This window comes from Apodemus sylvaticus, chromosome 12, assembly GCF_947179515.1.
Source record: "Apodemus sylvaticus chromosome 12, mApoSyl1.1, whole genome shotgun sequence".
NCBI lineage: Eukaryota > Metazoa > Chordata > Mammalia > Rodentia > Muridae > Apodemus > Apodemus sylvaticus.
Window position 1 is genome coordinate 32,062,864 of NC_067483.1, and position 72,089 is coordinate 32,134,952.

Consider the following 72,089-nt stretch of genomic DNA (forward strand, 5'->3'; position numbering starts at 1 on the left):
CATCGATGTTCATAAGGGAAATTGGTCTGAAGTTCTCTTTCTTTGTTGGATCTTTGTGTGGCTTTGGTATCAGCGTAATTGTGGCTTCGTAGAAGGAATTGGGTAGTGTTCCTTCTGTTTCTATTTTGTGGAATAGTTTGAAGAGTATTGGTGTTAACTCTTCTTTGAAGGTCTGGTAGAATTCTGCACTGAAGCCATCTGGTCCTGTGCTTTTTTTGGTTGGAAGACTTTCTATGACTCCTTCTATTTCTTTAGGCATTATGGGACTGTTTAGATGGTCTAGTTGGTCCTGATTTAATTTTGGTATTTGGTATCTGTCAAGGAAATTGTCCATTTCCTCCAGATTCTCCAGTTGTGTTGAGTATAGGCTCTTGTAGTAGGATCTGATGATTTTTTGGATTTCCTCAGTTTCCGTTGTTTTATCTCCCTTTTCATTTCTAAGTTTGTTAATTTGGATACTTTCTCTGTGCCCTTTGGTCATTCTGGCTAAGGGTTTATCTATCTTGTTGATTTTCTCAAAGAACCAGCTCCTGGTATTGTTGATTTTTTGTATGGTTCTCTTTGTTTCTACTTGATTGATTTTGGCCCTGAGTTTGATGATTTCCTGCCTTCTACTCCTCCTGGGCGAAATAGCTTCTTTTTGTTCCAGGGCTTTCAGGTGTGTCATTAAGCTGGTAATGTATGCTCTCTCCATTTTCTTTTTGGAGGCACTCAGGGCTATGAGTTTTCCTCTTAGTACTGCTTTCATTGTGTCCCATAGATTTGGGTATGTTGTGTTTTCATTTTCATTGTGTTCTAAAAAGTCTTTAATTTCTTTCTTTATTTCTTCCTTGACCAAGGTATCATTGAGTAGAGTATTGTTCAGTTTCCACGTGTATGTGGGCTTTCTGTTGTTTCTGTTGCTATTGAAGACCACTTTTACTCCATAGTGATCAGATAGGAGGCATGGGATTAGTTCGATCTTCTTATATTTGTTGAGGTCTGTCTTGTGACCAATTATATGGTCGATTTTGGAGAAGGTACCATGAGGTGCTGAGAAAAAGGTATATTCTTTTGTTTTAGGATAGAATGTTCTATATATATCTGTTAAATCTAATTGGTCCAAAGCTTCAATTAGTTTCATTGTGTCCCTGTTTAGTTTCTGTTTTCCTGATCGGTCCATTGAGGAAAGTGCAGTGTTGAAGTCACCCACAATTATTGTGTTAGGTGCAATGTGTGCTTTTAGTTTTAATAAAGTTTCTTTTACAAAAGAGGGTGCCCTTACATTTGGGGCATAGATGTTCAGGATTGTCAGTTCTTCTTTTTGTATTTTTCCTTTGACCAGCAAGAAGTGTCCCTCAGGGTCTCTTTTGATGACTTTGGGTTGAAAGTCAATTTTATCTGATATTAAAATGGCTACTCCAGCTTGTTTCCTGAGACCATTTGCTTGTAAAATTGTCTTCCAGCCTTTTACTCTAAGGTAGTGTTTGTCTTTGACCCTGAGGTGTGTTTCCTGTAAGCAGCAAAATGTAGGGTCCTGTTTACGTATCCATTCAGTTAGTCTGTGTCTTTTTATTGGGGCATTAAGTCCATTGATGTTAAGAGATATTAAGGAATAGTGATTGTTACTTCCTATCATTTTTGACGTTATTTTTTAAATTTGAATGCTTAACTTCTTTTGGGTTTGATGAAAGGTTACTATCTTGCTTTTTCCAGGGTGAAGTTTCCCTCCTTGTATTGGTGTTGTCCTCCTATTATTCTTTTTAGGGCCGGGTTTGTGGATAGATATTGGGTAAACTTGGTTTTGTCATGAAATATCTTAGTTTCTCCATCTATGGTGATTGAGAGTTTTGCTGGATATAGTAGTTTTGGTTGGCATTTGTGTTCTCTTAGAGTCTGCATGAGATCTGCCCAGGACCTTCTAGCCTTCATAGTCTCAGGTGAAAAGTCTGCTGTGATTCTGATAGGTCTTCCTTTATATGTTACTTGGCCTTTTTCTCTTACTGCCTTTAGTATTCTTTCTTTGTTTAGAACATTTGGTGTTTTGATTATTATGTGACGGGAAGTATTTCTGTTCTGGTCCAGTCTGTTTGGAGTTCTGTAGGCTTCTTGTATATTCATGGGCATCTCTCTCTTTAGGTTAGGGAAGTTTTCTTCCATAATTTTATTGAAGATATTTGCTGGCCCTTTAAGTTGTAAATCTTCACTCTCCTCTATGCCTATAATCCTTAGGTTTGGTCTTCTCATTGTGTCCTGGATTTCCTGGATATTTTGGGTTACAAGCTTTTTGCTTTTTGCATTTTCTTTAACTGTTGAGTCCATGGTTTCTATGGAATCTTCAGCATCTGAGATTCTTTCTTCTATCTCTTGTATTCTGTTGTTGATATTTGTATCTCTGTCCCCTGATTTCTTCCCAAGGCTTTCTATCTCCAAAGTTGTCTCCCTTTGAGTTTTCTTAGTTGTTTCTACTTCTGATTTTAGATCCTGGATGGTTTTGCTTAGCTCCTTCACTTGCATGTTTGTGTTTTCCTGTAATTCTTTAAGAGATTTTTGTGTTTTCTCTTTCATGAGCTCAGCCTGTTGACCAAAGTTCTCCTGTATTTCTTTAAGAGATTTTTGTGTTTCGTCTTTCATGACCTCAGCCTGTTGAGCAAAGTTCTCCTGTATTTCTTTAAGTGTTTTTTGCATTTCCTCCTTGTTGGCTTTTGTATTCTCCTGGATTTCTTTCAATGATTTTTGTGTTTCCCTTGCAAGGGCTTCTACCTTTTGATCCATTGTCTCCTGAATTTCTTTATGTATGACCTTCATGTGTTCCTGTACCAGCATCATGACCAGTGATTTTAAATCCAAATCTTGTTTTACTGGTGTGATGGGGTATCCAGGACATGTTGGTAGAGGAGAATTGGGTTCAGATGTTGCCATATTGCCTTGATTTCTGTTAGTGACGTTCCTGCGTTTGCCTTTTGCCATCTAGATCTCACTGGTGTTAGTTTATCTTGTCAGTGCTGGACTCACCAGTGCAAGCTGCCCCTTCCCAGTTGGCCTCTGGTGCACAGCTTACCTCCTGCACTGCTTGTAGACAGTGTGCTGCTGCCCAGGCTGTTCAGATCCCAAAGCAGGCACCCGAAGGCTCCCGCTGGGGCCCGCTGGATTCACTGGAGCACACTGACTTCTCCCAGCTGGCCGCCCGGAAGCCCAGCTAGCCACTTGCAGGACTTGGAGATGTAATGCTGCCGCCCAGACTGATCTGGATCCGGAAGCGGAGAGAGTAGAGCTAAGGGCTTCTGCCTGAGGCCTTGCCCCAGATTGTGTCTGTGGAGCAGATGGAGCCCGTGTGCACTCCCAGGGAGTGCCGACGGTGTATGCTACTGTGACCTCCCCTGAGTTCCGCTCACTCCGCTGGGCAGCCGATTTGCCAACCGGGCTATCGCACACAAGGTTAGCCTGGCCGCCCAGTCCCTGAGTCCAGGCAAAAGCCTGGGAGGCCAAGGTCCGAGCAAAGTTCCCCTACGGCTTTGACTGTTAATTGGGTTTGCCAGGTGACTAGGATGGCGGGCGTGTGCGCCCGTGCTCCCTGAAAGCGCCGGGAGAGTCTGCTTTGCTAACAATCGCCTGGGCGGGTTGACTCACAGATGGCCCACCAAGCCGCCCAGTTCTTGGGGTCAGTCCTGTGCCTTTTGGGGCCTGGACCCCCGCTTTGTTAGCCTTAGGCTATGCCTGTTACAGGTCTGCCCGCCTGAGCTCTCTGTCGTCCTGCAGGCAAAATGGCGGCGGCGCGCTCGCAGGCCTGGGCAAAAAACCTCCTGGTTGGGTTGGCACCCCGATGGCCCCCCGACCCGCCCAGGGCCTGGGTGCAGGCCAACGCCCGTCGGGCTCAGACCACCGCGGTGTTGGCCTCGGATTATGTTTGTGTACCTCAGTCTGTCCGATTCCTGGAGTACGGAACCAAGATGGATCCTCCTCTCCTGACTGGTGGGAGGCCGAGTTCTGAAGTGGCCTCCGTGCAGGAAAGGCGCCGCACAACTGCAGCTGCTTGCTGTCCGGCTGGTCTGCGAAGGTCAGTGGTCGTGGGCGCAGGGCCTAACTGGTCCCTGTGACGCCTTGGTTCCACTGCTGATGGCCCTTCAGCTGGAGCAGCCCCTTTGTGGCTTTTTACAGGGTTTCCTGTGATGGAACTCAGGTTGTCAGTCTTGTATAGTAAGTGCTTTCTACCTGCTGAGCCATCTCTCTGGCCCTTACCCACTTTTAATTTGCATTTCCTAGTGATTAGTGGTTTTGAGAATCTTTTCATGTATTTGTTGGGCATTAATGGACCTTGAGAAACGGCTATTTATCGTCTTCTAGCTCAGCAAATACTACCTCGACTTGATTATACACTTTGTTTACATGCTTTCCTTGAGATTGGACCGGTGGATGCTCCCAAAGTATCTTCGTGCTGCTCAGCTTCTAGTGGGCACCTCTTGAAGTCTGCTTCACTCTTTCTGTCTGGGCATGGTGCTCCAGTGGTGGAAAGCTTGCCTACAAGTGCCCACGTCTTACACCAAAGCCTGTAGGTTCTCATCACCTAATTTAATGTCTAAACTCAGTTGTTTTGATTTCAGATCACACTTTGGCCTTCCCACAGCTCACCTGAGCAACCTGATTTTCATTTGCTTCACTACATACCTGCTCTACTCTGCCAAACCAGTTTTATGACTTTCTTTGGACACATACCTTTTCCTCTTTCTCATACATTTTGTATTGTCTTAAATAACCCCATACTTTCCCCATTACTGATGCTGTATCTCCATTACTAAAACCAAACCCAAGGCTGGTGAGGTTGCTCAGTGGTTGTGGTATAAAAGACTTTTCCTGGGGAGACACAACATATACACAAGTGTCTACTCATGCCTGAGAGGGAAGCCAAAACAGGTCAAAGTAATGGTTCTATAAAGTTCAACTTGGTGAAACAATGATTTTTTTTTATTAGAGTTATTGACAGGAGCAAGAGTAAGGCAGTGTTACAGGAGAAAACTCAAATGCATTACTAAGAAGCCTACTCACAAAGGGTAACCACTCACAAAGCTGCAGGATTTGCAGGCAGCACAACAGGCCCCAGACTCTCCTCTCAGCAGCTCAGCTGGTTAGTCTCTTTTCCCAGCAGTTATTTATTGCTTCTGTAACCCTGAGGAGGGCCATACCTGAACTCTGTAAGTTTCATCTTTCCTAGACTGGAGAGGTGTGTTTACTTTCTGAGTCTCATAAACTTTTTCCCAACTTCCTGCTGGGAAGGTTTCAACTGGAGGAAAAAGTTGATGCAACGGTGTTGAGCACTTGGCTAGCCTGCTTAAGGCCCTGAGTTCAATCTTCTGAAACACACACACACACACACACACACACACACACACACACACACACACGAGTGTGACATTTTATTCATTCATAAAGGATGAAAACTTATGATGAGCCTGGAGATCTTATATGCAAAATGGGAACTCAAGAGGGAGATTATGTGGGGGAAAGGAAGAAGACTGGTGGGAAAAGTGGTAAGAGAAAGGGTAAGGACTGATGACTATGAGCTAAGTACAGCGATACAGACCTATTTTTAATATGCCCACAGGGCTTGTTCCTCCAACTTGCCCATGAATTTCATGGAACGTATGCTTTTATGAACACAATTATACTTAATACTTTAAATGTCTAAGAACTTCCAAAGTTTATGGCATCTGTCATATACCCATAAAACACAGTATATTTCATGATTTAAAGGAAATATTGTATAAACAATATATACTTCTTCTAAAAAAAAAAAAAAACCAGGAATCTTAACCCGCTTAATCATTTCTAAGAAGTAAATCAAATAAACTGGTATTTTCCTAGCCAGCCACGTGCCTAGCATGCTGGTAGGTCCTGCAGGAAGTATGATGTCATTTGTGAGAGGCTGAATGTGCTGACAGATCCTAGCTAGGCCCATATAGAAACAGGACTCTGACCCACCACCTTTGCACCTGGATACACAAAGATAGCAACAATATCTACAACAAATCAGGTGGCCAGGACTTGTCAAACAACTGTCAGCTTTCCTAGATTTTTCATGTCCACTTAGACTAGACCAGAGAAAGTCAATGACACACCCCAGGCAACCTTTTTATATGCTTACTTTTAATAAATCGACAACCTACTCATATCTACATAATGGATTCTAAGGTTTAGAGGGCCTAGCTATATTTTTTTTCCACCTCCACTAAAAGCATTTTTACTGCCTTGCCTGCTTTGAGTCACTGGCAAATACAAGTGATGCTGGCTATATGACTGGCTGCAGCAAGCCTAATCACAGGTGAACCCTTTGGCATTTCTGGGGTTCTAGTCCCAAGATCCCATTCAAACCCCAAACACTGAGGGCATTCAAGTCTCACACATAAAATGATACATTATTTGCATAAAGATTACCTATATTCCCTTCATCTTCTTTAAATACTTTCTCTATTATTTATAGTACCCAGTACAAAGTAATTGTCTGTAGTTTTTCTCTCTGTGTGTAGCTCATGAATGTGCGAGCACTTGTGCATGTAGGAGGGAGCTTGCATGCCTGGTATCTGCAGAAGCCAGACGAGGGTGTTGGATCATCCCCTGAAACTGGAGCTACAGACAGTTGTGAGCTGCTGTGTGGGTGCTGGAAATCTGAACCAAGGTCCTCTCTGAAAGCAATAGGTGTTACTGAGCTATATCTCCGGTTCCTCATTAAATTTTTGGCACAGGACATGCCAAATGGGTTATGCTGGATGGCCAGAGAACCACAGGGATCTGCCTGTCTCTGACACCCGAGCACTGGGATTATAAGTGTGCTCCCTACCACTCTTAGATGTTTCTTTTTTAAATGTGGGCTCTGGAGGATGGAACTAGGGTCCTTGTGCTTACATGGCAAGTACTTTCCCCTCTTACCCATCTTTCTAGCACTTTAAATATAAACAGCTTTTATACCATATTGCTTAGGGGAAATGACAATAAGAGAAAGTCTTCACATGTTCAATACTGGTGTAATTTTTCTGAGCATTGTATATATGCAGCTAGTTAAATCCATGGCACATAACCTATAGATACAAGGACTGTCAATATCTCTGTCTTTTTGCATTTAGGTGTGCACTTATTCCCATACTTTGGATTCATGGATTTAAAAGTAGGTTCAACTATCAACATAGAGGCCTAATGTCTCAGGGCAGAATCATCTGTAACTTCCTAGGCCTTGAACCTAAATTATAGCCTTTGAGACTGGTATACTGGCTAGTCAGTGGACACACAAATTTGATTTTATATCATCGTACAAATAGTTTGGGAGGATTGCATTTTCCAGATCGCATTTTCTGGGGATGTTTTGAAAAGTGTCACATCCAATACCAGATGGATCTTAACAAATTATAATAAATTTCACAAGACCTTTTAAAGTGATCAACTTTGGAGAGTAAGAAGGAAATTAATAAAAGGATCAAGCCCATGAAGTTACTCGAAGAGCTACAAGCAGATAGGAATGGAGACAAGAAAGTGATTCATTGTACTGGAATGATCAAGGGGCAGAAGGATGCTCGAGTTCATTTAAGACATATTAACTACCAGCTCATTAACTGCTGCTATTCTACATAATGGAGAACAAAAGGAAGATTCTTGTTGTTGTGAAACTAATATTGAAAGCATATCCTTGACATTTGGTGGGAAGGATAGGCAGTGACACATTTCTAAGACTTATCTCCCATAGAATTAGGAGATGGAGCCAGCCAGGTGCTATATGCATGGTGGTTCTAGTTACTCTCTACCAGGAAGGGCGCTTGAGTCCAGGAGTTTGAGAACAGCCAGAAGCAGACATTTGAGATGGTTGTGACTTTGCCTAGCATATGCAAACTCTAAGTTTGAACCCTAACTCTGAACAAAAAAACAAACAAAAACCCAGGACCTGAAGTTACCAGATCAGACAACAGTTATTTTCCAAGACATTTAAGTAACTAAGGATTTAATCTGAGTAAGATATATAGGTGAATACATGGGGCAAAAATGCCCGAATTGATCAGTGTCTTCGGATTACTATTGCAGTGATAAAATGCCATGACCCAGATCGCAGTTCATCATCAAAGGATCCATCACCAAAAGAAGTCAGAACAGGAACTAAAGCAGGGCAGGAACCTGAAGCAGGAACTGAAGCAGAGGCCATGGAGGAGTGCTGCCTACTGGCATGCTCCTCAGTTTTCTTATACAACCAAGGGACCACATGCTCCTGGACTAGTACTGCTCTCAGTGGGCTGTGCCCTCTCATATCAGTCATTAAGAAAGTACCCTATGGGCCAATCTGATAGGGCATTTCCCCAGCTCCCTCTTCCCAGATGATCCTGGATTGTGGCAAGCTGACAAAAAAAAATCTAGCCAGATAAGCCTGGTTTTATGGAGAAGTTTTGGAGAATTTCCCTAAGACAGCTGGGGGAAAATATTACTGGGAGAGTTAAATTAATTTTGAGAGTACATGAAAATAATCTACCTGGAACGATTTTGTTCCACACACAAACACTGGCACCACTGCCCTTTAGCAGATGCTCTGGGATTATGTGGTAATAGCAGTAGGTGTGTAGGTGCTGTCATTTTAAGTGACTCATATTCATAGATAGAGAAACTGATGTATACTGTAGATAATCCTCAATATTCTGTAACAAACTTTCAGAATTAAAATGCATGTGCTGGGTGTGTAGTAATGCATACCTCTGACCCCAGCATTCAGGACAGAGAGACAGGCAGATTTATGTGATTTCAAGGTCAGTTTGGTACTCATAGTGGTTTCCAGGCTGGCTAGGGCTATGAACTGAGATTGTGTCAAAACAAACAAAAAATCCAGAACTCACTCCTCCTCCCCTTCCTCCTCCCCCTCCTCCTCCTCCTCTTCTTCTTCTTCTTCTTCTTCTTCTTCTTCTTCTTCTTCTTCTTCTTCTTCTTCTTCTTCTCTCTCTCTCTCTCTCTCTCTCTCTCTCTCTCTCTCTCTCTCTCTCTCTCTCTCTCTCTCTCCTCACTATATAGCTTTAGCTGTCTTGTAACTCACAATGTAGACTAGGCTGGCCTTGAAATTAAAGCACTGAGATTAAAGGCATGTGCCATCATGCCTGGCCTTGACTCTTGATCTTGGCTGATTTGAACTATATCAGATATCAGGCATAAAGCATAAAAAAATTAAGCTGACTGTGGCTCCTAAAGATGTTAATGAGAGTGAAAACCTTGTGCTGGAATAATATGATGTATGGGTATAGCCAACCCCCTACTGTGTAGCATAGTAATTTCAAGTACTTGCTACACTATGGCTATAGTGTTTTTTTTTTTTTTTCCATTCTGAATGATAAGTGTTTTATTTTAGAAGGCACACATTTTGGGAAGTTGATAGAGCCAGCCAATACTTGGAAAGAGGATAGACCAGATTTGAAACAGGTAAGAACAGACAGTATGTGTCTTCGTTAGGGTTTTACTGCTGTGAACAGATATAATGACCCAGGCAACTCTTATAAAGACAACATTTAATTGGGGCTGGCTTACAGGTTCAGAGATTCAGTCCAGTATCAACAAGGTGGGAACATGGCAGCATCAAGGCAGGCATGGTACAGGAGGAACTGAGAGTGCTACCACTTCATCTGAAGACTCCTAAGAGAATACTGACTTCGATAGGAAGAGGGTCTTAAAGGCAAAGCCCATAGTGACACACCTACTCCAAGGCCACACCTCCAAATAGTGCCACTCCCTGGGCCAAACATATTCAAACAACTACAGTATGCTAAATAATTTCTTCTTAACTGAATGGTCAAGCCAGTTGTGTTTGTGTGCAGGAGTGTACAGACGGAGGCCAGAGATTGTTAGGTATCCTGCCTGCTCTGTCACTCTTACTCCTGAGAAGAGTCTCTTACTGAACCTGAAGTGTCTAGCAACCAGGAAGACAGACCCTTCCATCTGTCTCTCATGGTGCTGGGGTTATGAATGTGCACATGACCAAGCCCAGCTTTTTACATGGGTGCTAGGGATCTGAAATCAGGACCTCATGCTTGCACAGCAAGGTCTTTTGTCCACTGAGCCATCTCTCCTGTTCCAGCAGTGGGTTTCTCAATGACTGGTAGTGTTTTATGTCAGTGTTTTTTTAGAATCCGACCAGATCACAAAATGTTCATCTTAGTTTTAGTCATTAGACTTTATAGACAAAGAGTTAAAAGACAAAGGATGAACCACACTGTGACTACATGAGCAAAAAAAAAAAAAATTGTCTTTGCCTCATTTGATAAAAATGCTAACAATGCAATTCTGGCTATAGAAGCTTTAAGTCTCGTGTTTTCAAAACACAAATCAGGATCCTGGCTAACTTTTTTTTATTTTATGGGTGCTTCAATACACTTAACCCCCATACTTTTGTCAGACTAGCATCTGTGGAAGTCTTATGTGTCAGGCTAATCTGATTTCTGTTTGAAAACTTATGTATTCGGGTGTAAACATACACTGGAGGCACTCACATGATTTTATATTTTTCATTTTATTTTTTTCGGATAAAAAGTGAGGGCCAGGAAGATGAATAATTTCGCTTATACAACTTCTAACTGCAAAAATGAAGTTTATGGACAAAAAACTATCTAGGAATCCGGCGGGTGCCAAGCTACGCTGCCTGTTTTTAGAAAGGGATACAGGAAAATGCTAACTTAAACTTTGGAGGAAATGGTGCAGTCAGCTTTCGCTTCAGGGCGGGGCTGTGGGGAAGTCTGGCAGCCTTGCCAGGGCTGGGCTCTCCCTCTCCTAGACATCCCCGCCTTCTTCCATCCGCTCTCTTCCTTAGTCTTTTCCTTCGCGGCACCGTCGCGCGTCCAAGTCGAAAGCCGGTTAGCGGCTGGAGTCCACACTACCGCAACTTCAACTTGGAGACGTGCTCTCCGCGGGTCCGAAGTCGCGCCCAGTGTGACGTAACCCGCGCGCCGGCCCTCTTGGAGCTAGGGGGCGGGACCGCAGAAGCTGACTGGGCAGGGGCGGGGCCTGCCGGGCTGTCTGGGGGCGGGGCTCTGGGTTGACCACCCAGGCCTAGGGTCGGGATTGTCAACTCGGGGAGGAACCCGGATGGACAAACTGACAGCTGAGCTTGACCGGTTGACTCACTGAGTGATGGGGAGGATGTCACCTAGTTGGTGGACAAGCTGGGAGCCTAGAGTCTCCAGGACGGGGTCCAGGGTGCCTGGAGCAGTTCCTGTGTACCGGGACGTGCGGCCAGGTTCGCTATCCAGGGCTGGAGCTTGACTGGAATCGCGCAGCGTAGCCTAGTTAATTGGTGGCTGACGGGCAGGAGGCGGGGCCTGCCGGTTGGCCAGCTGCGGGATGGGCTTGTTTGGCCAGCAGTGGGCGTGGCCTGGCTGGCCGACCGGCCGGGGGCGGGGCCTGGGCCGCGGCCGCAATCCGGGCCTCCAGGACTCTCGCTGCCAGCGCGGTTCGGTGGCCTGGGTCACTCCCCTCCGTCGGGGCCGAGTGCTGTGACAGCCGCGGCCCTGAGCCGAGGGGCAGCGCAGCTTCTGAAGTTAGGCCTGCCGCGCGGCATGATGCAGGGGTCTGTGCGTGCGGTGTGAGGCGGCGGCTCTGGGCGGCGGGCCGGGCCGGGGCCGCTCATGGTGCCGCCACGACTCCATCGAGGGGCAGGAAGGCCAGGTAGGCAGTGGGCCGGCATCTGCGGCCCAGGAGGACGGGTCAGAGTCCTCTCGCCCCTCTCGAGGCAAGAGGCTGGGCTTTCCTCACGGCTTTTCCTTACCCAGGGGTGGCTTCCCTGTCCCAGCTGTTTTCTGTCGTCCTCTTGGACTGCAGCAGGGGTGTAGTGACTGGGCGGGTGGGGAGCGAGGATGATCTTGGTCCTCACGTGGGGTGAGTGGAACCTCGCACATCACTTCCTGTCTGCGTGCCAAATCCCCTGGAGATGGGGGATAAGGACACTTTTTTTTTGATGCACGCGCGCGCGTGTCTAGACTGCCAGGGGCGGATGCCCTGTAAGAAGAATCTAGAGAGTTCTGTTTTATGAGACTTCGAGGATCTGTTTTATGACACTCTTTAATGTGCCATATGCGGAATGTTTTTTTCCCCTGCCTGCTACCCAGGACCTCTTTGAGTATAATCTTTTTTTCTTGGGGGTGCAGTGGGGGTTGGTGGGTTGGGGACAGGTCTCCTGTATCCCAGACTGGTCTCAAAATCACTTGTAGCCAAGGATAACCTTGAACTTTTGTGTTCTGCCTTAGAGGCATGCACCAGTACACCTGGTTTATGCACTGGTTCCATTGAACTCAGGGCTCCATGCACTCTCCCAATTAAGCTACACCCCTAGCCTGGTGTTTCTTGTTTGGTTTGGTTTTGTTGTTATTATTTTGTGATATGGTCTCCTGTGGCCTCTAACTCACTTGGTATTCTAACTCACTATGTATTCAAAACTGAAGTGTTTGACTTCAGTTAACCTTTTTGAAATCAAATCAGAAGATTTGATCTTCTGATTCTCCCATCCCCCTACTTCCCAAGTGCTAGAATTTATAGGCATGTGCCTCTGCACCCAGTTTGGGAAGTGACTGGGACAGAACCCAAGAACTCATGCATGCTAGGTGAGCATTACCCTACTTAGCTTCATGTCTCCAGTGTGGCTTCTGTTGAATACATTTTGATAGTCTTTGAAGGTGAAGAGTGAAAAAGATGTGATTTTACACTTGAACTTTCCCTAAGCATTATTTCTGTGGTGGTGTTTTAGGTGGGCTGAGTTCTTCACCTCCATTTAGACTGATATCTGCCCGTTTTGCAGGCATTGCATTTGAGCATCTCAGAGAAGCCCTTGCAACAAGGTAAATTCTCACTTTATCAAAAGCATCGCCTACTAGCAAATGCCTCCTGTTTCCATGGACTGGATTTCTAATTTTTATGTGGTTCTTCTGAAAGAAGCTTTAATGAGATCTCTCTGTTTTCTAAATTAACAGACTGCAAATGGTTTATGTATTTATCATGAACCGTGTGAATTCCCAGAGCAGCGGCTTCAGTCAGCGCAGGCGAATGGCTCTGGGGATAGTGATTCTCCTGCTGGTTGATGTGATATGGGTGGCATCCTCAGAACTCACCTCGGTAGGTACTTCGCTACCAGTGATGCTGCACTGTAATAGAATCAACACTGACCTCTAGCATTTTACTAATGATGTAGGATAACATGTATTGTCAAACTAGTATGTCTCTGTTAGTGCCTCATGTGGCTAACATCAGTGTTTTAAATATGGTTGAATTCTTTGTTTTTCTTTGGCACTGAATAAGTGTCATTTCAAGTGAAAATTGACATGATGTTCTTTGTTGTTTCCTGAAGTTACAAAACCTTTGTGTGTGTGTGTGTGTTTATATATGTATATGTGTGTACATGTGCCTGTGGAGGCCAGAAGGGGGCATCTGAGTCTTTGGAACTCAGATGCAGCTGTGAGCCACCTGTCATGGGTCCTGGGGACTGAACTCTGAAGGAATACTAAGCTCTTTGCACAATGGAGCCATTTCTACAGTCCTGCCTATAGCTCTCTCACATTTCTACAGTCCTACCTACAGCTCTCTCACATTTCTACAGTCCTACCTACAGCTCTCTCACATTTCTACAGTCCTACCTACAGCTCTCTCACATTTCTACAGTCCTACCTACAGCTCTCTCACATTTCTACAGTCCTACCTCCAGCTCTCTCACACTACTACAGTCCTACCTACAGCTCTCTCACATTTCCACAGTCCTGCCTACAGCTCTCTCACACTTCTACAGTCCTACCTACAGCTCTCTCACATTTGTAGAATCTCAGAATATATTTTCTTATTACATAAAGGTAGTTTTTGTTTTAGTCAAAATTGAATTTATTTTTTCATAAATACTATTTTTTTTAATAGTATATATTTTAACATTGAGGAACAGTAGAAAGTAAGGGTCTGGGTATACAGCTTAGTAGATTCTTGCTACATAAGAATAAATTTGAAAAAGAGGGTATTTTTGGAAAAGTAAACATAAGTCATCAGATTTTTCATGTACAAGTCACTGTTATCCACATGCATACACTGGTCAATCCACATTTGTGTGTTTACTGAGTCACACATTTTTTTTATCAAAATCACTGTGTTTGACTTCAGTTAACCTTTTTGTTAAGTGATGTCTCATTGGTAGTAGTATGGTACTTTGCGTTTATAAGTAAATTTTACTTCGAATTTGTATACTTTTTCATTAATGATCTTTGTAAGAAGATAACAATTTTGTCATTTATAGTTTTTATTACATTTATTTATTTACTTATTAATTTAGATGCATGCATGCACATGCGTGCCACAGATTTAGAACACGGAAAACAGTAGATTAAATTATAATTTAGCAATTTATATATAAAGGTTAGAAAAGTTATTGAAGCATTATGTTGTACACAGAATATGTATTTTAGGGTGCTTTTGTTTATTCTGTTTATTTGTTCAGAGGGCAACTTGTGGAAGTCTGTTTTCTCCTTCAATTATGTGGATCCAGGAGTCCATGGATCCAGGGATCAAATTCATGTTATTAGGGTTGGCAGCAAGACCCATTACCTACTGAGCCATCTGGCTATCACAAGTTTTATTTTCAGAATTAATCACTTGGGCTTCACATATTGCAGTCATAAGGAAATATCTATGAGGAAACTTATGTTTATAAAATGGCTTTAAATGTCAGAACAGGCCATTTGATATTTTGGATCTCACATTGTAGCTAAGTCAATATTTGCCATTATATCTTGTGAGTAAATACATTTTTGCCCTTCTGAGATTTGGCTCTGGAATACCACAGACACTTTGTGTTTTTTTTTTTTTTTTTACTTGAAAACTCTTCTGTAATCTCCTTTTAGATTAACATTCCATAATTTTGCTTCAGAGAAATATCTTTCATGTTGATGGGCTCCTAAAACTAACTAACTCTTAGATTTTGAAGCATTAAGTAAATTGTTTTGTTCATCAGATAAAAAGCTTTTGAACAAGGCTAAGCATGCTTTTAGATCCCAGTACTCCGGAGGCAGAGACTGGCAGAGATATCTCTCTGAGTTCCCACATCACTTGGTCTACATAGTGAGTTTCTGCCTACAGTGAGACTCTGTCACCCATACTCCTGTCCTACTCCTGCCCAAAGGAAGGATTTAGAACATGGAAGCAGTAGATTAAATTATAATTTATGGATATTAATTTGGATATGGATATATATTAAATTATAATTATATGGATATATCCATATATCCAAAAGTTAGGAAAGTTATTGAACCATTATATTGTATGCAGAATAAATGTTTTAGGGTGATTTTTGCATATTCAGTTTTCAGTATTTTCTTTTGACAGTTTCCTCCTGTGTAGCCCAGGCTGGTCTGGAATTCCCTCTTTAGTCCACACCATTTCCTCTTATGTACTGGGACTCTATATGAGTGTCTCCACTGTACAGGGCTGTAGTTTTCATCTGTCATTATACCACAAAAGAGCTAGGAAAGAAATTAGCTTTTAAACATATAACATGCTTTAGTGAAAAAATTATAAGCTTGTTATTTTAGAGCATATATAATAGTTTTAAATCTTCAGCCAGGTAAACATACCAGACTTCAGGACAGTGTTTGCCCTATAAGCAAGACGGCCAGAGTTTGGATCCTTAGAACCTATGTAAAAACCAGACAGGTGTGGTGTCCTCCTGTAATTCCAGCACCCAGGAAATAGAGGCCTGGGATCCCAGGAACAAACTGGCTAGTTAGACTCACTGGAATTGGCAAGCTATAGGTTCAGTGAGAGACCTTCCCTCCATAAATAGTCAGGAATGGAGAAAGATGTGGAATGTCAGCTTCAGTCATCTGCATATGCACCTGTTCACACAAGTGCCAATATACATATGCACAGCCCAGACACACTGGAAACACATGAAAAAGGAGAGACTAAAATGGTGTAATAAATCCCCATGACTCATCATTTTAACAGCGGTCAGTCTTTCTAATCTTATCAACCATGTTCATCCCCTGTTTCCTGGAGTAGTTTATGCAAATTCTCACTATATCATTTTTTTCCTACTTATCCCACTGAAAATCACATTGTTTTTATTTTAAAAGCATAATTGCTGCTATTACCATATCTAATAAAATGAACTATCATTTATTAGAATCACATGCTGACCAGTTCGTAGTCACATTGTTCCTGATGTATCAGGGTCACTCACACAACCCAGTTAGGCTCAGATCCACAAGACTTTTGTTGTAGCTCTGAACTGTATGCCACTCCCTGTTTGCTTTTCCTTTGTGTAGTGGAGAAAATAGGTCATTCGTCCTGTGAGACACCTCACCTCCTTGGTCTTGCTCATTGCTTCCTTGCCCTGTCATTTAATTTGTTCTTCTACTTCATATAAAATGGAGTTAGGACTTGATTTAGGTTCATTTCTTGAGCAAGAATATCTTAGTAGTATTGGGTACTGTATGACATCAGGACAGGAGGCATATAATGGCTGCACAGCTATTTTGGGTGATGTCAGCTGGATATGGTTCTGTAGATAGAGGTGCTTGCCACTACGCCCAACTGCCTGAGTTTTAACCCGGAGACCCATGTAATAAACCAAGAGAACCAACTCCTACAAGCTATCGGCTGACCAGTACCACACACACAATTTAAAAGGTAAAACTCACCAATGGCCAGCCTAGTCTCTTCAGTGAGTTCTAGGCCAGTGACAGGCCATGGCTTAGACAACAGAAATGTTGAAAGATGGCACTGGGGCTTGTCATCTGGTCTCCATATACATGCACACACATGTGTGTACCCACAAACACATGTACCTACACACAGACACACACACACACACACACACACACACACAGAGAGAGAGAGAGAGAGAGACAGAGACAGAGACAGACAGACAGAGACAGACAGAGACTTCCATAACCCTACACCTTTCTTTTCTCCCTCTGGAACTTCCCTGACCTCTGAAACTCCTGTGTGACACTTAGCACATTTCTTCATGTATGTGCCTCTTCAGGAGCTGGGAAGACTGCTTTAGCTTTCCTTAACCCCTAACACAGATACTATTGCATAATAGGTTTCCAGTGGACTGACTCCCACCCCTGCCCTTTTTTTTTTAATGGTTGTTGGTGCTTCATTTGACAATATTACCTCTTGTATGCAGGGCACATACAGTATTCAGAGATGAGCTTCATGTGTTTTTTCCTTTGGCCTTCCCACTCATATGGACTTCTAAAAGTTAAATATGTCAAGATGGAGATGGGCAGAAAGACTTTAAACCTCTTAAGGTTGTTTGTGTAACATTTCTCTCTACAGTATGTCTTCACACAATACAACAAGCCATTCTTCAGCACCTTTGCGAAAACATCCATGTTTGTACTGTATCTTTTGGGCTTCATTATTTGGAAGCCTTGGAGGCAACAGTGTACAAGAGGATTTAGAGGGAAGCCTGCTGCTTTTGTAAGTTTTCAGTTTTGTCTGTTAAGCATTATATTTTCAAAGTTTAGTGGTATTTAAGTTTCCTTAAAGTCAGATTGTTAAAATGTCCATTTGAGTATGTGATGGTAGTCTTTTTAAAAAAAAAAGAAGCCAGATAGTGATGGGTACACCTTTAATCCTAGTACTCCAGAAACAGAGGCAGGCAGATTTCTGAGTTTGAGGCCAGCTTGTTCTACACATCAAGTTCCAGGACAGTCAAGGCTATTTCATCAAAGTAGGAGAGCCTGGATTAAAAGCTCATGAGTCATGTCGGGCTAAAGCTCAAGCGGGTCCTTCATTACACCACTGTAACAGTTCACACAGGCAGAGAAAGATGGGCGTGTCTAGAGACCTTGTCTTGAAAAAACAAAAACCAAATCCAACCAACACCCCCTCCCCCAAAAAAGACTAAAATTTTATTTTTAAGATGCATATTATTTGTGTGTATCTGTGAAAAAGAAACAGAAATATAGAAAGACAGAAAAAGAGAGAGAGAGAGAGAGACAGAAGCAGAGATTGAGGGAGAGGAGCAATGCATACATTTGTCAGGTGTACATGCACAGAGGTCAGGTGTCCCGTCGCACAGAGCTGGAGTTAACAAGAGTTTTTGAGAAGCCTTACCTGTTATGGTGCTCAGATCTGAACTCCCATCCTCATGGTTCTGGAGAAAGCACTTTTAATCATTAACTCACCTCTTCAGCTTATGTCTAAACATTCAAACCTGTTCTTCCAACATGACTGTAGGATATATTATAAGGAATTAAAAGTGTATGTCACTTTCTGTCCCTTTTGTTTTGGCATCTTTGAGTTGTTAATGATTACTGAAGTAGACTACATCAACGTCTAAGGGGAGGTGAAGAAAGGAAGGCAGAGGAACAGTATATAATGTCTTCAGTCATTTGCAGTTTGGACGAGTCATGTAATGAGCTGTAAAGTGAACTGGAAAACGACCTAATTCAGTTTCATACATTAAGTGAAAAACTTTTATTCTGGATGTCGGATATTTGGCCAATCAAATAAGATTCTTTCAGTGATGCTTTGTAAGGCGCTCATTTACAGTGTTGATAAATATGGCCGTGTATGTAGCAACTTACCTCTGTGTAATAGACACCTTACAATTTTGAGAAGAGTATAAAACTGTCATTTCTAGTCATTCTTTAAAAACAATTTCTCTTTTTCCACTCCTGTAGTAAATATAAGTAAGATCAACTTTTAGTGATTTCCTTCTCTTCTTATTATTGCAAGTATATGTAATATCAAATTTACTATTTGGACCAGTTGTTTCATGTGCAGTTTAGTGGCACTCAGTGCTTTGCTGTACACTGTCCATCTCTAGGACTTTTTTTTGTCATTCCAAACAGAAACTTTGTGCTTATTAAGTAAGAATTTCTAATCTCTCTAACCTCTCAAATATCCTCTTTAATATAGTTTTATTAGAACACAAGAAAAGGGAAAAGCACCCCTGGTTTTCCCTTCCTAGTCACCAGCAGCTACGATCTACTTTTCTGTTAGTTTCTGTGGGCTTAAGTCGTAGTTTCTTGGTAGGGTAGCAGGGGTCTGAAGTGGAGCTGTACTTTCACAGTGTTAAGTAGCTCTACAGTGTGGGCCAGGCGGTCCCTAGCTCTGTTAGACACCAGTCTCAGGACACTACGGGGAGATTGCTGTCTTCTTTCACTAACGCCCGTCTTTCTCTGCCTGTGTGAACTATTACAGTAGCGTAATGAAGGACCCGCTTGAGCTTTGGCCCGACATGACTCATGAGCTTTTAATCCAGGCTTTCCTACTTTGATGAAATAGCCAGCCTCGATTTCTTCATCAGGAAAGACAAGATGATAAGATCTACTTTGCATGGCTGCACCCTTGGCATTGGCTGCTGTTATTGAGAACAATAGTTATGTGCATAAGTTTATTCTGGACTTTAGTTTGTGTTCATTTGATCTCTGAGTAGTCGGGCGTGCTGACGAGCTTCCGTGAATTTGATGTCCTGTTCTCTGCATTTAGTTTGCAGATGCTGAAGGTTACTTCGCTGCTTGCACAACAGATACAAGTCTGAGTAGTTCTTTGGTAAGTGCTGCCTTTCACATTTAGCCATAGCAGGAAGAGTCCAGACAGCTTTGATGCTGCCCTGCTTATATGAGAGATACAGCTATGTATTGTGTGCTCTCTGAGAGAATCATTTTGACACTTCCTTCCGTTAGGGAGACTGAGGGGTTATGGGTAAGCAGGCCAGGCCTCTGAGAGAGAGGGAGGGAGAAGTTAGCTACAGAAGGAAAAGAATAAAGTCCAGGTCAGGCCTGGATTTCTACCAACTTTCAAATTATTTGAATGCTTATTTCAAATTATCATTGCCATTAGGAAGCACGTGTTGGTGCTCGACACTAAGGATGGGCACATCATTCATTCACTTCTCTTGCACTGCTTCTTCGCTTGCTTTTAACAACTATGTAACTATTTTGTTTGTGTGTACATGTGCATATGTGTGCCACAGTGTGTATGTGCACGTTAGAGAATGGCTTGTGGGAGTCATTTATCTGTTTTACTGTCTGAATTCTGAGGATGAAACTTATTACTTGCTGAGCCCTTCTAGTACAAGTTTTAATATGGCTCTTGTGCTATTGTTGTTGTTTGCTTATCTGAGTTTTAAACTATTTTGTATATACATATTCCGTTTATGTGAAGATATTTTGAAGACTTTATGAGACTTGGAGAAAGAGATGCTTATTGTCTGAGATCATTTGCCTTGACTAATGAGAAAGACATTTTAGCTGTTTTTTAGGAACTAATTTGTAGCAGATTTTCTCCCCATCTTTTAATCATTTAAAATGTTTTCAAGAATTGTTGATGTGGGATTCAGGTGGTAGCTCAGTTGCTGCAGCCCTGGCCACGCAAGCATGAACACCTGAGTTCAGCCTTCAACGCCTACATAGAATGCCAGGTGTGACAACAGGAGTTTGTGATCCCAGCACTGAGGGGCAGAGGCAGGAAGTCAGCTGGGGCTTAGTGACCAGCCCGCCTAATGGTGAGCGCCAGGTCCCAGTGAAAGAGTTCAAAAGCCAGGTGGACAGCTCCTGAGAACTAGCAACTGCCGTTGACCTTTGGCCTCCACACCTGTACCCACACACAGACGTGCATATCCCATACCCTCACATACACGCACATCCTGTACCCACACACAGATGCGTATATCCCATACCCTCACATACACACACATCCTGTACCCACACACAGATGCGTATATCCCATACCCTCACATACACACACATACTGTACCCACACACAGACGTGCATATCCCATACCCTCACATACACGCACATCCTGTACCCACACACAGATGCGTATATACCATACCCTGACATACACACACATCCTGTACCCACACACAGACGTGCATATCCTGTACCCTTGCCCCGCCACCAAGTAGTTGTTGTTATTGAATCTTATGTATAGTAATCTTCTGTATGTATATTTGACAAATATAGATATACTATATCTTTAAATATCTGTTCCTTAGTTGCCTTTCCCATTGGACTGCATGACTCTTAGGGGAAGAAACTTGATTTAGGCACTCCCATTCATAGGACTTAGGACAGTGCCTGTTTAGGAAGTGTTCAAAGTGATTTTGTTCTGGTTTGTTTGCCGGGAGAGGGAAGGGTTCACACGGTTGCATGAGCTGGCTCCATCTTCCTTCCTCCTCAGCTGCCCAGGTGGCAGGACATTCTTCCAGCTGAGTGTATCTGAAGAATGAAAAGAGGCAGGACATTTTCTGTTGCCTGAAAGAGGCTTGTTTTGTGATACAGAGGCATTAGTTCTCAGAATGTGCGAAAGATACCACTTTTCATTTCTAAACTTTAAATTTTATTATTATTATTATTATTATTATTAGTAGTAGTAGTAGTAGCAGCAGCAGCAGCAGCAGCAGCAGCAGCAGTAGTAGTAGTAGTAGTAGTTGAGGGAGTGTTGAGGCACGTGTGTATGTTCCTGGGGAGCTTAGAGGACAGTTTGAGAGAGTTGGTTCTTTTCCTTTTACTGTGGATTTCAGGGCCTGAAGCTTGTCAGGTGTCTTAGTTAGGGTTTTACTGCTGTGAACATGACCAAGACAATTCTTATAAAGGACAGCATTTAATTGGGGCTGGCTTATAGGTTCAGAGATTCAGTCCATTGTCATCAAGACAGGCAGCATGGCAGCACCCAGGCAGACATGGTGTTGGAGAAGGAATTGAGAGTTCTACATCTTGTTCAGAAGGCAAACAGAAGACTGGCTCCCAGGAAGCTAGGAGGAAGGTCTTAAATCCCACACCCACAATGACACACTTCCCTCCCACAAGGCCACACCCCCAAATAGTGCCACTCCCTGAGCCAAGCTTATTCAAGCCACCAAATCAGGCTCACACAGAAAGTACTTTGGCCTGTTGAGCTGTCTCAGGGCTGACATTTCTACTTTAAAGTGATTCTTTTGTGCCTATGAGGACTGGTTGGGTTTCCTTTCCCAGTCTTTGGGGAGGAGGTGCTGAGTAGATAGCTGTGTTGGACAAGCCAAGTCATGATGGATCCTGTGTCTGTGGGCCTTGCACTTCAATTCTACCCAGTCGATGGGTTTTGGGTTTTGCTGCTTATGTTTGTTTCTGTTCACATTGCATTCTAGAGTGAACCTCTTTATGTTCCTGTGAAGTTCCATGATCTTCCGAGTGAGAGGCTCGAGAGCACAAACATTGGGACCGAAAAAAGTGAGTTAAGTTTAGGGTCCATGCTTGCGAGTGAGAGGAGAGTGAGAACTTGCCTTGAGCCTCTGTAGGTCCACGGGGTTCACATGGTGCCTTGACTGCTGTGGGCACTGATGTGGCCTTCAGTCTTCCCGAGTGTCACTGGATTGTGGGTCAGATACAGTATACTTTCTGTATTAATTCAACTGGAAGTATTTTCCAAATATCAGGAAACGCCATGGTTTCTTTTTCTTTCTCCATCATCATCATCATCATCATCATCATCATCATCATCATCTCTACATCATGTGAAAATACTTATACATATATTAATTATGTATTTATTTTCCTTTGAGACAGGATCTCATGTAGCCTAGGCTAGCTCAATTGTACTATGTGCCAAGGATGATCTTGAACTTCTGGTGGCCCATCTGTACATCCTGAATGCTGGGATTCTAGGCATATCTGTCATGCTTGTTTTAGTCAGTGCAGGGGGATGGAACCCAGGAGCCTAGCTAGTCAAGTACAATGGAGCCGCAATCCCAATTGCACTCTCTCTCTCTCTCTCTCTCTCTCTCTCTCTGTTTACTTAAATGAGCAATATTCTCGTAAATATGTCCTTAAATACCCAAATACAATACAAACATTGTAAGAGTTTTGCTGGTTTTGTGGCTTTCTTGGGATATTTTGTTTTGTTTGTTTTTTTGGGTTTTTTGAGACAGGGCTTCTCTGTGTAGCCCTGGCTGCTCTGAACTTGCTGTGTAGACCAGGCTGGCCTTGATCTCAGAGATTTACCTGCCTCTGCCTTCCGAGTGGTGGGATTAAAGGCCCGTGCTGCCACCGCCACCACTGTGAGTTATTTCAGAATGTCAGCCTAGTATAAGGCAATGTTCATCTGTTGCTTCCTTTGCAAGGCCTGAGACTGCAGAGAAATGTTCTGAATGCTTGTCTTGGAAAACAGTTCTCACAAATTAGCTAGCCATGAAGAATAATCAAAATAATGTTTTAGTGTAAATGCTAAAATACTAAGCATAGTAAAATCCTGAACCAGGTGGCCATGTATATATACTACTGTAAACATCTTGTAGGCATTTTAATAATTTAGGCTGCTTAAATTTTTAAAATTACTCTTAAAATGTATTTTGTATGTCTTTATAGAGACCAGAGTACAACTTATAAGAGTCAATTCTTTCTTTCCACCATGTGGGACCTGGGGGATCAAACTCAGGTCACCAGACTTGATGGTGGGGTTACCCACTGAACCATCTTGCTTACCCTATTTCAACTCTTTAAAACATTTTATAGAGTAAATCATTTTTTTCTATTAGTTCTTTTGACTAAGCAAAGCTGCCCTGGTAATAATATAACTAGTATCTGTATTGTTTTACTTTGATCTTGAGTGAATGGAATACTCTGCATTTATCATGAAATTAAACATTCTGTTTAATTTTTGTTGGATCTGAGGGCACATTTAATGTTTCTTATTGTTTTCTGTTTTAGCTCCCAAGAAGTCCCGTGTAAGATTCAGCAATATCATGGAGATTCGACAACTCCCATCAAGCCATGCGTTAGAGGCCAAGCTGTCTCGGATGTCTTATCCCACTGTGAAAGACCAAGAATCCATACTGAAGACTGTGGGGAAATTGACTGCAACCCAAGTAGCAAAAATTAGCTTTTTTTTTTGCTTTGTGGTAAGTGTCTTTTTAAGATTTGTTACTGTTGTGCATGTGTGTGCTGTGTGGGTGGGAGAGCGAGGGGCTCTATAGCATGCATGTGGAGGTCAGAGGACACCTTGAGGAAGTCACTATGTCCTTCCACATTTGTGTGTGTTCTGGGACTGAACTCAGGTTGTCAGGCCAGCGTGGCACTGCTTCGCCTGCTGAGCCATCCTGCCCTGTTTTCTTTCTTCCTTATTTAAGATGGTGCACATACTGGCAATGCAGCATTCAAATGTAAAGCTACTAGAGCTTTTGATTTTTTTTCTTTTAATTGCTGTCTGGAACACTGGGGTGTTAGAATGTCAAACTGAGCAGGTAAAGTGCTTACCTCGTGAGCACAAGGAGCTGACCTCCATTGCTGGCCCCTGGAAACTGCTGGGGGGATGCTGCACACTTGTAATCCCAGTGCTAGGGAGGCAGGGACGGTGACCAGCTAGCCTGCTCACTCAGTGAGTTCCAGGCGGTGGAGATAGCTGTCCCTGTGAATGAGGGGCAGCCCCTGAGGAGCCACAGTTCCTCTCTGGCTTTCGCGTGCACCTGCACAAGCACACACCCGCACCAGCACACAGTTGGTAACTTTGGAACTCATCACTGCAGGGGTAGGTATGGCAGTGCTTGGCTCCTTCACATGAATGTGGAATCTGAACTCAGGTCCAAAGGCCTGCGTGGCAAGCACTCTCACCCACTAACCATCTTCCCAGGGCCCGTGTGCTTCAATGGAAGTTTCCCAACATTTGAATTTAGCTTAGATGAACCTAATGAAGCTCAATCAGTGCATGAATAAGCAAATGCTAAAGTTAAATTGATATTCAATCTCACCGTTACCTTTTCACACACACACACACACAAAATCTCTGAATACTGATGTTTTTTAAATTATATGTGTATGTGCATATATGTGTGAGCAGTATGTGCAAATTTTTATTTATTTCTATTGCACTTTAATGTAAATTGTCTCTTGAGAGCTTGAGCATGGGCTAGTCTTCAACCTGTGGAACTTGTAATCTTACAATCCTGAATGCTGGGATCACAGGTTGGTGCCTCTGTGTCTGGCTTAGTGTCTTCAGAGAATGAGTTAGCAGGATCTTAGGTATGACTATTAATGCGTAGTCTTAATGTGTGGCCTGAGATTTTTTTTTCTCAAAGAACAGTTTTGAAACCATTTATGGGGACTGGAGAGATGGCTGGGGTTAAGAGCACATACTGCTCTTGCAGAGGACTAGTTCCTAGTGCCTACGTTGGATGGCTCACAGACATCTGATTCCAGTTTGAGCGATCTGACATCCTCTTTGCACCTCTGCTGGCACTGTATGCAAGTTCCCACACCCCAACACACAGATACACACATATATACATGATTGCTGTTCCTAATCTTAAAAACGAAAACGATGGCCTGGGAGATGTCTCAGAGCTGGCTGCTCTTCCAGAGGTCCTGAGTTCAATTCCCAGCAACTACTGGTCACAGCCATCTGTAATGAGATCTGCTGCCCTCTTCTGGCCTGCAGGCATGCATGCAGGCAGAATATTGTATACATAAATAAATTCATCTTAAAAAAAAAACCTCATATAATAACAGTGCTTAAGAGGGTTGGGGAAGGGACTATAAATTGGACTGACATATATTGACAGATATAAATATTTTTATGAGGTTTCACTTTCTTTTTTCTTTGTTTTTTGTTTAGTGGTTTTTGGCAAATTTGTCATACCAAGAAGCACTTTCAGACACACAGGTTGCCATAGTGAATATTTTGTCTTCAACTTCTGGTAAGAAGTGTGTCTGCAGAATCTGCTTTATAAACTGATGCATGTATTTCTAGTGATATTTGTATGTATATAGACACAGTTCTGTTTTCTAAGTTTTTAGTTCTGCTGTACATTAGTTATTATAACTAACTTTTTGTGGGGGAGGGGTTGTTTCTGAGACTCTTCCTATTTAGCTCTGGCTGTTTCATTGTGTGGACCAGGCTGGCTTTGAACTTGTGGCAATCCTCCTGCCTGTGCCTGTCTTCCAAGCAGGGTCACAGGCATGTATAACCATATTTGCACGATTATAGTCTACTGCCTGAACTTTAAACTGTTGCGGGTCCCTCAGCACTTCATCGTTCTGTGATGGCTCTTGCTCTTCCTGTTCAGTGTGCATCTCACTCCTGGGCCTGCACACACCTGCCGTGCTCGCAGCTCACTCTCCCGTGAATACATGGCCCTCTGGCTTTTACCCTGCAATGCACGAGCATTTTCTAGGTTTGTGCTTGCTGGGTATGCGCCCTCCTTTAACCCCCAGTAGGCTTCTTTGTTTTTTTATGTTTTTGTTTTTTTTATGACAGTGTTTCTCTGTGTAGCCCTGACTGCTCTGGAACTCACTCAGTAGACCATACTGGCCTCAGACTCGGAGATCCGCCTACTTCTGCCTCCCAGGTGCTAGCGTTGAAGGCTGCACCACCACCGCCCAGCCCTCTGTAGTTCTTGTTCTGCCGTGAATGAAGGGCTTCTCGCCTAGCTCCCCTGATGGTAGTCTTATTCTGCATTTTTCCTTTTCAGAGATCCTTTTCTAGATCCTTTTGGTTAAATGCTACTCTTATTTCATGTCTAAAACTTGCACTTTAATGGGTGTTTTATTTTTAACATTGACTCACCTTCCAAATCTGGAAGATAAAAAGTATTTTTGAAGCTGTGGAAATAACCTTAGAACATGGGCATGACTGTGATGAGGTCATAGAGTTACTCTGCAGGCTCAACTTCATCCTGACTAGTTTAAAAATAAGTAGGCCTATCCTTATCTGTACTGCTGGAATCAATGTGGCTTAGCTTAGAAGCTGTTCTTAATCTGACTTCTGAACATTTCCAGTTAAGTAAATGCAGTATCAGTTGTTTAAATTAGAAAAACCAATTAGCTTCAAAGTTAGTTAAGAACATGTAACTCGGCATGGTGGTAGACAGCTTTACTCTCAGCACTTGGGAGACAGAGGCAGGCAGATGTACATGAGTTTGAGGTCAGCCTGATGTGCAGAATGAGTTCCAGGACAGCCAGGAGCTCACGGAGGAAACCCTGTCTCAAAGTTATCCTTTGTTATCAAACCAAACCAAAAGAAAACAAAAAAGTTAGGTATGTGATTTGCTCATGTCACCCTTGGTATTAGTGATGAGGAATGTGGGCATCAAGTAATCTTACCGGCTTCTCCTGTCCTTCTCTTCCTCCCTGTAGGACTTTTTACATTAATCCTTGCAGCTGTATTTCCAAGTAACAGTGGAGACAGATTTACCCTCTCCAAACTACTAGCTGTAATTTTAAGGTAAGAATAACATATGCTAGTTTACTCTGTTTAGAAATGTGGTATTTGGACTGGAAAGATGGCTTAAAAGAGTGTACTAGAACAATCATGAGGACTGGGATTCAGATTTAAGCACCCATGCATTAAACTGACCGTTCCACAAAGCCTATAGTATCTTTTCTGACAGATCCAACACCCTCTTCTGGCCTCTCATTACACATAAGTGTGCACACCTGTATGTATGCACACATACACCTATGTAGACACAAACATAAATAGGGTCTTTAAAATATGATGTTGGAACAATTTAATTTATGTTAAAATGGAGAAGCAAAGAAAGATGAGACCAAAGAAGGCTTTCTGTGGGCATGCTGGGTAGCCCTGTGCCCCTTATGGTAGCTAGAGGGAAAGATCTCAGGACAGCTGTGGTGCCCTTCAGTGGTTCTCACCGACTGAGAAACTACTAAGTATTGGACTCACCTTCACATTAGTAGTGAATGTAATCATGAGTTGTCTATCTCCTGTCCTGACACAATCCCCCTTTTATGTTGTCTTCTTCTAGAAACCAAATTGAGTCTCTCCCAGTTATTTTAGCCTGTTGTGATCTTTCACTCTCTGTTTAATTCATATGACAAGTTTATCTCAGGGAACAGCAGTCACATTGTTAGTAACTACATTTCCAGCTTTCATATGTAACTGTGAGCTGGTATCGCCCGGCTTCTCATTTTTAAAAGCTGAAACTTGGCTTCATAGTCTGTGTGTTGCCAAGAGCCTAGCAGAGGGCTTTTCTGTAGACAGTACTCAAAGGAGATGCTTTAGTTTGACAAAGCTGCTATTTTTGGAAAATGAGACAGCAAAGGAAGCAACAGAAGCACTTAATGATGAAACTTTTTTAGCAGTAGTAGCTGAGACAGAGTCGGAGTTCTGCTGCTTCCCCTGTGCCCTGCTGCAGTTAGGTGACTGTAGCTTTCTGCTGTTATAAAGCTTGGAGCAGTATCTATAAAGTATCTGAGGGACTTGAACTTGGCAAGTGTAGAAAATGATTGCCCTAGTTGTATTGTGTGTTACAGCTTGTGACAAGACACAAGGGAAAGCTGATGAGGTTGTTGCAGTGATACTCTGGTTGACCCACTAATGTACATTTAGTCTTCATAACTACCAGGGATATATTCTTTTGTATGCATGACTAGTATTTTAACCAAACATATCTTTGTATTTTGGAAATATAATATATTTATACTGAAGAAGTAAATGGGGTTTAAATTTTACCAGAAGTATACGCTAAGTTTTAACAGTACCATGTGATACAACTTTACTTAGTATCATGTGATGAAGAAGGGAATGGATATAAAGGGCTGAATTTGCAAGTACTTTGACAGAATATTACTTCTTGTTAAAGTATGTTAAGAATGGAGACTAGGAGCCTGGTGGTGGTGCACACCTTTAATTGGGAGCAGAGGCAGGTGGATTTCTGAGTTCGAGGCCAGCCTGGTCTACAGAGTGAGTTCCAGGACAGCCAGGACTATATAGAGAAACCCTGTCTCAAATTAGGAAACTAAAGTCAGCTGCCTGCCAGTTCTTACAAATAAAGCTTTATTGAAACACAGTCATTTTCATTCACTTGCTTATTATCTGTGGCTGCCATGGGGCACTAGAGTTGTAAGAGAAACCACATGTCCCACAAGCCAAAGGTAGTTACTTTCTGTCCTTTAAAAAATGAAGTTTGAGCTGTAGTTTAAGATAATTGAAACTTATTTTGTTTGTGTAATTTTACTTTTAAGAATACTCTAACAAGCACTATTTAATACTTTGTTTTGATTGACCTTAAACAATGAGATTGAGGTGGTTTGCTTTTGTTTTTTGTTTTTACTGCACATAGAACCTGATATAGTTAGCTACAGCCTTGAAAAACATTTGATGAGCTCAGAAATGTCGCTGTCTGTGATCCAGTCCCACTTCTATTACTAGTTTTGAGATCTTGTACATTACTTTGAAACCTCTTGCCCTTCCTCCTCTGCAAACTGGAGATCACAGTAGAATTTGTCCCATGGGACTGTCATGCAGATGGATGAGGTCAAACTTCTAAACTGTTTCAAAGAACAACTTGTGCTCAGTATATTTAGGCACCTTCATGGCATCAGCCTCTGGATGGAGAAGTGGTTTCTGTTATATTGTGGGAACTAGTAAACAACAGCTGACTCTATTCCAGATGGTGGTTATAGCAGGAAACCTGATGCTAAGAGTAGGAGGGTCCAGTGTAAGGAGTGTTCTGCTTAATCTAATCATAGTATTCCATAAGGGAAAGATATATTCTTTTTCTCTACAGCTCCTCAAATGAGTCAGAGTCTTTTGGGTGGGTTAGGGGTTAGGGATATATATATATATATATATATATATATATATATATATATATATATGTGTGTGTGTGTGTGTGTGTATGTATATGTATGTATACACATATATGTACATGTACACATATGTACATATATGTACATATAATAACTATATACATATATGCACATATAATTATATATATATATACATATATATATACACACACATATATAAATATATATATGTATATAAGCTCCCCAGAAGTCGAAAGGCCGAGCAGGCTCTTTGGAGACCAGAGCCACTCATCTTGTTCCCACACTGTTTTACTCATTCTAGATTCTCAGCAAGTAACAGTTAGATGGATCAATGTCCTCTGGCTTCTCAACAGCATTCAGTTGTCTTCCTTTTGCCCATTAAAACCATGTGGTTCACAGGACTGGCCAAATGTGTAAGACAGCCTTTCTATTTAGGTTTCACTTGCAGGAAGAGTGCCATTTCTAGCTTTATGGATTTGGCTTCTTTCTGTCTTTGAAAGACGGCTTGACAAAGGGATGACCACTTATCCTTTCTCCCTAATTAAAAGGTGTTAGCATGATGGACTCCAGGGCCAGGCTATCTGTGTTCCATTCCTGTTATATGGTCTTTGTCAAGACACCTTACCTCTTCAGGCCTCAGTTTTCCCAAGAAAAATGGGCTGGTAGTAAGAATTGCTTCCTGTAAGTCATCGGTGTGCATTTGTGAGGATTAGCTGTCAGTGCAGCTCTACTGTCCTGTGCTGATGAGCTCATGAGCACTCATCAATGAAATCACTGAATTCTCAGACAGTTGCACCCAAAGTTCAGAAGAGTTCTTGGTTTTTAATCTAGTTGATTAGTGTCTTAGGAGCTTACAGTTTTGCTCATCAGTAATGAGTGTTGTTCTCACAGCATTGGAGGCGTGGTGCTGGTGAACCTGTCTGGGTCTGAAAAGTCTGCTGGGAGAGACACAATAGGTAAGAACCTAACTGCTCTGCTGCAGAATTCAGGCAAGCCTTGTGCTTACTGCAGTGCATGCAGATACATGCACAGACAGCGTGGGCACTAGCAGGCCCTTAGCTTTATTATATTTACTTCATGGGTGTATGTGCATATGTGTGTGTGTGTGTGTGTGTGTGTGTGTGCACACACGCACACATCTTATGTGTGAAGATCAGAGGACAACCTAGAGGAATCAAATCTATACTTTCACTGTGGGTCCCAGGGATTGAACTCAGGTTTCCAGGCTTGGAAGCAAGCACTTCCCTGCTGGCTGAGCCACTTTGCTGACCCAGTAACAGGGTCTTTTACAAAAGTTGTTTGTTTGTTTTTTTTTTTTTTAAATTTAACTTTTCCTTTGTAAGTGATACAAAAAAAGGACTGTTAATAGAATTCTTTTATGACCTTCACCCAAATTCTCCAGATGTGAACTTATATAACCACAGAACAATTACAAAAATCAAGAGTTAACATTACCTACTAATTTTCTCATCTACTTTTATATCTTTCATGGGCAGTTACTACTTTAGTGTGCACTTAATTTTGTTAATATGAGCTATAGACCCATCTTTAATATAGCCATCTTTTCCCAATGTTTTTAGTGGCTTGGAATCGTTTATTGATTTTTATTTGGTTTTCTTGGTCCCTAATGTCTTTTCAGTAGGAGCCCTAATGCAGCCTTATTTGTCTTCTATGACTTTGACAGTTATGGAGGTCACAGCTCACTTATCTAGTACACTATTTCTCCCTTTGAGTAGGGTTTTGTCTAGAATTATTTCTAGTTAAATTGACACTGTCCAAATTGGTAGAAATATCTTGACACTATTTCCTGATGTGATTGGTGTTGCTGCATTTTCTCCGAGGACCCATGGCATTGCTTTAACATTGCTAGTGATATAGGTACTAACACAGTGTCTGGCAGGGTATTCCAGGGCAAGGTGACTAATTGTTGAAGTAGCAAGCATCTTGTGGGAGATACTTGGAGATTAGAGAAATATCCTGTTGTCATACCTTTTTTTGAGAGTTGTAAGAACTATTTATTATTTAATCATAAGTCCAATAATTTGCAAACACACTGTATTAAGATTATAGCTTTGTACAAAATGTATGTGGGATATAAAATAAGTCCCTATATCTTCAAAGTAGAATAAGAAGTCAGACTATAGCTGATTTAATTCCCTAATCTAGGAAGGTTTTCTCTTGTTTTAAAAAAATATTTATTCTATATTATTATTATTTTTACTTAGTCACTTCACATCCCACTTACTACCTGCCTTTTGGTCAACCCCTGCCACAATCCTTTCTCCATTCCCCCACCTTCTCCTCTGAGCATGTGGAGCCCCCCCCCCCCCCCCAGTTATTCTCCCAGCCCTAGCACTTCAAGTCTCTGAGGATAGGCTCATCCTCTCCCACTGAGGCCAGACAAGGCAGCCCAGCCGGAAGAACGTATGTCATGGACAGGCAACAGCTTTTGGGACAGCCGCTATTCCAATTGTCTGGGACCCACATGAAGGTCAGGTTTTACATCTGCTACATATGTATGGGGAGCCCTAGGTCCAGCCTGTATATGTTCTTTGGTTGGTGTTTCAGTCTCTGAGAGCTCCAAGGGTCCAGGATAGTTGATTCTGTTGGTCTTCCTGTGGAGTTCCTATCCCCTAAGGGGCCATAATCCTTTCTCCTATTCTTCATAAGAGTCCCCAAGCTCCATCCACTGTTTGACTGTGAGTTTCTCTATCAGTCTAAGTCAGCTGCTGGATCGAGCCTCTCAGAGGACAATATGCTCCTATCTGCAAGCATAGCAGAGTGTCATTAATAGTGTCAGGGATTGGTGCTTGCCCACGGGACAGGTCTCAGGTTGGGTGTGTTGGTTATTGGTTGGCCCTTCCCCCAGTCTCTGCTCTCTCTCCCATGCCTGCATTTCTTACTTTTACTCACTAATTTTCACATCCACTCTTGTTCCTTTTCTTAGCAGTCACTGTTACAGAAAACAGTGAATTTTAATGCACTGCCTACATTTAGCAAAAACAAAGGTAACTAGAGCCCAAATTAGTTACCTTCTCCAGATATTTGAAGTTCATCGAATAGAGCAGTGTTCTCTAGACTCTTTGTGGTTACTGCCTAGTCACCTGTGCTTTGAACTATAGCTCTTCTTCCTGACCCAGAGTCACTTTGTGTATATAAACACAATATACGTTTGTTTTTTGAGTGCAAGATTTTGTTAACAGGCTTTAAATTTTTTGGTAATAATAAAAAAAAGACTTAAATATTGTTCTTTTGAGTAGATTAAACTGTTGAGTATGGTCACTTGGCACATTGTTGAATTGTTTTTGAAGGCTTTTTATAAGGGTTATTGAACATGAATTAATCAAGACAGTAATTATTCACACATTGTGAGATTCACATTATACTGTATATTTTCAACCAATTATATGCATACATTATATGTTTGTAGTTTTTAAAGAGTTCTTGGTTTAAAATAAGATATGAGAACTATAAAATAAAGCCACTGGAGAAGAAATTAATGACATTTTTAATCTTTGTTTGGATATTTGGTGTGTGTTTTGTGTACATGTGGGTCTGCATTTGTAACACAATGCTTGTGTGGAGGTCAGAGGACAACCTCAGGTGTTGGTCCTTGATTTCTTCTGTGTTTGCAATGGCCTTTTTTGTTATTTGTCACTGTGTATGCCTGGCTGCTAGCTATTAACTTCATGGGAGTCTCTTGTCTCTGTCCCCCATCTCATTGCAGGAATTCTAGGATTAAAGATGCATGCACCTCTATGTCTGACTTGATGTGGGTCATGGGGATTCAAACTCATGCCCTCTTGCTTGTAGGCTATCTCCCTAACCTGTAATACTGTATTTAACATTAGTGAAGGTTACATTCTCTAAAACAGAAAACAATTCAATGGGAAACTTAGCAGAGGAGAAGATGGGTGCTAGGTGGAAGGGGTGGGGCCCTATGAGTGTGGTGGTGGAGACTGTGAGGTCATATGGAAGGATGGATAGAACAAGAGCAAGCAGGGTTTGGAGTGGAAAGAAGCACCTGTTACATTGTACAATAGCATGTGTCAAAGTGCTCCAGGTGGAGCAGCTGTTTCTCAACTTGTGAGTTGCTGGTGGTCGAATGACCCTTTCACAGAGGTCACTAAGACAGTCAGAAAACACATACATTATGGCTTATAACGGTAGCAAAACTGCAGTTATGAGGTATCAACAAAATAAATTTATGTTTGGAGGTCACCACCACATGAGGAACTGTATTAAAGGGTCCCATTATTAGGAAGGTTGAGAATCAGTGATGTAGAGAGAAAAAGGAAGTGTGTGCTTCAAAACAGACAAACTGTTACTTATCTGACTTTCACTGTTAGAATTTGTGTGGTTATTTGGTTAGGTCACTAAGGCAAATGCTTTTGCTTATATTTGTTTATCCATATTCAGTCCCTTCCTATCCTGTGAAAGGATCTGGATGGAATGAGTTAGTTTTGTTTTTCATTTGTGCATACTCATTTATTTAGTATCAATGTATTATCAGACTCAGTATATGTAGTAGGATTTGTTGAATGAGTTCATGAATGGAGAGAACTGTTTAAATCCTGGGTTGGTTTTTACAGGTTCCATTTGGTCTCTTGCTGGAGCTATGTTCTATGCTGTCTACATTGTGATGATCAAGAGAAAGGTAGACAGAGAAGATAAATTGGATATTCCAATGTTCTTTGGCAAGTACATGTTTAGCCTTTTAGGCTATTTACTTGATATTATAAATCCATAGGTCATTCTTTGAGACAATATGGAGGCACCTTTTTCTCCTCCACATGATTTTGTATTTTTAATATTATGGATTGCAAGTTCTCTCACTGAACTTTCAGAGGCTTACAGTTCAGCCAGACGAACTGGCCATGGGTCCTAGGGAGCCATGTCTGCATGTCCCCAGAGAGGAGAGCACCCGTGTGCAGCATGTGCCTGCTGAGGATTCCACTCATGCCTGAGCACGGGTCCTTCACTGGTTGAGGCAGCTCCCAGCCAGACTGTAGCTAACAGTTACCAGCTGCCTGGAGCTACATATTCCTGCTATTGATCTGTTTGTAGAAACTGATATGCAAACCAACCAACCCCTACATGAATAAAGCAATTCACTGAAGCCCCTTGGGAGATCTCATGTTTCTCATAGTGTTGTTAAGTTTGAAAAATTGAAGTCAGTCATGATTTTAACTTGTCTCTTTTATCCTCAGGTTTTGTAGGTCTGTTTAATCTGCTGCTTTTATGGCCAGGGTTCTTCTTACTGCATTACACTGGCTTTGAGGACTTCGAGTTTCCCAATAAAGCGGTACTGTTATGTATCGTTGTCAACGGCCTCATCGGGACAGTTCTGTCCGAGTTTCTGTGGTTATGGTAGGCTCTGTTAATTCTCCTGCGGTTCATTCATTGCCAGTGCGCTGACTTTTGAGTAGTTTGGACATTTCTGGATCTTCTGAGTTCTAAGGGTCCCTTCTGTGCACTGCCACATACATACTTGTAATTGACTATATTTACTCTGATAGAGCATGGATGGACTTTGATTTTAATTTTTGTGGGCCCATTGTAAAGAGGACACATAGAAGGGAGCTCAAAAGTGTCTGTTTCATAAATGAACAAATACAAGTATATGAAGGAATACTTTGTTCCTTCTGCTGCTATGAGGAGACCCTGACCAGCAGTGACATAGGGCAGGGCTTACTAACTTACCCTTCAGGTTGCAGCCCAACATTGAGGAAGTCGGAGCAGGCCCTCCCACATGGATCATCAATTAAGACAAAATCGTAACAGCCAAGACACAGGCCAGGCCAGGCCAGTTCAGACTCTCTCAGGTGACTCTAAGCCAGCAGTTCTCTACCCTTTTACAGGAATCACATATCAGATATCCCGCATATAAGATATTTACACTATAGTTCATAACCGTAGCAAATTACAGTTCTCAAGTAATCAACAAAACAGTTTTATGGCTGGGGGTCAGTACAGTGTGAGAACCTGTGTGAAAGGGCCCTAGCGGTAGGCAGGCTGAGAGCCAGGCCTGATTTAGGCTCCATTAGTGGAGAGCAGAAGCTAAAGTAGGGCAACACAAACCATTTACATCTGTAAAAATGCTTTCAAGTTGTTGGTTGACATGTATGGAACTATCAAAAAATAAAAGATTTTTATTTTTAAAGTGCAGTTGTGGGGGCTCAGATGATGGCTCAGTTAACAAAGTTCTCTTGCACACATGAGAGTCCACGTTTGGATCCCTGGGCAGGGTGGCACACATCTCAAACACCAACGAGGAAGCACAGAGATGGAGTCAGCCATGGAGCCAGCTTGTCAGCTGGCCTAGCTGAGCCACTGAGCTCTAGGTTCAGTTAGAGAACTCGTCTGGAAAATAGGGGACGAGGGAAACAGAGCGGGTGTTGACCTCTGGCCTACACGAGCACAGGTGTGTTCACACCATATAAAGAGTAGTGTTATACAAATGAAAGTTGCCATAGAGGAATGAACATCCAAACATATGAGCTGGGAGTGCCAGTGTGAATTCCTGGATTATTAGTGGACTCTGGGATTGCTTACTTAGGGAGGGGTGTGGGCATCTTTGGTTGTTCAAAGGATTTTGTTGTTAAGTTTACATTCAGTACACTGCAAATGAATGAGCCAGATCTGGAAGTCATGAATGAATTAACTTGGGATGCTCCATATGTTACCATTTGTCTCTTTTAATGGCAGTAAGTTTAAAGTATGTTTGAGCACAGCATCCCATATGGGGTTTGTGAGATTTCCATTATAGTCTTAGAATTGGCATTATTTCTCAGATTGAAGATTTAAGAGGTGGGTCTTGTGGCACAGCTTATCAGTTTCCTAAAGTTGATGTGTGACTTCAGTTTTAATAATACTGTTTTGGAAGCTGGAGAGATGTCTCTGTCTTTAAGAGTGCACACTGGCCTTGCAGAGGACCTGAACTCAGTCCCAGCACCCACTGCCTGTAACTCCAGCCTCAGAGGCATCACACATCCTCTTCTGGTCGCTCAGGATACTGCACTCACACGTACAAACTCACACATAGATACATAAGTTAAAGTTTATTTTTTTAATCTAAAGAAAGATAATGTGGATTTGTTAGGTATCAGCACACAACTAAAAACTCTGCTCAGTAATATTGTAAATTATTGAAATATCAACTATATATCCAAAGTTGAATAATATATGCAAGCAGATCTCATAAGTAGGATAAAGCACCCAGAACACTTTATAATTCCAGGTTTGTGTTTTTAATAGTCAAGGGCAAGCGTTGGAGTCATTTTAATAGCTATTATTTTTGTATCTCTGTCCGTCCTCAGCATTCCCCTCTCAGGCACATGTTATAGGATGAGAAAAGTGGGCTCAGTTTGTTCGGTGGCATTCTCTTATGTTTTCAATGAGGGCATTATGTTTCCTTCCTTCTTTTCAGGGGCTGCTTTCTTACCTCATCGTTGATAGGCACACTTGCACTAAGCCTTACGATACCTCTCTCCATCATAGCTGACATATGCATGCAAAAGGTAAGTTCCTGAGGAGATACTGCAGGCCGGTACTAAGGAGTGATGGGTAAAGGTCATGTCAGTAATCATGGAGGCAGACATGGACTATGCTTGACGCCTCTCTCCCTAAGAGACTCCGGTGCATAGAAACACGAGTAGGGCTGAGGACGGGGCTCCACAAACTTGAGAACTGAGCTTGATCCCCAGAATCTATGTGAAAAAAATGCTGGGAGTATTGTTACATGCTTGTAATGCTGCGGAAGGTGGGGACAGGAGTTGTCCTGGGCTCGCTGACCAGCCCACCTAGCCGAGGGAGAGTCCGAGGTCAGCAACTGAAACAGCACCTGAGGAAAAACAGCCATTGACCTCTGCCTTCTACACTTGTGGGCACACCATGTGTCCGAGTACACCCACACCCACGTGAGATAGGAGCTGGTTTCTTTTCTTTTCTGGCCTTGAACTCACAGGGATCTGCCTGCCTCTGCCTCAAAAGTTCTGGAATTAAAGGCCTGTGCCCCCACACCCTGTGGAAAAGGTTTCTTTAGTGCTTCTAAGGGTAGCAGAGGAGGGAGGTGTACCTCTGCCTAAAGCTGTGAGCCGCTTACAATGATTTGGATTTTGAATATTTTAGTCATAAGTAATCATAGTGTACATGCCTGTGCTACATTGATACAATTTGAAAAAGGAAATATTTGAAAGTTACAAGGTTTATAGTATGTTCTAATAGCCTTATTTTAATGCTATTTTCTTTAGGTCTTTGTATAGCTCAAGGATAAAGACAAACTACTCTTTGTGATGATGTATATATACATTATTTAAAAGTCATCCTGTACTATAGAGAGATAGCTCAATGTTGAGAGCACTTGCTGCTCTTACAGAGGACTTAGGTTCTGTTTCCAGCAGACAGTTTACAACCAGCTCCAGATCTAACACCCAATTCTGGCCTCTACCAGCAACTCTACATGCCTATACTTAGGAACACACATATACACATAACTAAACAAATCTTTTCAAAACAGTTCTGGGCTGATATTCCTAGATTATTAGATGTTCTGGTAATTCAAAAAAAGTTACAGTTTATCAATACTTTGATGTTTAAATGTAGGCTTCTTAGTTCCTTTCAATGAGTACTCATTCTTGGGTGAACATTCTGTGGGTCATTTAACCTCTATGTGTCTATACTGTGCAAAAGAGGCTGCATGGTAAACACTGTTGGAGGGTTATTGTTTGTGTTTTCTTTGAAAGACTTCACCAACACATCATTCTTATGAAACTTTTCTGTTTTAATGGTGTTAAATGGCCAGCATCTGCTTTCCAGCAGAGTGAGTTTTGCCTGTGAAAACTTTCCTTTATTTGCTTTCTTTTCTGTTCATGTGTGTGTTTGGATGAGTACATATATGCACATGTATGTACATGCACATGGAGGCCAAAGGACAGAATTGAGTATTGTTCCTAAGGTGCTATCCAACTATTTTGAGACAGTCTCTCCCACGGCCCTGGGGCTTTCTAAGTAGACTACTTGGCCAGTTACTAGGCATGCTGCCCAGAGGACAGGACATCCACAGATGGGCTCTTGAGTCAAGCACTTTATTGAGCCATCTCTTTTATTCCTTATCTTTCTTTGCAACTCTCAGAATTGGACAAATGCATCTTCCTTATTTAACAAACAGGAGTGGCTATTTCCTTTTGTAAACCAGATCCCCAGTGTGTCCCTCATCCACCTCAGGACTCAGTGCAGGCTGCTTAGAAAGTTGTGTTGGATACTTTAGTTGGATCTAGACACTAAAGGCTTGCAAAAGTCGTCTCCAACGGGTTCACTTGGTTTTAACGTTTAAGAACTATAATGTAACACTGTGTTAGCACACCTGTAATATACATGGTGTTTATTTTCAAATTTGAAATTTTGAAGATGGTGTGGGAAATTGAGGAAGAAGACTCGGTGTGTGGGCAGGGGCTGATGTGACAGAGGGAATGAGCACCCATGGTGTGTGACCCAGGAACTCCATCTGTGGGTGCTCCCGTCCTCTGGGCAGCACGCCTAGTAACTATTGGCAAACGTGGTTGCTTTGCTTTTGCCCTTCTTTCTTTTTAGAACATTAAGTATTGCTATTGCTTATTTAGACAAATAGAATTGTAAATTGCTGTCCTGAATCCTCCTATGTAGTAATACTTTATAACATATTATCAGTGTTTAGCCTGTCTTCTTTGTATTTTAATGTACAGTTAATTTTTAAAGGTAAAAAATTGCCTTAATGATAATTTTGAGGTTTTAATCTTTTGTTTTAGGTGCAGTTTTCTTGGTTATTTTTTGCAGGCGCTATCCCTGTATTTTTTTCATTTTTTATTGTTACTCTCCTATGCCATTATAATAATTGGGATCCTGTGATGGTAGGAGTCAGAAGGGTTTTTGCCTTTATATGCAGAAAGCATCGAATTCAGAGGTATGTTTTATCCCATAACATTTTTTAAGTTTGTGTATGTGTGTGTGTGTGTATGTGTTCATTCATTCATTTGTGTCTGCATGAACCTACATGTATGTATACATGCATGAATGGAGACAAGAGGCCAGTGTCAAATGTCTTCCCTAATCACACTCAATCTTAGCTTTTAGTGTTGTACTGGTACTGGCCAGTGGGTATCCTGGACCAATTTGACTAGGCTGCTGGCAGTGAGCCCCAGGTATCCACCTGTCTTGCCTTGATTGTTTTATGTGGGTTGGGGAGATCGACTTTAGGTCCTTATGCTTTGGGGCAAGTACCTTACCAACCAAGCATCACCAGCCCTTACTTTTATTTTTTGTTTCTTGAGCTATAGTTTTACCTTGTAACCCTGGCTGGCCCTGGGCTCTTCTTGGTCTTCTTGCCATAGCCTATTGAACACTGGGATCACAACATAGATTTTCTATGTTTGCAACTGAGTGTGGCTGTGCTTCTCTGTCATCTTAGCAACTTGGGAAGGTCAGTAGGATTCGGAGATTAGAGCCATCTTGGGCTACAGAGGGAGAGCCTGTCTCAAAGACAACAGTGATGGGTTATCTCAGTGAGTGGAGAATCACCACAGTGGCCACCTGGCTTTAGGGATTTTGATTGAAATTGTTGAACAAATAAACTATATAATTCATGTGGTATAAGGAGAAAGAAATTTTTTGGATCCTTAGGATGATGAAATAATTTCTCTACTGCTAATTTTTAGGAAGGAAATGTTTTGATTCACAGGTAAAACAAGAGTACTTTTTGATGGCCTACAATTAATTTAAATGTAGAAAACTGGTTTGGGTGCAGTTCATAATAGAATACATTAACAGTGTCTTACATGCCTTTTCTAAGTTTTTTGTCTTAGTCAGGGTTTCTATTCCTGCACAAACATCATCATGACCAAGAAGCAAGTTGGGGAGGAAAGGGTTTATTCAGCTTACAGTTCCAAATTGCTGTTTATCACCAAAGGAGGTCAGGATTGAAACTCAAGTAGGTCAGGAAGCAGGGGCTGATACAGAGGCCATGGAGGGATGTTTCTTACTGACTTGCTTACCCTGGCTTGCTCAACCTGCTCTCTTATAGAACCCAAGAATACCAGCCCAGAGTTGGTACCATCCACAAGGGGCCCTCCCCCCTCATCACTAATTGAGAAAATGCCCCACAGCTGGATCTCATGGAGGCACTTCCCCAACTGAAGGTCCTTTCTCTGTGATAACTCCAGCCTATGTCAAGTTGACACACAAAACCAGCCAGTACAATTGACCCCTTGTCAACTTGACACACAAACACATCACTATTAAGCCTCAACCCTTACTTTCTTATTCATCCCCAAGAACTAAATTACTTTAAAAGTTCCACAGTCTTTACATATTAAAAGTTCAATCTCTTTAAAATGTCCAATATCTTTTAAAATTCAAAGTCTTTTAAAAATTCAAAGTCTCTTAACTGCGGGCTCCACTAAAATACCTTCTTCCTTCAAGAAGAAACATATCAGGGCACAGTCACAACCAAAAGCAAAACTCAAGATCCAATGGTTCAGTGTCTGGGATCCAACTCGCAATCTTCTGGGCTCCTCCAAGGGCTTCGGTCACTTCTCCAGCTCTGCCCTTTGTAGCACACACATTGTCTTCTAGGCTCCAGCTGCCTGTACTCCACTGCTGCTGCTGTTCTTGGTGGTCATCTCATGGTACTGGCATCTCCAAAACACTGCTGTCTTCCACTGTAATGAGGCTTCACCAATAGCCTCTCATAGGCTCTCTTCATGGTGACAAGCCTCTGCTCCTATGCATGACCCCTTCAAGTCCTGGGCCATCAATTGAAATTGAGGCTGCACCTTCACCAATGGCCTTCCACGGCCTCTCACAGTGCCAAGCCTCAGCTACTCTTCATGACTCCTTCATGCCTTCAAAATCAGTACCGTCTGGGTGACTCTTACACGGTACCAAGTCCTGCTACAGCACGAGGTACAACCTTGGCTATCTCTGGAACACAGCCTCTGTGCTCTCAGAAAACACTTCCCACAAGATTTCACCTCAGTGATGCTGGTCTCTTCTTAATCACTGCTAATTTCTTAGCTCCAGCTAACTAGCATCAATAGTCCCAGTAACACAAAGGTTCGCTTTAGTGGTTCTGGTATCTTGTTACTCACAGCTGATTCTTCAGCCCCAGCTAACCAAAACCACAGAATCTTCACAATCAAAACAGCAACAGCCCTGATAAGAGTCTTAAATTTCCCTCTGGCATTTCACAAGCCAGGCCTCCATCTTCAGCACTGTTCTCAACAGTATCTTCCAAGCTCCTACACAAGATCCCATAGAGGTCTCAACACTGAATGGATCATCTAGCCCAAAGTTCTAAAGTTCTTCCACAGTCCTCCCCAAAATATGGTCAGGTTGTCACAGGAATAACCTACTACGCTGGTACCAATTTGTCTTAGTCAGGGTTTCTATTCCTGCACAAACATCATGACCAAGAAGCAAGTTGGGGAGGAAAGGGTTTATTCAGCTTACAGTTCCAAATTGCTGTTTATCCCCAAAGGAGGTCAGGACTGAAACTCAAGCAGGTCAGGAAGCAGGAGCTGATGCAGAGGCCATGGAGGGATGTTTCTTACTGACTTGCTTACCCTGGCTTGCTCAACCTGCTCTCTTGTAGAACCCAAGAATACCAGCCCAGAGGTGGTACCACCCACAAGGGGCCCTCCCCACTTAATCACTAATTGAGAAAATGCCCCACAGCTGGATCTCATGGAGGCACTTCTCCAACTGAAGCTCCTTTCTTTGTGATAACTCCAGCCTATGTCAAGTTGACACACAAAACCAGCCAGTACAGTTTTGTTTTGTTTTTTTTTTTTAAGAGAGAAAACTTGTATTGTGCTTCAAAAACATGAGGGGAACTATTGTTTCTACTACTAACTGTATCATGACCTCCTAGCTTTAGATAGGGTGACGGGACATTTCTGAGGTTTCTTTTTAGTTCTAAAGCTTTGTTACCTGTTGCCTTCTTTCTTTAGAGTTCCAGAAGACAGTGAACAGTGCGAGAGCCTTATTTCTATGCACAGCGTTTCTCAGGAGGATGGAGCTACTTAGCGGCTGTGTCTGTAGTCCAGGTATGTATTTGAGCCAGCACCAGTGGTTCATGGTGTTCTTATTCTTGGGATATCCAAATGTGGGGCAGGCCTGACAGCCTCCCCCACTCCCCCTCCTCCTCCTCCTCCTCCTTCTTCTTTCTCTCTCTCTCTCTCTCTCTCTCTCTCTCTCTCTCTCTCTCTCTCTCTCTCTCTCTCTCTTCCTCTCTCCCTTCCTCTCTCCCTTCCTCTCTCCCTTCCTCCCTTCTTTTTCGAGACAAGATCTCTCCATGTAGCCTTGGGTGGGCTGGAACTTGCTGTGTAGACCAGACTGACCTATAACTGAAGAGCTCTACCTGCCTCTTACAGGTAGATTAGAGGTGGGCCGTGCCACACCCTGCCCCTGCAAAAGATTTTCTTGAATGAGTTCCTTGAGGTGGCTAAAGGTGCTACAGTCTCTGGAGTCAAACCACTTGGGTTCCAGGTCTCCAGGCCCTTCCATAGCTGGCTGAGTGATACTTTGGGAGCTTCTTGGTCTTTTTGAGCTTGTTCCCTTGTTTGGGAAATGCATTATGATAAAACCATCTTACAGGTATTGAGTTCAAAGTATCACAATGGTTCCTTTCTCAAATTAGTCAGTGAGTTCTAAGTCATTTTGTCTGTGAATGTGCATGCATGCATGCATGTGTTCCGCATGTGCATGGATGTGTTCATGTGTTCATGTATGTGGCTTCTGGCCAGAGGTTGACATCTCTTGTCTTCCTTCATTACTCTTGACTTTATGTTGGAGACAGTCTCTCACTGACTAACTAGTTTGGCTGGCTAGCAAGTCCCGGGAACCTCCCAGCACTGGGATTCCAGGTGAGCTGCTGTGTTAGCTTCCTGTGGATGCTGGGGACCTGCTCAGGTCCGCGTGCTCCAGCATCTAACACTTCAGCAGCCAAGTCGTCTCTTCAGCCTCGGGTCCCACTCTTCTTTATGCTAAGTCATTTTATCCAATTATGCCCTTTAGAAAAACATTCTTCTCATTATAAAACTAAGAAAAATAAAATACTTTAGAGTGAATCACATCTTTTCTTCCTGCTCCCCACCAGGTGTGTACATGTATGAGTGTATGTGTGTGTATATATTTTTTATGAGTGGTAGTGAGTCTCTTTTGTTAATGTTTCAGAATCATTTTCCTACTTTAATTTTTAAAGAATTAGTGCCCTTTATATTTCTTACAAGACTAAGAGCATATATGACAGATATTAGTTGACTAGCAGTCTTGGAATAAGGTCAGCATATCTTTGGTAATTACAAATCCAATTTATTTATTTAGAATAGGAAGCTCCAGTAAGTTCCTGGACTGCCAGAGATCCTGGCCTTTTACTTTTGGGATATCCCTAGACGCTTCCTGCTGAAATGTTTCATGATTGTTCCTGGACTTTCCCTTCCCACCACAACATCCTGCAGCTCCTCCAGCTTCTAGCAACTGCTTGGGCCGTGTGTAACAATTAGATAACTAATTGTTATCTGCATAGTAAATTCACCCCTAAAGCTACTTGCCTGTCTCTTGATAGACCATTCTCCCATTTCTTTGCTTGTCTGTCCAGCTTTCCAGTTGACAAGACTTTTCACTAAGACAGATGAGGATCTCTACTCCCACACCACAGGGAGTGGTGACTTTCTGTGGTTTTATCTTTGGACACAGTCTGAGGTCTAGCTCTGCAAAGCTACACAAAGCAGCTTTGGCCACACTGTTCACCCCCAGGAAATCACACGGGGCCCATAGTACAGCTGAGAATATGTGGGCAGCCAGCTCATAGGCTTGTGCCTAGTTACTGTAAAAACAAATAACTGATTCTTTCTCCAAGATTCTTAGTGGCAAGCCCCCTTTTCTCCTGAGCCATTTTGTTGGCCCCGTCCTGAATTTTAACTCCAGTTCAAGCACCAGTTACTTGAACATCTTGTGTTGTGTTGTGTGTAATGGGTATTTCAACTTCTCAGACTCTGCAGTATAGAAATTAAGATGATGTAAATGATAAATAACCATTTTCTGTGTCCTTTTCTTTTTAGCTTAATGGAACATTCTACAGTGAAGAGACAATCTGGCAAGTTCTTTGTAGAAGTGTTTCAGTGCCTAGTCTGAACAGGAGCTGTTTCAGTTCTTTGAAACTCTATATTTTCCACACGTCTGCTTCATTTTTACAATGAAGGATGTTCCCTGTAGGCTGCCTGCAGACCAGTTGTCCTAAAGGACCAACCTGCCTTACATATCAGTTCAGTTCCTGAAATCAGTGGAACTATTCAAGGAACGGAATTCCTCTGGAGACTGTCTTTAAATGTACTTCTCAGTTTCCGAGGGACCAGCTAAGTGTGATGAGCATTTGTGACAGGCGGGCGCCAGTCTGCACTGCCTGCAGTGGGTGCAGGCTCTGGTTTTGGGTTTGGTAGATTGCAAAGCAAGCACACAGAAGAAATGTTAGTGTGACAAGTACATTCATGTAAGGTTGGTGGCGCTGCACTCTGTGATCTCCCTGGTGTCTGGTGCCTTCTCTCTTAAAAAACATGACAAGCCGTAACAGTTTTAAAGGGAAGACTTGTAAACTGGAAAATCATGTATTTCTAAAGGCTGTGTGGCTATAAATTAGTTGAGAAAGCTCTGTTTCATTTAGAGTTTTAAAAGGAATATTCTCTCTTCAATTAAGAAATTTTCATAATGGAATGGTTTAAATTGAAGTGATAAAGAATATTATTAGAATAAAATGTTTGTATATGTATTTGTGTATTAAAGATGTTTTGAGTAATTTTGTATTTTTCACATATAAATGTGCTAAATTACTCTAAAACTGGGTGCTGCTTCCTTAAGTAATCTTACTTTTCCTAAGTAAATTTAAATGCTTAAAATAAAAAAGAAAGGCAAGGAAAAAGTCTGCTTAAAGGATGACATCTGATTTTTTGTCTTGTCATTAGATTGTGGGTGCGGGAGCTCGTCTCACTTGGTAGGGGGCTTGCCTGGCACTGCATAAACCAAGTGAGTGTGCACACCTGTAATCCCAGCACTCAGGAGGAGGCAGAGGCAGGGGAGCAGAAGTTCAACATCATGCATCCTATCTATAGAATATAAGGCCAGCCTTGGAGAATGAGTTATGTATCCAAAATTATAAACTAGTCCCAGCTGTGGCTCCTACATTGAGGCCTTAGGCATGCTCGCAGTGTGTGTGCTTCCGGAGCTGCTCCTGTCTGTGGACCCTCTGGCTCTTGGTTAGTCAGAATTCATTCCTGTGCAAGTTAAGTAGCAGTCATTCTCTGAATGTCTTAATGAATCTCATTTTAAAAATCCCCTGTACCGAGTTCCACTTTATCCTGTTCACATTCTTAAAACTGGTCTGGTATTACCCTGAATCTAAAATCTAGCTGTCATATTGCTTAGTTCTGACACCTCTGTGTTATATTAATTTAAATATCAGACAGCTGTGTTTATTACTGGGGGCCACCAGAAATTCTTATGCTAAAACTAATGCTGGTTGGCAGAGTATAAGCCATACAAAGGAAGTAGAGGCTGGGGAGATGTCTCGGCAAAGCGCTTGCCTTGCTAAGCATGCAGGTTTGAGTGCATCTCCAGAACAGATATAGAAATAGCCCTGAGTGGAGGTGATGGAGACAGGAGGGCCCCTGGAGCCCTCCTGTAAGGTAGGAAGACCCTCACACACACACACACACAAATTTTTTTGTTGTGCTAGGGACATGACTCCGATTATTGCACAAGCCTGAGGATCAGACTTCGATCCCAAGAACCTGTATAAAGCAGCCTGATGTGGTGATCTGCCTCTGTAATCCTAGCACTCCTGTGGTGAGGCGGGAGGTAAAGACAGAAGAATGGCCAGGAAGCTGCTGGTCTGAAGTGTCTAGTGCAACATTACAGTGTTAGCAAGGTGGGGATACAAGCAACCTTGGGGGCATTCTCTGATCAATGCACACACACCCTGGCTTTGTGGGTTTGTGTACAGGAACATACAAAACATTAAAAAAAAACAAAACAAGATATTCAGTGCCTGAGGAAAGGTAGTTGATAGTGACCTCTCCCCTATACATATTCTTCACATGTACACACACACACCCTCAAGGCAGATGCAAATACATGCACACACACACACACACACACACACACACACACACACGATGTGGATTTCTGAGGAACTTTTTAGAACTTATGTGAAGAAGCCTGCCAATTCCTCAAAGACTAATTCTGACTGGTTGTTATCTGTACCTGCAGTTTTCTGGTTATTGTTACCACAGTTTACCAAGATCTTCAGCAGTTTCCAGGGTGAAATAATTGAGACAGACCGTGGAAGCAAAACTCAATCATCAGGTTTTTGTCTAAATACAGTGGACAGAGTGGGTGGGTTGTGTCTCACAGATGATCACTGCCGCTTGGGATTTAGAGACTTCTGACTTCGCCTCAGCTACCCTGCTGGCTCTGCAGCATGTCCCTGAAGGAAGCACCATTGGACTGGTGAATATTGGGGTGAATTGCTGCCCCTTTACTACCCCACCTGCCATCTTCCCCTCAAGTTTTTTTTGGGGGGCAGTGATTTATTATTTTAAAAATTGATTTATTTTGGGTTATTTTATGTATGTATATAATCTAGCACTCCCATTTTCCTCTCCCTCTTATTCTCCTCCTACCCACCTTCCCACACCGTCCTTCCACCAAGTCCCCATCGCACTGTGAGGTTTTATTTGCTTGTTTTTTCTTTTACTTCATGAGTCACTGTGAAGCTCTCTACTGATTCACAAGTAACTTCTCAGTGGCTATGTCACTAGTGACAGTGACTTTCTTTTCCCTGGCAGCCCTCTACTGCTACTATCTCCCCCAGTGGAGTAGGAGCTCCTACCCAATCTAGAACAACAGTAGAACCTTCTCAGTCGGGCCTAGTGGATTCCCTGTGGTGGAGACAGCCTCCAGGGCAGCCAGAGTAGCAGTTAGTCCCCCTTATGGTCCTGCTATTATTAACTCCAGTGGGCGCATTGCTTGGCAGGTCTGTTTTGTAGCACCTGGGGTCCACAGCTGAGTAAGCCCACTGATGACTTTTCTCCACGGAGCTTGCGTAGTACATGTGGCGCCGTAAAAGCCAGCTAGCAGGAAGGAGGCTTTCAGCTCCAATCCAGCAGGATTTCCTCCAAAATGTGTGGAGTGTTCAGCAGTAGGAGCTTCACATCTTTAGGTGGGAAGTATATGGCCTGTGATGAACTCTTCAGAAAACGCCTTGCTAAGCTCTAACATTAGACAGTAGCCAGAGCAGCCTCCCTGGCTCAGCTTCAGGCCACCAGTGTCACCCAGCAGCCGCTTCTGCTGGCTCTACATTGATAGCAACCCCACCTCCCACCCTGGGTGCCTGTAAAAACTCCACAGTCTTTGGAAGCCGTCTCCGTAGGTGGTGGGTACTCTGGGGTGCCAGGCCAATAGTGTATGCAACAGAACCACACCTTTCTCAGGTCTACTTCTGCTGTGGCCTGCCTAGCAGTTGACAAGAAGGGATTACGGCTCCAACCCTGGTGGCCCATGACTTCTGGACTAATATATAATGTGTAATGTGGTCTCAACAGAGGTCAGGATGTCTGAAGAAACTGCTCTTTCCTGCTTTTTGCTCCAAATGGAAGCAGCCCATTTTTCTTATGTGGATATGTGTATATCTGTATGTGGATATATGCACCTGAGTACAGTGCTTTTGGTCCAAAAGAAAATGTTGATTTCCCTGGAGCAGGAGTTATAGGTGGTTGTGAGCCACTCTGTGGGTACTGAGAATGGATGTGGTTCTTTGTAGGAGCAGTATGTGCTCTTACACACCGAGCTGTCCATCATCTCTCCAACTAAAGGTGTGTATGCTGTGGCCTCCTCCTCTAAGGCCCTGCCCCTGCTTCCTCATTGCCCCCTTATTCCTCTTCTTTTGCTGCCTCTTTCGTCCTCTCTTCTCATTCTTCTTGTTCTTTTTGTTGTTTTAAGGTGGTCTTATTCCCAGGGTAGCACCAGACTCACTGTGTAGTTAATTCTGTTGTTGGAATTTGTACTTCTCCTGCCTCTACTTCCAAAGTGCTGGAGTTACAGGTGTGTACTTGGACTCTGGTTTGCATTTTAGGACTTGTCTCAAAAAGTAAAGTGCTGGAAGTTGGTTACCATGGTCTGTATACCCTCTACTAGGGAGACAGAAGTAGGATCATTCGAACCCTGGAGTTGGGAGCCAGTATAACACAGCAAGACTCTGTTTCAAAAGTAATAAACACATAAACAAATATCCTAGTTTGCTGTTATGTTGCTGTAATAAAACATTCTTACCAAAAGCAACTTGGGGGGTGGTTTATCTCTGTTTATAGGTCACAGTCCATCATGAAGGAAGTAAGGGCAGGGGCTCAAGACAGGAACCTGGAGGCAGGAACTGAAGCAGAATTCATAGAGGAGTGCTGCTCACTGGCTTGCTCCCAGATTCATACAGCATAAGTTCATTGAGTAGGGACTTTACCACTCACAGTGATGTAGAGGAATTTTAATCCAGCAATATGGCTGCTCTAACAAGGGATCACATCCTTAAAAATCTGTATGTTCTAGCTGGAATAATACCCACCCTTAGCACACACTTTTAATTCTAAACCCTGTAGGTAAGGTTAGTTGGTAGAGGGAATAGCCATGTTTGAAAGTGATGCTTAACTGAGGGGCAGACAAAGTGGTAAGACATAGAAAGATTTGACAGAATGAGTCAGAGATAGGATATGCCCAACTCTCACGAGACTAGCAGAGGGAGGAGGGACTACTTAAGAGCAGCACAGGGAGGGAAGTCAGTCTGTTGGGAGCCAGTACAGTGAGTGCAATGCAGTTGAGTTCATTCCTGAGTTCATGTGGTTCAGTGCAGGTCAGCAGAGGCAGTTGGTGCCAGAGAATGAGAAGGAGCCAGAAGATTAGAGCAAATTGCCAGAGTTAGTTTGAGGCCAAGCACAGAAATTCAGTGAGAAGCTGAGAGAAGCCAGATTGAATAAGTCAGCTTAGAGACGAGTTTGAGCCAGAATAGCTTGAGTTAAACCAGCCAGCCAGAGTTCAGAAAGAACTAGAAAGGCTGAGTGTATTCATCTGTAAGCCTCCAAGATGACAGTTACATCAGGAGAATAAAAGATACTTTTGCACAGTGGATTTAGCCCTCCAACATCAATTAGCAACCAAGAAAATGTACCACAGGCCAGCCTAATGGAGGTACTTCTTTAGTTGAGGGTCCCTCTTCCCAAGTGTGTTAAGCTGACAAGTGAGATTAGCTGTCACAATAAATAAATAAATACGGGAGGGGAGAGAGGGAGGAGGGAAGGCAGGCAGGTCCTCTGATGATAGAGATTGTACTGTAGACCTTTAGAAGTGGTAGGGAGAGGCCAACAAGATGGCTTGGTAGGTAAAGATATTTGTTACCAGGTCAGTGAAGGAAGAGAACTGACTGACAAGTTGTCTTCTTACCTCCGCGGGTGTACCACGGCACACACAAGTAAATAAACGTAAAGAATAATGTTTTAAATTAACAATGGGGAAAAGTTTCATTCAGGTAGCAGCTAATTGCTCCCTCCCCCCATCAGCCTGTAGTTAGTTTTCAGAAGCTCAACACACATAAGAATCTCTGAACTCTGTTTTCAGTCTTCTCCTTCTCAGACATAATATTTCATTATTACCTGATGTGTCGTCAAATTATGGTCCCAATGTAGACAGTGTGCTTTGTGTCTTGGCTTTGAAGGTTTTGATATATGCCAAAGTGTGAACACATTTGTATAACTGCACATGTGTGTGGATGGAAGCCAGAGTTCACAGTAGAGATCCCTCTCTGCCTTTGTTTTTTAGAAATGTTATTTATTCACTTATCTCTCTGTGTATGTGCATGCCACAGTACTTGTGGAGGTCAGGGGCTACCCTCTGGGAGCCTGCTCTCCTACTACAGATCCCAGAAATTACAGTCGCCCATCGTCCAGCTTGACATCAAGGGTCTCCATGGGCTGAGCCATCTCTCCGGCCTTCATCATGTTTTCTGAAACAAAGTCTGTCACTGAACCTGGTCATCACAGATTTCATTTGGCTAGGCTGTCTGGCCAGCGAGTCACAGGGCTCCTCCAGTCTCTGCCTCCCAAGCACTAAGCTTACAGACTTAAACCACTGTGTCCAGGCTTTTGTGGTTGGAGGGGACTGAACTTGGTCCTCGTGCTTATACGACAAACACTTTGTAGATTGAGCCATCTCCTCTGCCCCAGAAAGTATGTTTTGTCTGGAAAATTTCAAGGTTAATGATAATCGGAACTCAGTGGGTAACAAAACAGAAATGAGGCAGTGTCAGGAGAGGGTGGGTGGGTGTTGTCTCAGAGCTTTGAGGGTCATTTGGTATGTGTTGTGCATCCATGTTTCTCCTTTAAGTGAATTTTAAAGTTTTATTGAGATACTGGCTTCTGTCAGCCTAGCATAATTAATCCTTCACATTAAACTGGTTTTTGCCTGGCAGCTGATGGATAGAACTCATTGTCTCAGTAGAAGTGAGCTCACAAGGTTAAGTGCAAATGTTCTCAGAGGTATCCAGCCCTGTCTCAGGAAGAATGCTAATGTCCACTTTGATATCAATCATGCAGGACAAACTTGGGGTTGGAACTTTCTAGAAGCCACTTTTCTCACCAGGTCTATGGTGGTCATTCTTGGCATGCCTGCTGAACAAATGAGATGTCCCCAGAGGGCACAGGAGCAAATTAGCAAACAATGTTCTCTATAATCTTATTAACAAATGGACTAAAGCCACCCCCGGCCTAAGCATTATTAGCTGCTGCCATTCCCTCTGTACTCCTTTCAGAACAGGCTTTGTTAGAGGATAGTATTTCTGGAAGAATTTGAAGAGATAAGAGATGAATATTATCTGACATTCTTGGAGTTAACGTATACCATAAAATATTGTACAATATTATAAATCTTGTTGGGTTTTTAATGGTGATGTGGCATGGGTGACCTGGTCAGTTTATAGATTTATAGGATTTTAAGTTAGAGCTTCTATCTTTAATTGTTTTCATAGTTGCCTTGGTATACTCAAAATTCCCTTTACAGAATTAAGGGGACCTTAGTTACCTTCTGTCTTAGTTAGGGTCTTACAGACACCATGACCAAGGCAACTCTTATAACAACATTTAATTGGGGCTGGCTCACAGGTTCAGAGATTCAGCCCATTATCACCTGGAACATGGCAGTATCCAGGCAGGCATGGTGCAGGAGGAGCCGAGAGCTCTACATCTTCATCTGAAGGCTGCTAGCAGAATACTGGCTTCCAGGCAGCTAGGATGAGGGTCTTAAAGCCGACACCCACAATGACACACCTACTCTCCAACAAAGCCACACCTCCTAATAGTGCCACTCCCCGAGCCAAGCATCATGCCCCCCCCCCCTCTCTCTGCTGTGTTTGTGTATGTGAATGCAAGTTCACACATGCCTTTGATCTGGGAAGATGACTTAGCTAGCAAGAGTACTTGGTTTGTAAATCATGAGGGCCAGAGATGAGATCCTAGAACCATCAAATTACCTTAGCTTCAAGGAGGATCAATAGGGCTGGACACTAATACACACACACACACACACACACACACACACACACACACACACAGAGAGAGAGAGAGAGAGAGAGAGAGAGAGAGAGAGAGAGAGAGTGTGTGTTTTAAAAGTTTTCTTTTAAAAATCTGAGCAGAGAGGCTATACCAAATGCAGACAAGCCATTAAAATGTTAATTCATTTTATTAGCATAACTTGAAATATCTGGTAATAACAAAAATAAGTTAAATAAATGCCAGCATATAATGCAGGGTGGTGATTTACCTCGCACAATCCAAGCGCCCAGGGATGATTTAACATTAGAGGTTAGCCAGTCCTTGTGTAGGACGTTGCACATTCAGATCACATTCCTTGTCGTTTAGACATATGTGTATGTGTGCATGTCTCTTCATGCCATCTGTCTGTGGAGGCCAGAAGAGGCTACCACTTCCCCTGGTGGCAGAGTTACAGGCAGTTCTGAGCTCCCCAGTGTGGGGCCTGGGAACCGAACCCTGGACCTAATGATTGAGCAACAAGCTCTTAATTACTCATAATTTCCAGACTCTTGTCCTGGTAATTTTTGTGAAGGTTTTCCTTAATGTATGAAACATAAAGACTAAGAAAAAACATCTTAAAAGGCAGTTGTTGTACTTTATACAAAATAAGTTATACTATGCTTTTGCTAAAGTAGTGGTTAACAATAGGCCATACCCAGCCATGTCACATCCCAGAATGAAGAGGGCAAGTCATCCGTATGCATGCATATGTACATGTATGTGTATGTGCACATATGTGTTTATGTGTGTCTTAGGGTTTCACTGCTGTGAACAGACACCACGACCAAGGCAATTCTTATAAAGGACAGCATTTAATTGGGGCTGGCTTACAGGTTCAGAGGTTCAGTCCATTGTCATCATGGTGGGAGCAGTTCAGCATCCAGGCAGGCATGGTGCAGGAGGAGCTGAGAGTTCTACATCTTCATCTGAAAGCCGCTACTGGAATGCTGACTTCCAGGTAGGGTGAGGGTCTTAAGCCCACACCCACAGCGACACACCTATTCCAACAAGGCCACACCTCCAAATAGTGTCACTCCCTGGGTCAAGCATATGCAATATGTGTGTTTTTATGTTTGTGTATGTATGCATATATATATATATATATATATATATATATATATATATATATACATATATACATACTGCTTAGCACTCATGTACCCTAGGTTGACTTTAATGAGAATTACAAAGCAAACATAACAAAAACTGATTCTATGATTAAGTTGGCTGATCTGTTTTAGGTTCTCATGAAATGGGATTCTGTGAAATGGAATTCTAGCATGCCATGAAATGATTAATGCCCTCTATACAGAAAGAGGATTTTAAGGCTGAGGAAATTTTAAACTGGGCATGGTCGGATGTGGTTAGAATAGGAGATGTCCGCTATAAGGCTCGTCTGTTTGAACATTTGATGCTCGACTGTCCTACTATTTGGGAAGGTTGTGAAACCTTCAGGAGATGGAGCCTCACTGGAGCAAGTGGGTCACCGGGGAGGCGGGGCTTAAGGCTTCATAGTCCCCGCCCACTTTGCTTTCACTCTGCTTCCAGACTGTGGAGCAATGGGATCATTCAGCCCCCCCTGCTCCTGCCAACAAAGCCTTCCCTGCAACTTTCCGAGTCTTCTTTGCCACAGCAATGATCTGTATCCCTTGGAACTGTAAACCCAAATAAATCCCTCCTTCCTTAGGTTGCTTTTGTCAGGATAGCATATCACAACAAGGGAAGAGAAGCTAAGACATGGTCCAATTTAATTTTCTTTAAATGTATTTGATCAGCGAGCTCTTGTTCTTTTGCTGTCTTGTTCAGAGATATTTCCATCCCAGAGAACATGGCTTAGAAAAAAACGCTGACTTAGTGATTGACAAAAAGCCGGATGTCTTTCTGTTGTGTGTGTCATTTGAGGTTTTGACAGTAGAAATGTTTCTCCTCCTGAGATAATGAGGAATCTGAAGAGACAATCCATTTCTATAGCTCTCTCAGCAGGCGTGGAGTGCTCTGCAAGCAACTTTCTGCCCCTAATATGTACAAAGCATCTTTAGCTTGCAGTAAAATACCATGCAGCATAATACTGATAAGCAGTCCAAAAGTAACATCTCTGATCCTTTTCAAATAGATTCAAAAAAGCTGAAGCAGCTTCCCAATTAAGGCCGAAATGTCTGGGAGGGCATCGGGTTGTTAGAAGCAGAAGGGAGCTTTAAAAATGGCTCGACTACTGGTCATTGAGAGCGAAGCTCCCTTTGTTGCTGGGTTTCAACACGCATTCGTTTTGAAGTTGGAATTACTATTAATTGAGTCCGAAGCATTCACTGGGGATGATCCTTCTCCTAACTGTAAAAACCTAGGTTAGATAATTCAGTCAGAAATGGGAGAACCATTGTCCCATTGCCCTTAAAATAGAAGGTTGACTAATTTAAATAATACAGAGCCATGAAAGAGGTCATTGGCAATCCTGGAGCACACGGGATGAGCCTCTGCTCTGGGTTTCCTGTTGGTGCCCATTAAATCTGGATTGATGGGCAGATGAGATGTCTCAGTGGGTCAAGGTGCTTGCCACCAAACCTGACACTCTCAATTTGGGCTCTAAGACCCCAGAGGCTGTCCTCCAACTGTCAGAAGTGTGCTGTGACACACATGTCCACACACACAGTCTCACACAATTAATCTTAAAATTAAATTTTAAAGAAGACTTGGAATAATTAAGGGAGAAAAAGATAAAGGTGAAGGAAAAAGGTTGTTTTTTGGCAGATGTAATCTCATGTGTGATTAGGGAAAGGAGGGAGAGAGACACACAGGGAGAGATAAACAGAAAGATAGACAGAAACCTTGAATTACATCTGTCTCACTAGGCATCTTTTTTTTTTATTATAAATAACATTACCCACCTCTCAGTTCTGCTTGCTCAGTGACTATAGTAAGTGTTCTTTGAAATCTACCTGTACAAATATTATGTGTATACTAAATAACAGCTCTTGCGTTGAGAAAGGTAATTGAATTCAACTTGTGTGTAGGGGGAACAAGTATTTGAGAAGCTTCAGGGAGTACACCAGTGAATGACACGTGTGTCAAGAAATGGATGCTCTTGGAGAGATGCATGTTGTTCAAAAATATATCAAAACAACAACAGTGACTGGGTTGCGGAAGTTGCCTTTGAAGACAATTCAGAAGAGGGGGGCATTCCCAGCCATCATGAAGAAAGAAAGACTTCAGGATTCTCAGTCTTCCTAACGCTGTGACCCTGTAATACAGTCCCTCAGGTTGGAATGACCCTCCAGCATAAGATTATACTCAGTGCTACTTTGTAACTAATTTTGCTACTGTTGTGAATCTGTTTTCTCATGGTCTCAGGTCACCCCTGTGAAGGGGCAGCAGCCCTCGGGTTGAGAACCACTAACTCAGAAGGTGACGTTGGGGTAGATGTTGAAGGTGAAGGTCGTCTTTGAGAGGTCCAGGGGAGAAGAAAGCAAAGAACTTTGCAAAACTGGGCAGGCCTGTGAGATCCTAGGAGCAAGGCGATAGGACCTGTGGTGGTTAAAGTTGATGGTCAACTTGAAAGGCTTTGGAACCACCGAAGAGGCGAACCTTCAGTATGCCTGTGAGGAACGATCCAGAGTGTGTGCACGAGGTGGGAGGAGCCACCCCAGCTCTGGGCGGCACTGTATTCATGGCGTCTGAACTAATGAAAGAAGTGAGCTGAGCCCAGGCATGGGCCTCCCTCTGCTTCCTGACTGTGGACGCTGTGTGACCAGCTGCCTCCCGCTCCTGCTGCCGTGCCTGCCGTGCCTTCTCCACCATGGTGGACTGTACCCTCAAACTAGGAACCAAGAAAGACTCTTTGTTGCTATCTTCTCATAGCAACACAAAAATAACTGATGTAGAAAGCAATAGAACTAGTGTTGTAAACTGTGAGTGTTTGTGTCAGCCTGCCTAGGCAGACTTAGATGCAGTATCAAAAGCTTTTCGAAGCCACAGTGGCACCTTGGTTTCTTTCTCAGTTTTACCCTGTGTACTGCATTCCCTTCTGTTCCGCCAGCAGCTCTGTTTTCTGGTGTCTGTTCTGCATAATCTGAAGACACACCCGAGTCTCAGACGCCATCAATACCGGTGAAAGAACAGTATGGGACAAGTGTGCCACTGCCTTCCTAGAGGTAGCCTGCATCACAGGTACAAACAACGCACCTGTCTTCAGAGGGACAGGAGACATAGCCAGTCTTCAGAGAGGAAAGGGATATAAAATATTTTGAATCATTCACCCAAAGACTTGACGGCAAGAATGAGTCTTTTGCACTAATTATTCACAGGGTTATAAGCCACAGAAAATTTCTACAGGAAATCATGTGGTCTGGAGAAACTGAAAGCAAAACAAACAACAAAAACAAAACAGGCCAAAAAGCCAAGGGGTGTGTGTGTGTGTGTGTGTGTGTAAAAGAGGGAACACCCCCCCCCCCCCCCACAGAACACTTGTTTTACTTGTTGTCTCCAGCCCTTCAGAAGATCTTATTCACAAGCCCCGGGAATCTGCAATTTGAATAGGCAGCCAGACGGATGGTGTTTAGACCGTCTGGTCCACGGATCTTAGTTTAAGAAACCTGGATTTGTAGAATCAGTGGGAACTGAAAATGGTGGTTGAGATGGGGTGGTGACTGGGGACCCAGCTGGTCTTTCGGGAGTGCAGATATTGAGGGCCATGGGCTGTGGGACCAGCAGCCTGGGCACTGGTAGGTTCACTGCAAGAGGAGCAGAGGTGGGTTTCTGCAGGGATTCTGGTACAAACAGCCAAGCAGCAGGGCTGCGAAGGGCACAAATACCAGCAGCTGAGATTAAGAATGTCACAGGATGGTCTTGCTCAAGCAAATAGCTTTCCACCCATGCTCACGCAGTCAACTCTAATTGAATGCAGTGGGGCACGGCAGCAACAAAAGGAACCTGAAAGTCCGGAGGAGGGTTGGAATGGAGAGATGGCTTAGCAGCTAAAAGCACTTGCTATACACACGCACACGCACACACACACACCTTTCCAAGGCTGGAGAGGGAACAGTGAGATCTTTAGCAAAGGACAGTCCCCTCCATAGGGGTGACAGAATCTAGCTTAAACTTGTTTGCCTTTCGCCAGCAGGGGGCGCTATGGCAGCACGGATGCTGATAGTTGACTACACTGCAGGATCCTGCAGGCTGGGATTATTAACCCGACCCATAGCACAGCATTCTGAGCGCTTCATTTATTACTTTTATAGCCATGAACCTTCAAAGGAGGAACTTTTAAGGTTTCTTTTTAATTATTAAGGCATCTAGGTTTTTTCTGAAGTGCCAATTCCGATAGTCAAAAAGAAATTAATTTCACAGAGTTTAAGGGAATTATTGCCCGTTTATTGACTTCCCTTGAGGCATATAGGGGAGATTAGGAAAGTGAGGAGAAAAAAGTACACGGTGGCCACCGCAGGAAGGAGGACTACCGTGTCACCCTGGGACCCTTCCTGTTGTATTTTTATTATTTTATACATTTTTACTTATTAAAAAACTTTTTTAAGATTAAGAAAATGCTTATGTATGTGTATCTGTCCGTGAAAGTCAGAAGAGAATATCAAATACGCTGGAGCCTGAGTAAGAGGCAGTTGTGAGCTGCCCAAAGTGGGTGCTGGGAACCGAATCCAGGTCCTCTGCAAGAGCAGCAGCTGGTCTTAGCTGCGCCCTCGTGGAGGTCAGAAGTCGGTTTACAGAGTCAGCTCTTTACTTCTACGGTGTAGATCCCCCAGGCTTGGCCACAAATGCCTCTACCCACTGGGCTGCCCTGCCAGCCCCTGCACATTATCACGTGCTTCCCTGGTGAGTTCAAGAAGGAGTGTGTTCCTTCACCTTTGGGCCAGTAGCAATGCATGACAGTCATTTCTCAACACCGCTAAAAACATCTGTATTACTAAATCTTTTTAACATTTGCCATTCTGAGAGGGAATTATCAAAGTCGGGAGGAGTTTAGATTTGCATCTCACCCCTGGGAGGACAACGCGTTTTCTTACTTAAGTTTTATTTGTCTGGGTTTGGGGATGTAGCTCTGTTGGTAGAGCTCTGGCTTAGCATGCATAAAACCCTTGCTGTGTATGGAGGCCAAAGGGAAATGTCAGGCATGTTCCTCAGGTGCCACTCGTCTCATTCTCAGGAGAAGGCATCTCTCACTGGCCTAGACTTACCTAGGACTCTAGGCTAGCCCATCATCAAGACTCGGGGATCCTCCTGTGCCCACCTCCTCAGCCAGGATGCCTTTAGCTTTTTAAAATGTGGGTTCTGGGGGGTCTAATTCAGGTCTTCTGTGTGCAAGGCAAGCACGGTACTGACCGAGCCATCTCCCCTGTCCGACTTTATTTTCCGTTATGATATCCCAGCATGCTGAATTGGCGTATCACCGTGATTCTTGATGTCTGCTGTCCTTTCATGCTCTATGCTTAGGATGGTTTAATTTTAAGTATCATCTTGCTTGGGCCACGAGATGCATAGATAGGTGGTTAAATGTTCCTTTCGGGGTGCACCTGTGAGGGTGTGCCCAGATGGGTGAGCATCTGAATATGTGGACAGAGGGAACAAAGGATTCTCAAGGGTACTTGAGGTCACCTGGTTTATTGAAGGCTTAGGTAACGCATAAAACAGGGGGGCTTGAGCTAATTCTGCTTGACCCCTTGAACAGGGGCTTCAGTCTCCACCTTTCCTTAGCACACAGGAGAGGTTCCCACACCATCATCTCTCCGACTCTTATGGAGTTCATGCTGTGTGCTGAATCTAGCTTCTGAATCTCCAGTTTGCTCACAGTTCCTCAGTGGAACTCAGCCTTCGTCTTCAGCAATCACGGAAACGAGAAGACAGACCCTACTGGTTCTGTTCCTCCAGAACCCCAGCTGATTCAACAGTAATAATGTCTGAATGTGACATGTCTCCCATATCACTCAGCATTAGAGAATTCATCTCCAGTTAACGACATAGCTCTGAAAGGCTCTAGATCCTTCAGGTGGTAGAACCTTACTGGAGGAAATGAGTCGCTTGAGTTTTATAGCCTAGACCTACCTTCTGTCTTAAGATGCAATATGACCAGCCACATTCCCTTGCCTGTGGCTGTTGTGCCATCCCCACTACAAGGGGATTATTTTAGACATAAAATTCAGGGCTAATGATCCACCACACTGTCAGGGAGCCTTGAGGTCTAGGTTTGCATTTCTCTAATGACCCTAATGCTAAGTATTTTTTTCCTGGGCTTATAAGCCATTTCTATATTATTTCTATGAGAAATACTGACTGAAATTCTTTGATCATTCATAAATTCACTTATCTTTTAGTTGTTGAGTTGTGGCGATTCTTTGTATATTCTGGGCACTTGTCTCCCAGTACATGCAGGATTTAATTCATAGAGATGATTGGATGATGAGAAGCCAATGCCTTTAAAGGGGGGAGGGAACACACCGTATCACAGGGCCACAGGGGAGCGGAACACCAGAATGAGAGAGAGGAATAGGTCGGAAGCAGAGGGCTCTGCAAGCAAGGAAGGGCAGGACAGAGCAAACAGCCAGGGAGGGGCTGGCTTGCGTAACACCACTGGGCATGAGGCTGGCCTGATACCCGATGCCCTAGGATGATTTAGAGTGATATGAGCTTAGGCAGTTATATGAGAGGGTGAACGGTGAACATGCCTTTGGTCCACACCTGAAAGGGAGTTCCTAGAAAGCTGAGTGGGAAGAACTAGACGAATCCTTTGGCTGCTCTTTCAGTCTGATTCGTGGACACGGAGTAGACGGGCAGAATCTAAGAGAGCACAGAGCACTGCCAGACAGTGTTGCAGTCCCACTGTGTGACCGTGAGTGACACCCCGGCCAAACGCCCCTCAGGGGAGGAAAGGGACTCTCTCTCATCTTGCAATTCCAGACCACAGTCCATCGTTGTGAGGACGCAAGGCCAGAACTCAAGGCGCAAGCTTGAAGGCAGGCCTGCTTGCTATTCTCTACAGCATTACCTTGGAAAAGAAACTCACTTCACAGCAAAAGACGTCCAGTGGGAACTGTGGAGGCTGCTGCTTGCTCTTCAGGCTAGCTTATAGGCAACTAGATTCCTCGTATAATTCAGAACCATCCGGCCAGGGCACTGAGCCGATGGGGCTGGCTGAGCCTCCTATGTCAATTAGCAGTCAAGGCAACCCCCTCACAGACATGCCCACAGCCAGTCTGAGGGCGGCAATTCCTCAGCTGAGACTCTCCTTTCAGACGACCCTAGGCTGTGTCACATTGAGAGTTGAAGCTGAGCAGGACAGCCCAGAACAGATGGAGCACTGGCAAACATGGTCTCCTATTAGCTAGGTTGTCTTCACCCTTCTGATCGTGTTCTTCGGTATGCAAAAATTTTAAACTTTCATCAAGTTTTATTTGATCTGCTTTCCATTTGACATCTGGCCTTTCCATGTCATCTCTAGACAGCCACTGTAAAAATCCAAGACAGCGAAGACTCATCCCTGTGTTTTCTCGTAAGCATTTTATTACCCAGATCATACATGTAGGTCTCCATTCTTACTTTGTGTGATGTATGGGTGCATCTCTTTAAGAACTCCACAGTGGAGAGAAATAAGGCAAGCTCTATGAAGAATCAATGTGCTAATTATCACAGGTTACAACCCTCCCAGTTCTACCTCAAGGAATTAATCCTGCAGATATGCAAATAATGCAGGTAGAGACCTTCATGCATCCATACCCGGAGCAAATACATACATATATATATGTATGTATATGTATATATATGTATATATATATATACATATACACACACACACAGACACACACAATGTCTGTGTTTCTCTGTATCTCTCTCTCTCACAAACACACACACATAGTCTCTCTCTCCCTCTCTCTCTCTCTCTCTCATACACATACACACACACACACACACTTTGTCTCTCTCACAAACACATCCAGACTCTCTTCTCTTTCTCTCTCTGTCTGTCTCTCTGTCTCTCTCTCTCTCTCTCTCTCTCTCTCTCTCTCTCTCTCTCTCTCACACACACACACACACACACACAAAGAGCTTCTTGTAGAGGGAAAAGGTAGAGAAGGAAGAAGGAAGACAAGAAAGCAGCCTTCCCCTGTTGTCACGTGACTGCTGACACCCTTCATTACCTGGCTCCTCGTGGCTACTAATGCGTTAACTAGGCACAGCAGAGCTGTCACGTATGGCCACAGATCAAAGCCTCACACTGGTCCCCAGGAAGCTGAACTAATGGCTCTTGCTCCATTCACCCAGGAATGAGCCAACATCACAGGAAAGTTGGGACAACTAGAGTCTCAATGGAGAGATGCTCTAGAAGCCCCTCGCACTGGAGGAAAACAAGTCTGAGGGAAGCTGTGGCTGCTGTCCCAGTGAGGCACCTGCCGCCACACACTTTGTGTGGCTGTCCATAGGCGATGGGGCACAGGAGGCTTTGAAAGGAATACCTTTCATGTGCAGCCTCAATTCTGTCTCCTAGCTCAGGGGGACTCAGATACAGATGAGACCCTTGTCACCGGTGATTGACTCTTGGCACATTTGGAAAGTGTGCCCTGGTCTTTAACTGGTTCTAAAGCTGCCTGCCTTGACATTTCCCACTAGCCCCTAGGAACACTGATGCAGTTTTAGTCAGCTCTTCTGAAAGAGCACTTTTTCTCTCTTAATACTGCAGAAAAAATTCATGTGGGGGCTGGGCATGGTGGTACATACCTTTAACTCCAGAACTCGAGAGACAGAAGCAGGTGGATCTCTGTGAGGTCAAGGACAGCCTGGTCTACATAGTGAGTTCCAGGCCAGCCAAGGCGACATAGAGAGACTCTATCTCAACAGCAACAAATTGTTTTGGGGCCAGTAAGTTGTCTCAAGCAGGAAAAGCTGCCACAAAGCCACTAAGCCTGACAACCTGTGGTCGATCCCCAAACACATTCCTCCCACATCTACCTCCGCACCACGGCGGGCACACAAGCATGCAGAGGAAGCGAAAATGTTACCAAATTAAAAAGAAAAGTTTCAGGGACCTTTGCTATAGTTTTGTGGGTAGTTGTTACTTAGTCCTGATGTGCTGAGTTCAATCCCTGGAACCCACAGAAGAACAGAGCTAAAGAACAAAGAACCTTCTAAAAGTCGTCCTCTGACTTCCATACTCACTTGCAGTCACAAATGCACATGTGTACACACACATGCATACATACACACACTCTTATACACACATGCACGCACACACACATACATTCTCACACATACATGGGTGCTTGTGCACACACATACACACATACACACTGTCACACACACTCACACACACATGCACACACACACTCACATGTGCACACATACACACATGCACACATACTCTCACACATGCACACACATGCATACATACACACATGCATGCACACACACAAACTCACAGACACACACATATGCACACACACATGCACACACACACACTCTCACACAAGCACACACATGCATACATACACACATGCATGCACACACACAAACTCACAGACACACACATATGCACACACACATGCACACACACACACTCTCACACAAGCACACACACGCATACATACACACATGCATGCACACACACATTTAAAACTTTTGTTTGGGAGAGCTGAGGAAATAGCTCAGTGGGTTCAGTGCTTGCCTAATAAGCGTAGGGACTCTCTTGAGAAGCAAGCCTTGTATGCCAGCCTCAAAATTCTTAAAGAATGTAGTGCTTTCAGCTCTGATAAACTCGTAGTCGAATGTCGTCACAGATCTACAGGGTATTGCTAGGTACAATCACAAATCAGTTCAGGATCACCGTCCGTCCTGTGCTGAGTCCTCTGAGGATGCGGTAGCAGATGTGCCTGGGGTTTGGACCTGATTTAACCTCTTGGTGCTTCGATTTCCTCTTATGTGACCAGAGGACAACAGGTTTACTCCTCCCCTGTCCTTATCAAGAGGATTGACTATAAAAAGTGCCGAACGGTAACCCATTTCTGGTGCTGGGTACTTCTTTTCGAGTTGCTATCAAGCAGGGCATGGATGATCGTCCCAGATCTGAGCATCTGTTGGCATGGGCTTCTCATCCCTGGCCCAGCATCCCCTCTCTCATCCTCCACCATCTGGGGCTGTGAGGCGCAAGGTAAGGGAGAAGGTAGGTGTGTGGCTGCAGGACCAGAAGGACAGCCATTCTTGAAAGAAAGAGAGCAAGGAGACAGAGAGCCCTCTTGGGCTGGGTAGTGCCAAGAAGTGCTAGCCACACTGGCCCGTGTCTGGCTTTTTATATTCTCATGGCTTCTGTCCTCCTGCTCCTGCCCCTCTCTGTCCCCTGCTGGTGCATCTACCTTCTCCCATCTTCATCCTACATGCCTTCTTGCTATTTCCCTAAATTTCTCTTTCCCAGAAACCATCTTCTTCAGAGACTCTAAGGGACACTAACACGTGTCATCTCGAGCTGGAGTGGTGAGAAGCAGACGTTTTAATGTGTGACCTTTCGTATTGTATCATGTTTAAGATCGCCCTGCAGTTGTACCTCCTTCCCTCCATTCCACTTCCTGTGGTTTTAGTTTTCACGGTTGACCATGCTCAAAAAGATGAGCTGCAAAATTTAAGACACAAGCGGTTCGTGACTACTGTTAATTGTCCGACATTAAACATGATGAAATGTCATGTCGCCCAGCTCTGCCCTGATCAGGACATGAGTCACAGCACTGTCCAGTGCATCCTTCGCCTGTCAGTCATTTCAGTAACAGACTGGCAGTTGGGGCACTGCAGCGCCTGCAGTCAGACTACCCTTGTTTACTTGATAACATCCCCAGGCCATAAGAATTCTGCAAGGGGCTGGAGAGATGGCTCAGCGGTTAAGAGCACTGACTGCTCTTCCAAAGGTCCCGAGTTCAATTCACAGCAACCACATGGTGGCTCACAACCATCCGTAATGGGATCTGATGCTCTCTTCTGGGGTGTCTGAAGTGAGCAATGGTGGGTGTACTCATATACATAAACTAAATAAATAAATCTTAAAAAAAGAATCCTGCTAATTTTATTATAGTATATTGTTATAATTATTTTTATACATTTATATATATAAATACACATATTAGGAGGGAGGCACAGAGAGAGAGAGAGAAAGAGAGAGAGAGAGAGAGAGAGAGAGAGACAGAGAGATTCAGTATGTAGTTTGAGGATGGCCGTGAACTTCTGATTCTTCTGCCTCTGTCCACCTCCCCCGTGCTGGCCTTGTAGCAATGCCCCGCCATGCTGAATTATGCTGTACTGCAGGGGACACCCAGGGCTCTGGATGCTAGACAACTGAGACACAGCCCCAGACCGTTGGTTTATCTTTTGTTATTGTTATTGTCATTCATCTCTTATTGTGCTAATTAATAAATTAAGCTTCATGCTGGATGGTTTTACACACACACATACACACACATACACACACATATACACACACACACACACACACATACACCCACATACACACATATATACAGACTCACATACACACACATACACCCACACATACACTCACACATACACCCACACATACACACACACATACACACACATACACACATACACAGACACATATACAGACACATATACCCACACATACACACACATACACACACACATACACACACACACACACACATACACACACACATACACAGGCACACATACACCCATACATACACACACATACACACACATACACAGACACACATACACCCACATACACACACACATACACAAACACACACACATACACACACATACACCCACACATACACCCACATACACATACACACATACACACACATACACCCACACATACACACACACACATATACCCACACATACACAGACACATACACCCACACATACACACACATATACACATGCACACACATACACACACATGCACACACACATACACACACACACACATATACAGACACACATACACACACATATACACACATACACACACACACATACACCCACACACACAGACACATACACCCACACATACACACACATACACACACATACACAGACACACACACACATACACCCACACATACACATACATACACCCACACATACACACACATACATACACCCACATACACCCACACATACACACACATACACACATACACAGACACACACACATACACCCACACATACACACACATATACCCACATACACCCACATACACAGACACACAGACACACACATACACCCACACATACACAGATACACATACATCCACACATACACAGACACATACACACACACAGTGTTCAATCCCATCTCCCCTATGGAAAAGAGGGCACCACTCTAACACCAAACCCTGAGCTAACATGTGGCTTCATGCATTTTACCCCTAGACAATCCTGCTTCAGTGATTTCAGAAGGCCAGTAGAGGTCAGGTTCTCCATCTCTGTTGTCTAGGAGATGTAAAGGACGGACAGCGGGTTGTTTTGGGCGGCTCCCCTCCCTGTATCTGCCCTCACCGGACTGACTCTCACACAGGCACAGGAGACTTTGCTCACTCACGCTGCATTAGGCAGGAGTCCCTAGAGAAACAGACCTGTTAGTGTGGGTGTGTATGCAGTTTTTTAAAAAGGGGATTTGCTAGAGCAGCTTACACACAGTAGGGCCTTTGTGACCGCTAGTTCCATCCATGTGACAGAACCTAGAGTCACACGGGCAGAGAGCCTCAGTGAGGGATTGTTTAGACCGAGCTGACTGCAGAGAGTTATCTTAACTGAGTTCATTGAAGTAGGAAACCCACTCTGAATGACATGACAGTGGGGAGGTTTCCGGTGCTGGACCCTGAGCTCTGTAGCAGGGAAGGCCAGCCGAGCCCTGAGCAATCAGGCTAGGCAGCCGAGCGCGGAGCAATCAATCGGGCAGGGCAGCAGTAGGGCCACCAGTACGTACCCCTCTCTCTTCCTGCCTATGGGTGTGACATGGCACACTGTCTCAAGCTTGCTGCTGCTGCGACTTTTTTTTTTCCTGTGAGTGAAAACAAACCCTTTCTCCCGGAAGTCCCACAGAAGGGAACCTAGGACTGCCTGGGCAAGGATGAGCCAGCAGTGGCCATCTATCTGCGCACTAGAGCCTGAGAACCGAGTCGCTCCTCCGTCCATGAAGCTGGATGCCTTAGCAGTTTCAGTCAGGCGCTCCAGGCCTGGGGGAGTCTTCGTTATGTGCGTTCCACAGTCCGTGCTGGAAGGCCAAAGCGGATAGAGTATGATGTCATCAAACGATGACAACAGCTGACTCTCCGCCACCAAGAATGAAAGACAGGCAGCTAAGCCACCGTTTCCCCTTGAATCTCTTTAGAGCTGGGCCACCCACTGGAAGGTGCTACCCCCTCTTGGGGAAACACTTCTTCCTTAATTAATCCTACTTTGAAACACTGTCATAGACCATCGCAGAGGTGTGTCTGTTAGTTGATCCCATCAAGTTGGGATGACAAGCATAACCATCATACAAGTCACAGTTGTTGGTACCTAGACCTGCGAGGCCTGTGATGTCGTATAGGCAACAGTTAGAACAGTGTAACTATAGGCCTGTTGCCAAGGCAACAGCCGCCATATACTCAGAATTCAATGGCCCACCTTTACCTGTAATTTATGTCATCACCCGTATATAACTAGGTAGCGTTCCCCCCCCCCCTTTCTTTTCCTTCCTTCTTCCCACCGCTACCCCTTTCCCCATCTTAAATAAAGTCCCACGTGGAACCGTTTGGCCTGCTGTATTTCATTGAGGCCCACATCTCCACTGCATCCCCGTGGCCCACACGGCGGGAAGACAGTTGACCTGTGCTGTGATGTGGGCAGACGACCTGCGTAGAAAAACCAACAACAGTGCCATCTTCTCCTCCTGAGGCCCTGGGTGGGTGTTGACCAGCTTCACCTGCTCCGCTCACCCTTGACACGCGTGCCCCTCACGAGTGTCACATTCACTTTATCGTCACTTCATGACTACAGTGAGTGACCAGGCCTGGATCCCTCAAGGTGCTCCCGGTACATGTCTATCTGCCTATCAGATACCTCATGCTCAGCCAAATTAGATGGACCGCTACTGTCCCCTTGGTATGCTGGTCTTGCCCATTCTGAAGTGAAAACCTGAGGTGCTTCTTGGTGCTTGACAGTTCTTTCTGGCCTTGTGCAGCCTTAGCAAACTGTCAGTTACTTGGGCCTGTGTCTATGCCGTAGGATTGTTGGAAGATAAGAAGAAATGACTAAATGTTGCTTTTATCTTTCTCTGGCTCTTCCTGCACCGTGCGATTCTGAAATGTTTCATAAAAGCATAACTGGTTTTCTGGTTTATTCCAGTGCCTTTCATTTTTAATTCATTTTAATTTTATTCTAGCAGCTGTATGGTGATAGAATTTATGTGCAAAAAATTGCATTAAAACCAGTAATCAGTTCAATTTATTTTTGTAAATGTAGATGGTCATGGGGCCTGGGAATCAGGCAGATCCCTGTAGACACACAGGGGAAGAGTCTCTAGGTAGATCAATGTGCTTTTCATGTACACACTTAAGATGGCTGACATTTTGGTGGTTCTCCTTTCTCCAAGACAAAGAGATGCTGGGATTTTTCTTACCAGAGGAAACCAGAACTTTTGAATCTCCCACTGGCACTCTCACGACAGGAACCAATCAGTGTTCAGATTATCCAATTTCTTGGGAATAGCCCAGCCAATCCCAAAGGAGAAAGAAAACCTATCCCTTCTCTAATAATGAAAGCATTAACTTTCCAGCTAGACCCTGATATGGGCTTTAGTTCCCGTCCCATCCTGGGTAATGTGTGTGTGTGTGTGTGTGTGTGTGTGTGTGTGTGTGTATGTGGCATTGTTTGAATAAGAATACCCCAAAGGTTCATATATTTGAATGCTTATTCACCAGGGAGTTGCACTATTTGAAAGGGCTAGAAGGGTTAGGAGGTATAGGTTCAAGTAGGTATGGCCTTGCTGTAGAAAATACTGGTTTTGAGGTTTCAAAAACCCACTCCATGTCCAGTCTTGGTGTCTGCCTGTGATCAGGATGTAGTTCCCAACTGTTACTTGAGCACCATGCCTACTGCAATGTGCCCGCCATGATGATGATCATGGATGAACCTCTGAAACTATAAACAAGCTCCTCCCAACTAAATACTTTCTTCTATAAAAGTTGCCTTGGCCATGGTGTCTCTTCGTAGCAACAGAACAGAGACTAAGACTCATTCTCTCTGTCTTTCTCTGTTTCTCTGTGTATATGTCTCTCTCTCTTCCTTGTGTGTGTCTGGGGGGTTGGGGATGGGCATGAGGAGGTCACCCTTCAGGCATGAGTCTTCTCTACCATGGGTGGGGTCAAACTCAGCACACCAGGCTTGTGCAAAATGCTTCCACTGAGTCAGCTCACCTGTCCACAGTCTTTCCTACATGCACTCTGAGTGCCAGATCAGCAACCTTCCTTTCATTTCTTTCCATTTCCCTTGCTTGAAATTTCACAGGAATGCTAACATGTGCTGTCCTGTGTCTGGCTTCTTTCATTGAACGTATATGCTGTAGTGTCATTAGGTTATCCACACCCTGAAACTGATAGTGTTACCCATACTGTGGTATCTGAGGATTTATCCAGGCTATAGCGTCAATGGATTTGCCTATGTTGCCATATCAGTAGCTTGCTCCTTTTGCTGAGTAGCATTCCATCACGTAGCTTGCAAAACTTTGTCTGCTCATGAGCGAATGGACATTGGGGTCATTCCTAACCCTTGTTTATTGTGTATGAGCAATGAGACTTCAAATATTTACATGTCTTTGTGTAGACATGAGCCTTCACCCGCCCCCGTCTTTCTCATATACTTGAGAAGAGTAGGATTGGTGGATCATTTGTTAAGTATAGATTGCTTAAGAAAACAACCACCAAGAGAGTGTGGGTGTAGGTCAGCAGGTGAAGATTCTGATCTTCACAATCCTGATGACCAGAGATTGATCCTAGAAAGATACATACAAGCCAATGCAGTAGAACGCATCTGCAACCCTATCATGCTTACAGCAAGGTGTGGGGCTGAGACAGGAACATTACCCAGAAGCTCATAGGTGACCAGCCTGGGGTACCCAGGGCTGTTAACAGGAGGACCAACAAGACAGAAGGAGAGGACTGACTCCTGAAGTTGTTCCCTGACCTCCACACACATGGAAATGTGAGCACATGGGCCCATTCAATAAATGGACAAGCAGTATAAACGTTTAGGAAATCTTCAGCCTCTTTTCCAAAGCAGCTGTGCTATTTTTGAAGCTCATCAGCACATCCTTGCGGTACTTGGCATCTTCAGTCTCTTAATTCCAGGCACTCAAGTGGGTGGGTATTGACAGACAGCTCATTGTGCTTTGAATTTGCATTTCTGTTATTATTAAAAAGACATCGAGCATCTTTTCATGTCCTCTACAGCCATTCATACATCTTCTCGGGAGATATGTCTATTACAATCTTTGACACATTTTAAAATGTCTCCTAATTACTAAGCCCTAAGAATTCTTTGCATGAACTGGGTGCAAACCCCTGATCAAATAACTGATTTGTAAACACTGTCTTCCTCCTTATCTTTGCTTTGTCCCTTTTTGAATATTATCTTTTGAAGAGTAAAACAATTTTAAAATTTCTGAAAGTGTAATCCATCAATAGTTTATTTTCCACCTTATACGTTTGATGTCAAACCTAATTATTGTCTCATAATATCTGAAGACCATGAGGATTTTTCTCTTAGCTTTAAAGAATTTTGTAGTATCAATTATTCAGATATATTTGTACACATATTTTTGAAGTAATTTTTTATTGGTGACAGGTTTCATAAAGACGCATTCCTTCATGTTTATTATATACTTTTAGTACAAATGGCCAATAAGCATATAAAAAATATTCAGCATCCTAGCCACCAGGGGAATACAAATTAAACACACATTAAGATTCTGTTCTACCTTTGTCACATGGCTGTCGTTAAGAAAACAAAGGTGGGGTGATAGCTCAGTGAGTAAAGATCTAGGTGTACTGTCAAGTGGTGTTTGTAATCTCAGCCCTGGGGAGGCAGAGGTGGTGATTCCTGGCATACCCTGGAGAGCTGGCTTAGCTTAGCACTACAGGTCAGCGAGAGACCCTGTTTCAAAATACAATGTGGACAGTACCTGAGAAATGTCACCTGAGGTTTCACTTGACCCCCCTACACCCCTATTCCCCTACACCCCATCTTCTATACCTACCACACACATACCTCTATATACACCCCTACCCCTACACACACCCCATACACATATACACACCCTTACCACACTTTGTCCTTATATCATATGCACACATACACCCCTACCTTTACACACATACCATATACCATACACATACCCCTACACACACACATATACACTACACACACTTACACACACACACACACACACAGCAGTAACCTCTGTTTTCTTTGCAGTATTCAACCAATGATTCTCTGCTCAGGATTTTGTTGCATTTGTGCGGATGAGAGAAGTTTGTCCTACTCCGGTTGCCTCTCTCTGTGTAGCCCAGGGATCAGAGAGTGGTAAATGTGAGGCCATGTTCAAGGACTTTGAGGCTGCAGCAGCTCCCAGCCTGGCCAGTGGCTCTGGCTGACTGGAGAACAGGTTCAGTGTCCTGTCCCTGCTCAGGCCCGAGTGGTGTATCTCTGCTCAGGCTCCTGAGTGTCCCCCCTGGATCTTTGCATTTCCCAAACAGCTCAGAATGTTTAGAGAGCACCCATGATCTTCTCATTCCCCCAACAGTTTCTGCCTAGTGTCCACATGGCCCAAATATAATTGTGACCCAATGGGAAGCCATACTTACACACGCACAAGGTAACTTGACTAATTAGCATTTCAGTGGTTTGTGAAAAGGTTGGACTGGTGCAGATCCAGAGTCAAAGTACAAACGTCCTCGGGCTGCCTTGAGCCTCTCAGCTAACCATGTGTGCCCACCAGCGTGTTCGACCGCTAAGCCTTAACTGTCAGGAGCATCCTTTTGGAACACAGGTTCAGACCTTTAGCTCACACCAACCCCAAAGCTATTAATATCATCAGACAACATTTGAGGACGACCACAGAGACTCCCTGACTTTCCTAAAGTACACATACCTGATATTTCCTATTGTAGAAAATTTTAATCCTAATTTGGGATTTCTACCCTGCCTTTGACCATTTAGTTCCTGGATAAAAGAAACACACAGCCTTTATATTGACAATAAGCTTTAATCAGCACTAGATCTGGACAGATATCTACCCTCTCTGCTATTAATCTACTTCCTATCGATAACCCTGAGTTATTACTTAATATGTTTCATCTGGGCTGCTCTTAACTACAATTGGCCAGCCCTCAGGGCAATGTTTTCATGAACTCACCTAACTCATGGTGGCTTCTCTCTCTTCTTCACCTTCTTCTCCCTCTGGTTCTCCTTTGACCCCCACAGGCCTGGTAACCCTAAACCTGCCTGTCTCTTCTGCCCAGCTATTGGCTGTCGGCATCTTGATATATTAATTAGACATAACTTGGGGGCACAGGTCACATAGCATCTCTTGGGTTCCAGAGCTGACTCTCTCTTCTCTGGTTGTAATCAGGTCTAGGGGGCACACACTTAGCATTATAATACACAGCAAAAGACAGTTTCCACCCATGTATTTGAAAAATATCTTTACATATGACTTTTATTTGTTCTGTAACTGTGGAACCTTCAAGAAATCATTACCATGTAGGAGCATGGCTGTGGTCACTCTCACTCATAAAGACCATCTAGATCCCTTCTTCCCGACGAGGGGAGAGCCACACTGATGTGAGAGTGTACCTGGGCTGCAGCACCACACCCCTCCCCACCCTTTCTGTGCTGACATTGCCTCTTTAGCCA

General features: G+C 43.4%; 1 protein-coding gene across 4 annotated transcripts; it reads left to right on the top strand.

Annotated features, from left to right (window-relative positions):
• Positions 1 to 11,010: 11,010 nt before the first annotated feature.
• Positions 11,011 to 45,031, top strand: Slc35f5 (solute carrier family 35 member F5). Of its 4 annotated transcripts, none has more exons than XM_052200605.1 (16): positions 11,011 to 11,218; positions 12,722 to 12,812; positions 12,945 to 13,086; positions 17,293 to 17,436; positions 19,456 to 19,518; positions 22,098 to 22,179; positions 23,656 to 23,846; positions 25,556 to 25,637; positions 27,076 to 27,163; positions 30,403 to 30,467; positions 34,104 to 34,208; positions 34,722 to 34,881; positions 36,941 to 37,031; positions 39,297 to 39,451; positions 42,495 to 42,590; positions 44,607 to 45,031. In XM_052200605.1, exons 1-15 carry the CDS (start codon positions 11,113 to 11,115, stop codon positions 42,568 to 42,570), a joined length of 1,641 nt encoding a protein of 546 aa, XP_052056565.1. In that variant the 5' UTR covers positions 11,011 to 11,112; the 3' UTR covers positions 42,571 to 42,590; positions 44,607 to 45,031. The 4 variants fall into 4 exon arrangements, with proteins under 4 accessions (XP_052056565.1, XP_052056566.1, XP_052056567.1 ...); XM_052200606.1 differs by having other exon boundaries at positions 11,012 to 11,218; positions 12,773 to 12,812; XM_052200607.1 differs by lacking the exon at positions 11,011 to 11,218 and adding an exon at positions 11,365 to 11,646.
• The last annotated feature ends 27,058 nt before the right edge of the window (positions 45,032 to 72,089 follow it).

Bases quoted from the DNA above. Each gene is read 5' to 3' on its own strand.
- Slc35f5 (XM_052200605.1), top strand. From the start codon at position 11,113: ATGGGGAGGATGTCACCTAGTTGGTGGACAAGCTGGGAGCCTAGAGTC. The intron at 23,847-25,555 runs GTAAGTGTCTTT...TTTTTTGTTTAG, and splicing joins GCTTTTTTTTTTGCTTTGTG to TGGTTTTTGGCAAATTTGTC. The intron at 39,452-42,494 runs GTATGTTTTATC...TTCTTTCTTTAG, and splicing joins AGAAAGCATCGAATTCAGAG to AGTTCCAGAAGACAGTGAAC.